This window comes from Solanum tuberosum, unplaced genomic scaffold (assembly GCF_000226075.1).
Source record: "Solanum tuberosum cultivar DM 1-3 516 R44 unplaced genomic scaffold, SolTub_3.0 scf00127, whole genome shotgun sequence".
NCBI lineage: Eukaryota > Viridiplantae > Streptophyta > Magnoliopsida > Solanales > Solanaceae > Solanum > Solanum tuberosum.
The window spans coordinates 1411316-1483404 of NW_006239058.1; the positions used below are offsets into that span (position 1 = coordinate 1411316).

Here is a 72089-nt window from a genome sequence, read left to right on the forward strand (position 1 = left end):
TATCTTTTTCATTCAAGCAAGCTATATTCAGCTGAAACATACACGAATATCTAGCAAAGAGTTTCTGCTCCCACTTATATATATTGAAAATTAAGAAAACTAAACAACAATCATTCAACGAAAGACTTAGGACTAATTAATGCATCAAATATTTTGATGCATAGTTGCATACTATATATATATATATCTAGTAGATCAATTGATGACTGATGCCACCAATCATCATAAGTACTGTCCAATTCATTCTGCTGGCTACATCCTCTCAAATCATATTCCCCATTGAAAGTTGTTGTATCCTCAATCTTATCAACTTGTTCATCATATACCTCATTGTTGGCGGTATAACGTATATATATATATATATATATATATATATCCAATATCAGGTCCAAACAGCATAGTGTCAATAATCCCAGCAACATCTTGATCCTCCACTGTATGATCATGATCCTTAGCTTCACCTTTTTATGGCTTGAAATCCAACTGAGAACCAATACTTTCAGCTCTAATTTATGCTTCTGTAAACACTCAAAATGTGACGGTAGTGTTCTAGCTTTTCATACAAAGAAAGAAGAGACTATATTAATTGAACGTCCTGAGTTTATTGATCATGGTGTGCCATCAGTACTATATCCATATATCGAGCATTCAACATTTTACCATGGAAGCAAACACAATGATTGATAAACTCAAAACAGTCAATTAATTAGTATATCATCTACTCTCTTTGTATTAAAAAACTAGAACACTACTGTCATTTATGAGACAAAATACAGATAATTGCACCAATAAACAGGTGGGCTACCAAAGACCAAAGAGCTGAAAGTATCGCTTCTCAGTTGGATTTCATGTCATAACTAAGATGGCTCCACTGAAAGTATGTTAAATTTGCTGAACAAGTTGGAATTTTCAGCCAACATATTGATGGTAACGATTTGTATTGATTTGAATTCGGGTAATCAACAGTTAAACCTATAGCACCAAATTTATTTGTCGACAACAAAATATGGGAAAGTTTAGGATTAGAAATTCTACCTTTAAAATTCTTGCTTAGAACTTTACATTGAAATGCAACTTCAAGAGCAAGTGGAATCGATGATCTCTATAACTATATAAAGTAGTTCACAGAAGAGAGGAGATGATTTTATTAATAACGAATAGGATATTTATACAAGAGGTTGGATGGATAAGGATGAGGAAAAAAAATACAATCAATTAAAATAAATGTCAATCTTACAAATAGGAATAAGGATCATGAAAGAATTCAATACAATCAATCAAACTAAATGAAAATCTTTGCCGTTATGAACAAGGATCATGAATGATATACAATCATTCAAAATAAATGACAATACTTACGGTATTCATTGGATATATATTTTTTATGGCGCCTAAATTATATTTCCATTCAAATAATCTTTTCAACCTTAGATTGTTAGGTGCTACACTTTATTATTCGTAGAAATTAATTAAAGTGATAGCTTTGTCCTTCGATCAAATACTACTACTCCTACTATATAATTGTTTTTTGTATACAAATATAAAACTGGCATTCTAATTAATAATAAAAAGTAAAAACATTTCGTATTAATTACTTCATCCGTCCATCTTTACTTGTCGAGTATACTAAAAATAATTGTCAACTTTACTTGTCTAGTTTGGAAAGTAATAATTTATCATTTTGTGTTTATTTTATCTTTACTGTTAAATACTATTCATTTTTTAATATTTAGATGACTTATAATTTATAGGGATAGTATATATATACTAAAATTATCCTTTTATTATTTTATTTTTTTAAATGTGTTCCAAGTCAATTTGGACAAGTAAAGTTAGATGGGAAGAGACAAAGAGTATACTTACCGTTAATTATTGTGATAATAATAATGCTGAATCTCTTCAACTGCACATTAATGGAAAATTATGGTAAGTTATCAAACAATGGAAAAATCTTTTCACCTTCTTCCATATATCATGGTGCGATGCGTCTAAATAAAATTAGTGATAACCAGAGAATGAAAAGACACATCGTTTCATTTTAAAAAAAAAACCCCTCTTTATTTAAAATTATTATTATTTAAACAGAAGAAATATATTCTCAGTAAAAGTTAACATTAAGTAGTCGTTGGATTCAAATAAAACGGGTGGTTTCCAAAGGACACATCCTTTCATTTAAAAAGACACCTCTTTCTTCCTCTTCCTTGAAATAGAACTCTTTAGTTAAACAAAATTCCAACAGAACAGAGGAAAATAACTACATATATTATGGAATTGCAGGACGATATATGTAACATCTCGCAATTTGAAATAACTAGGAAGAAGCTTATAATTGGAAATAGTCATTTTTGGAAAGAATTAAAATCTGGAAATTTGATTAAGTTAGGAAAAGTTGAGTTTTTGGTCAACTTCAAACGGCCATAACTTCTAGATCAGGATGAGTTAGGTGTAATTCCAGTTATGGTTGGAATGATCTTTCCAACGCCGTCGAGTTTGCGCAAATCCGAGTTCATATGAATGAGTTATGCCCTTTGAAAGTTGAGCTGTTGGAATAAGGAAAGTCCAATCCGGATTTTTAAAGGGTAGTTTGGTCTTTTCCTTACCCTTTTATTTTAATTCATTTTTTTGTAATTAATTAGGGGCCTAAGCTGAATTAGATTAGTTTACGCTTTTGGAAAAGAGTTAGGGTTTTAGAGAAGAGGAAAGAAGAGGGGAAAAGAGAAGGAGAAGCAAGGAAACCGTCAAGTTTAGCTTGTGGATTTCGTCGGGGGTGATCCCTACAAGGTATGTGAGTCTCTCATAGTGTTGGGTTCGTTCACCCACGCGCCAAACATGTTTAGTTCAGTGAAATTCGTCCTAAAAGAGTTTGAAAGTTGATGTTCTTGACATGAATTCTTGAATTGGGATGAATTGAGAAGTTTCTGAGTTCGTTACGTCGCATTATAAAGTCGTTTCAAGTTAGGTTTTTAAGTACTTTTGTTGGGTATCTGTATCTAAAAGTAATTTGAGAAAAAGAACCGAGTTTGGGTGAATTGATGCTGGAAAACGAAGAAGAAATTTCGTCGGACTAAATCAGAGGGTGGCCGCACGTCGCGCGCCTAGTCCCCAGATTTGAAGTTTCAGCTTCGCATCGCTGAGCTGACACGAGGTGTTCTGCCTCAAAAGACGTTTTCGAAACCAAAATTTAATTATGCCTCCGCGTTACGGACCCACCTTCAAATATTGATTTTTCAGTCTTTCCTCATGTTTAGCTATCTAGAATAATTCCTAAACATCATGAGATCCTTCCAATCACAAATCTTAATCCTTGAATCCATATTTCAATTCAAGGATCAGTTAAGATTCAAGTCAAGAGTAGTTAAGAGTCAAGTCAAGATCAGTTAAGATCAAAGTCAAGAGAAGTCAAGAGTTAAGTCAAGATAAGTTCGTAAAGTTTTTCAAAAGTCTTTCACAAATGTTTTTAACATTATTTTAAGACTGAAAGTTTCAAGTTAAGCAAAGAGTAAAGAATTGAGTTCATTTCTCAAAAGCTATTAGGAAACTAAGTATTCCCAAAGAAGTTTTTAAATGATTTTCACATTTAAATAAGAACAGAAACTGAGATTTTCAAAGAGCCTTCGGGCTAGTTTTCAGAAAAGAGAAATAGCTTTCCAAAAGAAGCAAGCATGGAAACTGAGATTTCCAAGATAGCCTTTGAGCTAGTGGATCCACTTAGTAATTCAGGTCCTATACTTTTGGCCGGGTATAGGCTGCGCTGGCAGCGTGAGGTAGATCGTTGTATCATCACTATAGCTCTTAAGTGATGGTTGATGGTTAGAGAAACTCCCACAGCAGTAGTTGCATGGTTCCTCAAGGGGTTCTGCTTAGTATGGATGTGAGTATAGGACTTCATTCATGCATTGCACAAGTAGACTTTGAGAGAGAGTATGGTTTCTCTTTTTATGATATTATGATTATGAGTTTACAACATGTTTTCAACAGTTTTTCTTTATATTGCACTTGTTTTAAACTGCTTTATAATGAAATGAGTTTAGTTAAGTATTCATGAGTTGAGAAGAGTCAAGGTAAGTGTTTCTTTCAGATTCCTTTCAAGCCTATGTTATGTTTAGCTTTCCAACTCGCATACTCGTACATTCAATGTACTAATGCCAGTTGGCCTGCATCGTCTTATGATGCAGACGTAGGTAAATAGGATCGGTATTCCGGCGCATCGTTAATCCAGTGAGCAGTTCAGAGTCCATTGGTGAGCCTCCTTGCTTTCTGGAAGATCCATTTCATTGCTATCTAGTTTAGTTTATTAGGATGTTGTGGGGTCTGTCCCAACATCCATCTCAGTTGTTATTAGACGCTTTATAGATAGTCAGATGTTAGTCCTTTGAGTCTTTTTCATTATCATTTCTTATTGTCAAGACTTGGGTTGCCACTTTTGGCCAAGTTGAATGTTTAACCTTTAAACATTCTCAGTTATTTCATTATGCAGTTCAGTTAAGTCCATTGATCGTTATAGATATGAATATTGTTTTCCGCTGAGTTAAGTAAGCCAGGCCAAGGGTTCGCTTGGGGCCAACAATGGTCTTCGAGTGCCAATCCCGCCCAGGGTGTAGGCTCGGGGCGTGACAATATACTTCTTGGGAAGGTTATCCCCAGTTTGCCTTTGAAGTTTGTTGTTCAATGTAAACTTCTATCCAAGTATCTTAAACGTATGATTTCTCATCTTGATTTTTGCCCGAACTTGTACAAAAGTCATAAAGAAACTTCTATTCAACTCATATATTCTATTAATGGCATTGCAAACAGAACATTCTACAAAATCTCCGTAAACCCAACAGCCACTCTCACTCGATCCGTGTTGACTTTACCCTATGAAGTTGAGATTTTCGCTTCGTGTAATGGTCTGATTCTCTTTCGCTTTGAACAATTTTCCCGTTACTGTGTTTCCAATCCCGTAACTGGACACCACCAATTGATACCATATCCAGAGTCTGCAAATATGTTTGAAAGTAAAGGCTTAGCTGTTGATTACCCGGTTTCAGATCAGTACAAAGTGGTAACCATCAGTAAGTTGGTTGAAAATTCCAACTTGTTCTACAAATTTCATGTACTTTCATCGGAGCAACTTGGCTTATGGCGTGAAATCCAACTGAGAACCAATACTTTCATAACTTTATCCTACGGTAGTCCATCTGTTTATTGGCGCGATTCTCTGTATTGGCTCAGACATGATGGTAGTGTTCTAGCATTTGATACAAAGAGAGAAGAGGCTATACTCATTGACCGTCCTAAGTTTATTGATGATTTTGATCACAGCTACGGTAAAATTTTGACTGGTCGGAATATATGGCTAGGGATGGCGCTAGGTTCACTTACCCTTGTATGCATTTTCAGAAAGTACATAGTCATAAGCACTTATGACAGTTCAAGCAGCCGTTGGAGGGTTTCCCACACTTTGGACAACTTTGTTTCTCGTCCAAACGGCATTATTATTGGCTTTCCAGTGTGGATCGACAGCAAGCAAGTGTCTTTTATGGTAGAACATCCCCCGACATATCATGATCTATACGAGTATAATACTCAGATCAATAGGTACGAAAATAATGCTGTAATGTTGGGGACAGTTAATTATCCCATGTATTGCTTCCATCCAACGTTAGCTAGTGTACATAGGACGCCCCCCAATAACATAACCACTGCTCATCAGGCATATATAGCTGCAAAGTTGAATGACATCAGAAGATTTATTATCTAAGGTACCAGTTAATTTCAGTTAAATTTGTGTATTTTAGTTCTTGAGCTGTCCTAAATGAGACTTAAGGTCAGATATCGTGTGCCTTCTTTGTTTGACTTCAGGAGCATTTTCTAATTGCTAGGTCTGATATTTTACTTGAAACAAGTGTAAATCATTTCTAATTCTTCTCAAATTTTGTATATAACTTTGTCTACGTATTTCCCTCCGAGAAGAAACTTCATCAGGAGAATCATCATCATCATCATCAGAAGAAGAAGAAGAAGAAGGAGAAGAAGAAGAAGAAGAAGAAGAAGAAGCAGCAGGAGGAGGAGGAGGAGAAGAAGAAGAAGAAGCAGGAGGAGCAGCAGAAGGAGGAGGAGGAGAAGAAATATTGTAATAGACGTGGCGTTCTGCCCTTCACTATCTTCAAGCATGATTCAATTTGTCATTTCTGGGAGATTAAGGAGATTGATGGCATTGTTAAATATTGTAATAGACGTGGTTTCCTATATGCATTTTGAATAAAATCTTCTTCTTTCTTTTTTTTTTGCACATTTTAATTGATGAAGTTCAATAAATGAAATTTTAACATAACCTGGGGAAAATATTTGTCGAACCTTCCTTTCAAAATTTGCTTTGTCAATCAAGCATTGTCATATTTGCTGTTTTTATTTTGTTCCAAACAGAACTGACTGGATTTATGTTAGTTGAAAACAATCACTGCACTCTAGGGAGAGAAGATTATCAACAATGTCTTTGTCAATCAAGCATCGCCATATGTTAGTTACATTCTTACTGCACTTTTCTATGATGTCATTGTTTTTCTCACCATTTTGCTTATGCAGACATAGCCATTGAATATAAATCCGCAACTTGCAGCATATACATATGTTCTAAATTGGATGCATTTCCTCCTGTGAAGAAGTTGAATATAAAAGTGGAAAAAGACCAAGCAATTCTACTCTGAATCTGTGAACCTACGGAGAAAAGATGGGGAACTAAACACGTGCTGGTGCATTATACATGTATCAAATAGGTCAAAATAGAAATATGTGTTAATATACTGAGTATGTAAAACAAATTCACTTATACGCACTTATACTCTTAAGCGGGATATAACTATTTTGAACAATATATATTATTTGTTGTCTTGATTTCTTAATGGTCTGATTCATTATAGGTCAACATATCTAGTTCATTGATTGTTCATAAGCATCTGCCGAATCACTTCAGAGATTCTCCTAATAAAGTTTTGTGCTATTTAACACCAACCAGAATAGAATTGATGTTTGTCAATCTGATCAACCTGACCACACTGATTTTGGTCAATCACTCCTCAAAGTATGACAATTTCTTTCTCAATATTCTGCTTATATTTTTCTCCTTGTTGATTTTGAAGATCTTGCCTAATCTTTCACTCAAAATTTCTTGATACTTAAAGAATCGGAATCATCTAAATAAACCACGGAAAGGTAGAGACATGGCCTATCCAGTAGTCAATAATTCTGTGTCGACTTTACCCGATGAAGTTCAGATTCTGGCCTCATGTAATGGTCTCATTCTCATCGACTTTGAACCAGTTTTGCATTACTGTGTTTTGAATCCCATGACTAGAGAGCACCAATTGATACCGTACCCAAAGTTTCTACACCTTATGTAGAAGAAATAGATGTAGCTGTTGATTATCCGAATTCAGATCAATACAAGTTGGTAACCATCAGTAACCTGGTTGAAAATTCCAACTTGTTCTACAATTTTCACATACTTTCATCAGAGAAATCTGGCTTGTAGTGGGAAATCCAACTGAGAACCACTACTTTCACATCTTTATGCTTCGGTAGTCCACCTGTTTATTGGTGACCTGTTAAGTGATGTATTCATATAATGAAAGATTTTAGCATCGCCAGGGGAAGATGTTTGATGAATCATCTTCTTACAAATAGAAATATGAGACTTACAGTCTTACTGTACTTTTGTAATGGTCAAGAACCACAGAATTACAGTTACTCAATCCACCTTCAGGCATACCATCGTTGTGCTTATGCAGACAGCGCAATTCAATATAAATCCGCAACTTTCAGCTTATAACTAGATGCATATACAGATGTTGTAAATTGGCTGAATTTAAAATAAGAAAGAAAAGAAAATGAGATGCACTCCTGATTTTAGGCCCATAGTTAAGTATCTTTATATCTCAGATCATTTCTAAATTGCTTAATAATAGTCTCTCCAAGATAATGAACAAGATTATTTCCCCTAATCGGGTTCGTTTTTTCAAAGGTAGATCTATTTCTGATAATGTCGCTTACTCAGGAACTAGTTCACAACCTGAACAGAGATTATGTGGTATTTGAATTAGATATGGCTAAGGCATTTGACAGAGTTGCTTTGGACTTTCTATGCTTAGATATGAGGCACCTTCTGAGCTCTCTGGATTGATATGATTGCTAGATTGATCTCTAATAATTGGTATTCCATTATTATTAATGGAGTCAGACATGGATTCTTTAAAGATATAAGGGGTTCTTATGCAAGGTATCCCTTGTCTCCCCCTCCCTATTTGATATCGGAGCAAAGCTGTTATCTAAATAAATGGATGAATTTCCTCGGGACAACTTTATTCCTTATTCTATGGATAGAGGTAGCTCTCTTATTACACTCATCTCACTTTTGCGGATAATACTATTCTTTTCTCTTCCGGAAACCCCCTCTCTATCACTATGATGACTAATAATTAGGCAAATGGTCAATAACAAGAAATCAACCTTCCTAGTTTCTTATTAGGGCAGTCTTACATTCTACGGCCTTTACATACTATTTCTGTGGTCTATCCTCCGAAGATAACTCTTAATCACAGATTAACTACTCTCCAAAATACGATTCTATTGATAACAAGCAATAAAACTCTAATGTCAAGTTACTAGTAGGCAAAAATGTTGAGTTATTTGTTTCCATTAGTCCAAAAAATGGAAATGCACGCCACCCGACTCGGACACCATTGTGAAATTCGCATCTTAACTGTCTTGACAAAATTAACAAGAGAACTTACTCCAAGAAACATAAAGAAAGCACCAAATACTACAGAGTTCAAATCCTAGTAAAGGCAAAAATGTTGAGGGATTTGTTTCCATTAGTCCAAAAGATGGAAATGCACGCAACCCAACTCGGACACCATTCTCACCCCCAAAAGAAATCCATATATTAACTGTTTTGACAAAATTAACAAGAGAACTTACTCTGAGTAACACAAAAAAAAGCACCAAATACTACAATTGATTAAATCATTAAAAACTTCTGTCTAAGGAAAGTTGATACATCATTGTAAAGCATAACCAACTTATTTTATAGGTAATAAGGTGTAAATGGTGGTGCTATGACAGATTTTACAACAAAAGATTATGCACTGCTTAGACCTAGGTTCTTCTGACCGGGGTTTGACCAATGTTCCATTGTCGGAAAATATGTTGAGCGATTATTTTCTTTTACTTTCAGATACAATGTATGATAGAATTTCACATTCATAGTATGTTATGAACACTTTAAACATCCAACATGGGGTCAACAGTTGGGAAAGATCCAACACTTTCCCAAGCATATTCTCTATGATATTACCATCAGTGCAGGAAGAATCCCCAATGACATTATCAACATCCATGCCATCAGATGCCAAAACACTTGTTGAGGCCATGTGAGCATCCCCACCAGAAGCTAAAATAGCAGTATAGCGTAAAAGACCAATTGTTCCACTTCTATGGTACACCACACTAGCATCAATCCAGTCCAAAAGCCTCGCAGGAGCATCTTTTTTGCTGGATCCTGGGGAGGAGGAATGTAAGACTCTATGAAGTTCTTTAGCATGTCCAATCCAAGACCCCAGAGAAGATGCACTTGAGTCCGAAACAATGACCTCAAGAATTTCAGCCGTAGAGTGAAAGATAGCAAGGTTCAAAGGTGGAGCTCCTAAAAATCAAGAAGTTAATAGACATTATGCAAAGACTTCAAAAATTGAATGTATTCAGCATAAAGTAGCATCAATTCCATATTCTCTTGAGGAGAAATTGCTGCAAACTGAATTCTGAAGTACCACTATTTGGGGAAACTGGATCCAATTCCTTGACTGAGTGTAGTATCGCAATTAAAGCTGAAAGAGCCTACATGATACAAAAGAAATTTCAGACCATGGAAATAAAACACCTGAGATGGTCAAATACATATCATCGGGAACAAGGGAAAACTCTGCAGCTAGTGTTTAAAATTGAATCAGTAAATGATAAGCTATAAACAATAAGGATGACGCCAGTAACTGCGTTAGCCAGTAATGCTCACACATGAAGCTTTGAATTGCTTCTACTTTCGATTAGATCGATGCAGAATGAGAGCATATTACCTCGGGGAAATGAACCAGAGCCAACAAAGCTTGGCGTCCACAATCAGATCTGGAGAACATCTCAATAGCATTAGTTAAAAAGGTTAGAAATTGAAAACCTGTAGCATGAAACAAAAACAAGCTCTTACCTGGCAAGACTACAGAGCTGCCATACTGTCCACAACAAATCTTCAGAGTCTGGACTTGATGTCACTAAACGATCTATGGCAGTGATCTGCAACAGGTACAAGAGTAAATAGAAATATAGTTGATTACTAGAGAGAGAGAAAATATGAACACAGTTCGAGGGTCAGGACCAAATAGCTGCGAAGACAATTGTTTATTATCAAGTAATGAATCTCATTGAAAAGGGGCAAAAAACAAGCCCGTATACGAGAAGTATGCCACGAGAAAGTTTGGTTCATTGCTATCTTTCGTGTCTATGTAACACAACAAAGTTCAAAGGAACAAAGAAACAAGGAAGACATGGATTTTCAACAATAACCAGATCTCACTGCCTTCAAATGCATCTCAATGATCAGTGCAACATCACGTGGATGACAAAAGTAACCCTTGGATATTAGGACAGATGCATGTCGAAGGGAAATGGACTCTTCCTTCTTCCAATTATCAGCACCCCTTAAGGCATGAATTATTATAGTGGCAACTTCAGGGTCGCGACCAAGAAATATCAACCCTGAAAACAGAAATAGTATATATAACAGAAAGACTTCGAAGTGTTTGTAGTGTCAAGTAACACTACCATAGAACTGAGTTGGAAACCAAACATATCATATTAATATAAACCAAACCTGAGCGAGAAGAAAGAAGAGAAAGAACAATGGCCTCAAAGTACGATACAATATCCACAAACAAGTCCATCGTGCAGGCAGCGTGAGACCATAAAGCAGAAGATGACAATAGAGCAGCCGACAAAGGGAAAAAACCCCTTTCCTGCTCACAAGAAAAAAAAGAACAAAAAAGATTTGACAAAATTAGTTTCAATACGAAGTTTTATCAGCAAGAAGAACAATGAATAAGACTATCAGGAAAATCAAAGGAAGGCAAATAGAGTGACCACAGCACTAAATCTCGAAGGAATTGCTCCAACGAAAACTCTGAGAATGACTTCAATATGGGAACTCCTGTAACGAATTTAACAACCATTTTTTTATAAGGTCTTCACTTTTTGAAAATGAAAACCCTTTGTTTTACAAGCTTGAAGTGTTCGAGAACCCTGAGATCTTAGGTTCAAAACTCAGTGGAGACAAAAAAAACTAGGTGATTCTTCCCATTTGAGTTTCATGCAAGGAACTAAGCAATGATTTCACAAAAACATGATAATTTGATTAAGAATACTATAACAGCTAAATCACAACCAATATCTAAGGTTTTAGAAACCCTATGTCTAAGCAAGATATAATGAATCAAGAATCTAATTGAATTCTAGGGTCCTAGTGGATGAAAGGAACCCACTAGTGAAATCCTACATACATGGTGATGACATTCACGAAGAAATCTTTCAACTGGGGGGCTAGAACTGAAGAAAACTTAATGCGTTCTTGGAAGCGTTTGGTAGACTTTTTTCTCCTTTTTTGCTGTAATATTTTATGATTTTTTGGAGAATAATCGTTCTGGGTAAGTTATGACTAAGTTACTAGGCTTAAACTGAGTAAAACGATATGGTTTAAAGGTAAAACGATAGTTTATGTGTCTATCGCGTAGGGGAAAAGACCGAAATGCCCCCGAATTAAATCTGACAAAGCCCATCCACGGAGAGAACGACGGTCCATCATTTAGATTATCGGCCGTCGTTTGGGTTCATCGTTCATGATCTGCCCGACAGGGCTTCACTAAAATAAGTATAACTTTTTACTCGGAGATGGGATTTTAGAAAACTCAATGGTGTTGGAAAGAGGATTCAGTTATCTTTAATTTGATAGGTTATGGGCCACCTAATTCTTTTTATGCTAAGAGTTATGACCGTTTGAAGTTGACCCATCAACAATTTCCCTCTAACTGGCTACTGCCCTCACCTACGGTCCGTAGGTCCAACCACAAACCATACTGGTTGACCGTGGGTGGGATCAGAGACTATAAAGATTTGGGCCTTAACGATAGAACCCCACCTATGGTCTGTGGTCCTACCTACGATCCGTGGATGGTTCCGTTGGTACTGGCACCAAACATTCTAAAAACTAGGATTTTCTTCATTTTGAGATCTGAGGTGTTACATTATCTCCCCTTTGGGTACATTCTTCCTCGAATGAAGTATAAGCTAGCTGAGTATGGAGGGAAGGAGCTGCAATCCCTACCACTAAGTACATGAAATTGATATCTAACTGAACTGAGTTCCAAGAACATGAGAATATGCTGGAAATTCAAGAATAGCTGAAAGAACAAGATACTAAGACTGAATTTGTGCAAGACTAAACTGAGGGAATGGAGAGGAACTATTACCTCAAGCTGAAACGGAATCGTAAGGAGAGAGATAAGGATACTTAGCCTTCATGGCTGCTTCTGCCTCCCAAGTAGCTCCCTCGACAGATATACTCCTCCACAAAACCATCACTGAAGCACCTTCTTTATTTATCAACCTACGAACCTGATGGTTAAGAATCTCAACCGACTCCTCTTCATAAGTGAGACTATCCTTCATAGCCACACTCTCTAATGGTACTATAGATGCTGGATCACCCATGATGAATCCAAGATTTGGACTCATATAGGGCTTTATTTGGAGAGATTTAGTGTCCTCAAATGCTTATTTTGTTCAAATAACTTATGTAAAATCCTAAATTTCCAGGTATTTCGATTGAGAAACAAATCATGGACACTAATTTGCATAAAAAGAATAAAGCGAGCTGAAAGAAAGAACAAAAAAGGCCTGGTGATCACCAAGTCCATTAGGCGAGTCGCCGAGTGGCCATTTGACTGCCTAAAGTTCCAGCGTACCTAGACCTGAAGGAGAAAATCAAGTTGGCGCGAGAAAGGAGCAGTCGGTGGATCACCAAGTGATTCTGTGATGCATAACTAGATTGCCCAAAGTTACCGACCGGGAGGATGCTGAAGGCCAGGGAAAAAAAGGCGATGGAATTGACCAAAGGGCGGATTGCTGAGTTGATTGGCGAGCCCGACTTACTGCACCGAATGGTCCTTCGCAACAAATTTTTGGCGACTATAAATACGTTTTTTGAACATTAAGTTGCGTATCAAGTTTTATTTTGAACAATCTTTAGAATTAATTTTCAGTTTGAACTCTGAGTATTGAGACAAGTTTTCCTTAGCTTTGAAGAATTTGAAGTTTTTTCACTTCTTGAGAATTAGAAGTGGGTCTTTGAGATTCTTCAATTTGGACCTTTGTAAAGACGAACTTGATATTACCAGTTGATGGAAACAAAATTTGGTAACGAATTTTATCTTTTTATGATGTCTAGCTAAAACCCCAATTCTTGGGGTGTGATTATGTGATTATGGACTGATTTAGTTTATGGGTATTGCTAATTGTTAGTTTAAATTCTATTTAGAAGCGATTTCAATCATTAATTGTGGTTTAACTTAAAGAATTGTAGTTGCAAATGCAGTTCTACCTTCGTGTTTTTGGCTTGCTCAAGAGAGAGGTTTTAAAACCAAGATTATTGATTGATGGTCTGTGGGTATTGGGTTGTCATGGGTTCAGCTCGAGAGAGTGAATCCTAAACCCTTTTCCACACATTTTGTTCGAGAGAGTGAATAGACTAAGGCGTAGGTTATTCTTATTTTGTATTCTTGTCGATGTTCGAGAGAAATTGACTTGATTCTGGGTAAATTGTTCGAGAGAAAGTTTACCTCCTCTATAGTCTAGCTTATTCACTAATATTCAACTATTTTCTAACAGTTCCAATTACCCATTTGTCTACATTAGCCTATCATCGAATCACATCTCAAGAACCCGTCTCATTATTGTTACTATTGTGTTATTTGTTGTTGTTGTAGCGGATAATTTAAACCAAAATCCCTGTTATTTGACATTCGTGTCACCTCTAATTTGAATTATGTTTTATTTGTAAATGTCTATTCTTTTGGCTGATTTGAACATATTCGTACTTATCTATTGAATCTTAAACATGTACCACTCCCTGTGGGATTCGACCCCAACTCATTTAGTTGGATTATGTACTGACTAGCAATCGTTGACACTTAGAATTTGATGAGGTGTCCTTGAAACGTTAATCAAAATGGCGTTACTGCCGGGGAGTGGTGTTGGTTAAGATTCTTTGGTTAAGTTTAATTTTGTTCTTTTTAGTCATAGTTGAATCTACTTACTTTTAGTTTTGTTTTGTGTCTTGCTTGTTTAGAGCAGAGAAATTGAGCATGTCATGTAGCAACGGTGACCAAATGGATCACCCTCCTTTGAGATTGATGATTCTTAGGGATGACATCCTAATTTTCAAGCAATTGGAGGGTGAGACCTTTTATGAGTTGTGGCAAAGATTTAAGGCCCTATTGCAGCAGTGTCCAACTCATGGAATTCCAGATAAGATGTTTATGGAATGCTTCTACATGGGTCTTAGTCCCGAAAATAGAATAGTGGCTAACCAAATTTCTCCAGGTGGTCTCATATGACTACCTTGTGCAATAGCAGCCCAACCCCTTGATCACATTGCTAAGACCAACAAAGAGACTGAGAAGGACCAGATTTTGGCCACACTGTTGACTCAGTTGGATCTCGTGGCCAAACAGATTATGGAATTAGAGGTACCGTACAAAAAGAAAGATCGGTACATTCCCCTTCATGAGCGTAGAAAGTCCAATGAGTACGAGGGCGAAAAAGTAGAAGAGATTCTCTTACTCATTCTCCACAAAGTCGAAGAACACGATAAAGTGTTGAATGAGATAAAAGAGAATGTCTCACTGTTGAATTAGTGACTGCTTCCCACTCCATATTTATTCTTGGTGGACAGAGTTACCCGGAACCTATTGTTGGTGGGAGGTGGCAAGTATCCCGTGGAATTAGTAGAGGTACCCGACAGTTGGCCCGAAAAAAATGAATGGATACCATGATGATCATATATAAAGCAATTATTTTATTCCCAATAACGTAAGTGAAAAAAAAGAGCTTATATTACATTGCCAACCAGTTTAAAGTTTGAACAAATTTGTATGAGAACTACCACCAACATCTCTTTTTGTGTAAGTGAGAACAACAACTTGAAATGAACAGAATCACACACCACTAGCCATTCTGTCTTTCGGGATGAAGGGTTAAGGCGAAATAGATCAAAGCGACCCTGGATTAATGCCAATGTATATTTATCACCATCATCATTCATGACCAGGGAAGGCAAAAGAAATGATTCATCTAAAAATTGTTCTACTTTCTGTAAGATTGCATAAAGGAACCATCCTTTGCGTCTTTCAGAAGATCTATTTACGAACATTTTCACTACGCAATTGGCTAGTGAGAACATGTGGCAAAATGAAGCAATGGATCTAAGGAAGTCAACTTTGAAACACTACTTTTTTCTATTTTTGTGTTGCATTCGAGTTTTCTAGAAGTCAAAACCCTTTTTGTGGACCAAATTCTTTTCTGTGTTACTGAAAAGTATAACCAAAATGTTGGGGGACAGGGGAAAGAAAAAGCTTATGGACTACTAAAGATTGGTTATAATATACCTTCAGAAGGGAAAGCAAATGTTGATCCATGTCATTGTTAGAAAAGCAACAACTTGATCGAGTAATCAAGTTACTGGTTGAATTATACTACGCTTCATTCATGAATGTAAATACTTGAATACAACCATTTTGTTAGTATACATACCATTGGAATTCAAATTCCATTATTGATTCTAACTAAATTAACCATCCTTTGTCATCTGCAACCATTTCTATGTGATTTTTTTTAGTTCAGGTGATTCAAATCCAATCGCTCCACACTCATCTAACTCTAATTTTCTCCTATCAATTTAATCAACAAAAGTTCTGTTGTCTAATTGTGTTTTAATTTAAACTCCATCTTTTTGGAACACAAGTTCCAAGAAGAAGAGAGTTTTTGCAGACGGTTGTACAGGATATTCTCGTTCACTGTAAAAGTTACGTTGGAGTTGGATTTAGAAAACAATCGTTGGTAACCAAATTGAATGAAACAACACACCCTTTCATTTAAAATACACCTTTTCGTCTAAAAGACACACCCTTTAGTTAAAGTAACGGTTGGATATAAATAGGACTTTTTATTTAAACAAAATTCCATAGTTGAGGAGAAGAAAATGGCGAATGATGATATGGAATTTAAGGTAGATGTCCTTGGGGAAATCTTCTCCCGCTTGCCCTTGAAATTTGTTGTTCAATGTAAACTTCTATCCCAGAATATTAAGGGTATGATTTGTCATTCTGACTTTGCCCAAACTTTGTTTCAACGTCATAAAGGCACTTCTACCCAACTCATCTATACAGTATATGATGGAGCAGCACGAAAAAGATTCGACAAAATCTCCTTAAACCCAATCACTCAATCTATGTCGACTTTACCCGATGAAATTGAGATTTTGGCCTCATGTAATGGTCTCATTCTCATTGACTTTGAAGGAGTTAGGCGTTACTGTGTTTTCAATCCCATGACTGAAGAGCACCAATTGATACCATACCCAAAGTCTTCTACAAATGATTTAGAAAAAATAGGTCTAGTGGTTGATTACCCGAAGTCAGATCAATACAAATTGGTAACCGTCAGTAGCCTGGTTGAAAATTCCAACTTGTTATACAAATTTCACCTACTTTCATCAGAGCAACCTGGTTTGTGGCGAGAAATCCAACTGAGAACCAATACTGTCCAATCTTTACCTGTTGGTAGTCGAGCTGTTTATTGGCGCGATTCTCTGTATTGCCTCAGAAAGGACGGTAGTGTTCTAGCTTTTGATACGAAAAGAGAAGAGGCTATACTAATTGACCGTCCTGAGTTTCTTGATCATTTTGATCTCACCTATGGTAAAATTTTGAGTGGTCAGAGTATATGGCTAGGGAAGGCGCAAGGTTTACTTACCCTTGTATGCATTTTCAGAATGTACATAGTCATTGCTATTTATGGGAGTGCAAGCAGACGTTGGAGGGTTTCCCACAATTTGGGCAACTTTATTTTAGGTCCAGAAGGCACTATTAATGGCTTTCCAGTATGGATCGACAACAAGCAAGTGTCTTTTCTGGTACAACGTCCCCTGACACTGTTTTATGATCTATACGAGTATAATGCTAATATCAATATGTACGAACATGCTGCAGTGTTGCACGGAGTTAAATTTCCAATGTATTGCTTCCATCCAACGTTAGCTGGAGCCCATTACACACCCTCCAATAATATAGAGGCTGATGATCAGGCGCATATTGCTGCAAATTTGGACGACATCAGAAGATTTATCATCGAAGGTACCAGTTTGTTTCCGCTGAATTTTGTATTTTAGTTCTTGTGATGTCCTAAATGAGACTTAAGGTCAGGATTATCTATTCCTTTCAAATTTATATTTAAAAGTTAAAACATGCAACTGAGCCAATGAACATTTTCATAGAGACATTGCGATTTGGGCGCCTTCTTTGTTTGACTTTGGTGGCATTCTCTAATTTGTAGGTCTGATTTTTTACTTGAAACAAGTGTAAATCATTTCTAATTCTTCTCAAAGTTTGTATATAACTTTGTCCAGGTATTCCCTTTCAAGAAGAAAGTTCATCTGGAGAATCATCATCATCATCATCATCAGAAGAAGAACAACAAGAAGCAGGAGGAGGAGATGCAGCGGCAGGAGAAGGAGCGGCAGGAGAAGGAGAAATATTGTAATAAACGTGGCTTTCTGCCCTTCACTATCTTCAAACATGACTTCAATTTGTTATTTCTGGCTCGAGATTGAGGGCATAGTTAAATATTGTAATAGACTTCGTTTCCTATACGCATTTTGAATAAGAAAACTACTTCTTTCTTTATTTGCACATTTCAGGTGATGAATTCCAATGAATAAAATAATTTAGCATAGGCAGGGGAAGATGTTTGGCAATTATACCATTCAAAATTTGCTTTGTCAGTCAAGCATCGTCATATGTGCTGTTATTATTTTGTTCCAAAGTTTTAGAACAGAACTGACTGGATCTATGTTGTTACATTTACAGTTAATCAACCTTCAAGCATACTTAGCTTTATATAATTCCATCTTACATGAAAGAGTAAAGCAGACCAAGCAAAAAAATTCCAAAGTTCGAACTGAAAGTGTCTGATAGGAACATTTTATCTTCACATGCTCAATTGGAACAAGCCTTAGTTTTTTGAGAAGCTTATTATCTCAATATTCTGCTTAGTAAGTTGCATCTGTGAGTGAACGGACAAAGTATTGAAGTGTTGGTAATTTGATGATCCAAAACAGTGAGCAACTGGTAGTAAAAGCTACAACTTTGAAACGTCTACTTGACAAATGTATAAGCCATGAGAATTTGATCCAGCAAATTCATGCTCAATCCATCACATGTGGTATCTTTACCCAATTTCATCAATCTTTTGCCTGCAAACTGCTTAACATATATGCCAAACTGAACAAACCATTTTCTGCCTACAAGGTGTTCGATCAAATTCCCCAACCAGATATTGTCTCCTGGAGTTGTCTTTTGTCTCTGCATTTGCAATTACAACAACCCACTAAAGCGTTTTATCTGTTCACCCGCTTACTGGTTTCAACTTCTCTAAAACCTGATTCCCATTCCATAGTTGCAGCTCTCTCAGCTTGTGCTCGCACACAAGACCTGTGTAATGGCAAAACGGTGCACGCTATGGTCTATAAATTTCTTAATCGACCTGAACCTATTGTGGGTAATGCTCTGATCGATATGTATAGCCGCACTGAGAGAATCTTGTTGGCTCGACGTGTATTCGATGGTATGCATGTTAAGGATGTAGCTACTTGGACTAGTTTGCTCAATGGGTTTGTAGTTTCCGGGGAAATCGATTCTGCTTGGAAGTTGTTTGAGGAAATATCCTACAGGAATGCCATCTCGTGGACTGTGATGATTGTGGGATGTGTACGTGGTAAAGAACCGGTTGGGGCATTGGAACTGTTTAAGAGAATGAGGAAAGAAGGTGATGATAACCCGACCTCAATCACAATAGTTGCTGTGCTATCTGGTTGTGCTGATATTGGAGCTCTGGATTTTGGGAGGTCTATTCATGGATATGTAAACAAGGTAGCTGGTTTTGCTATGGATGTTGGTGTAAATAATGCCTTGATTGATATGTACGCTAAAAGTGGGAATCTTGATTTTGCTATGATGATTTTTAGGGGAATGATAAAGAAGGATGCTTTCTCGTGGACTAGTATGATTTTAGGTTTGGCACTTCACAGTAGAGGAAGAAATGCCCTCGAGTTTTTTGATGAGATGTTGGAATCTGGGGTGACTGCAAATGAGATTACTTACCTCTCAGTTCTATCTGCTTGTAGCCATGCTGGGTTAGTTAACGAGGGGAAGGAATTATTCAACAGGCTGAAGAATGACACTAGTTGTGCAACTAAGATAGCACATTATGGATGTCTGGTGGATCTCCTTGGTCGTGCTGGTCATTTGGATGAAGCAGTGCAGTTAATTCAACAAATGCCTATGAAACCAGATGCTGTCATATGGAGATCACTTCTGAGTGCTTCTGTTATGAATAGAAATTTGGAATTAGCTGAAATGGCTGCCGGGAAAGCACTTGAACTAGAACCTCACGATGACGGGGTGTATGTACTACTATGGAATTTGTATAACTCTGGTAATATGTTGGAACATGCTTCCAGGACAGTGAAGGTGATGAGAGATCAAAGAATCAAGAAAAAGCCTGGTTGTAGTTGGATCGAAATTAATGGAATTCTTCATGAATTTATGGCCGAACCTTCCAGACAACATGTCTATGATTGTATTTACAGGGTATTAGATACAATTCTAAAGCAATCAAAACTTTTTACTAATCCTGCAGAATTGTAGCCTTTTGGTAGCAATACAATTTTCTGCACTGGATTCTGGTTTGATTGTGACAAAGGACAAAAAGCTTCAAGAAAAGGTTCCGGTACGAGTTCTTTTAACTATGGGAGGCACTGTTTAATTTGTGGTAGATAAACACAATGCAGGAAGTGTTCCTCGGTTAATTATCTTTGGCAATGTGCAAATACGTTTGTTGCACTTGTGTTGTTATAAATTTTCTTTTGCGTATTGCTTATTTTGATTAGTATCCTCAGGAGAAGTACGTTATATTTTTATGTTCTCTTCTTCTCCACTCCATTCCTTCACTCAATCAATGTATTTGTGGCATTATTGATGACAACACTACTACAATCAGCAGGTGATTTCTATCCGTAAAGATATGACACTTGGGTGTAACTCAACTCTAGAAGCTAACTTTTGAGGTGAGAATTGCCTAAATCCATACAAGAATGCCCTAACCGATGTCGGACTCTAAGCCACTCTTATATTCCCTTCACGCCCAAGATCAATTGGATTCCAAAAAGTGACCTGGTTTTTATACCATTCAAAGATATGACACTTAGGCCTAACTCAACCCCAAATATCCAAGACAATGTTCAAACTTTGTGGACGGACTTACTCTATACTAGTGTTAGTGGGAGGTAGTAGGTAACTTGAGAATTAATCGAGGCACGCAGAAATTGACTCATACACCACTGTTATAAAAGAAAAGAAAACTGCTACATCTTGCCAGAGAGGAGATTCTGATCATTGTTCTTTCTTTCTCTTCTATTTTTTACTTTTTTTCTTTGTGTTTGTTTTTTCAAAATTTAGAGTCTACAGCATCCCCTAGTCCGCAGTACAATTAAGAAACTTCCATTTTCTTCTCTTTGATTGATACTTTAAGAGATTTTCTTTGATACTTCATGTGAGGTGCATCCACATCATCTTATCCAGAGTATCCACATTATTTAATTTCCTGCTTAGCTAATGCATGATCTAACCTCAATAATAAATTGCCAATAAGTAGAATTGTAGTAGAACTAGGGGGCCAACATGTAACTCCAATAAATGATGTTGACCTGATTAAGTTTGACCTTTTGAATGTTGAAACTTGGACAAATAAAAATTCATATATATATTATAAGTAAAATGAAGCTAGAGGAAAAAAGTAGTTGCGTAATTTGCCATAACGTGCCGTAAAGCAAAGTACATGCTCATCATTTTCTCAGTATCTTATCAATGTGTCAGAGAATAGTAAGTTATATTGATCTCAAATTAGAAATTTTGGTGTTATGTGAAAGTCAAACACAACACAAAGAAGAAAAATTGTCTTTCAATATTTTGATCCCATGGCCATGTGCACTTCTTAAATTCCCACACCTATAAAACCCCAATAAAACCTTCAATCCATTAACTCCACATACCAAAGAACAAACCTCAAAATGAAGATCAACCAACTTTTCCTTCCCTTCCTCATCTTAGCCATCTCTTCTAACTCTTTCCTCTCCTCAGCTGCTGAATCCCCACCGGAAGTAGTCGACATTGATGGAAAGATACTCCGTACAGGCGTCGATTACTACATCTTACCGGTGGTACGTGGCAGAGGTGGTGGACTCACCATGGACAGTATTGGCGATAAAATTTGTCCACTTGATGCTGTTGTCCAAGAGCATCATGAGATTGATCAAGGCCTCCCATTGACATTCACACCCGTTAATCCAAAGAAAGGTGTGATTCGCGAATCGACTGATTTAAACATCATATTTTCAGCAAATTCTATCTGTGTTCAGACAACACAATGGAAGCTAGATGACTTTGATGAAACAACAGGGCAATACTTTATTACGCTTGGTGGAACTCAAGGAAATCCTGGTAGGGAAACTGTAAGTAATTGGATCAAGATTGAGAAATTCGATCGCGATTATAAGCTGCTATATTGTCCTACAGTATGTGATATCTGCAAAGTCATTTGTAAAGATATTGGCATATTCATTCAGGATGGAGTTAGACGTTTGGCTTTGAGTGATGCCCCATTTAAGGTCATGTTTAAGAAAGCTTAGAGGCTAGTTAAGTCATCAACAAACAAAGTATTAAGTACTCTAAGTAACTTATTTGAATTTGAGTATGTCTGATATTGTGATTAATTGTAGTTGTAATAAGAGAAGCAAGAGCTTCCAAAGTTGAAAAATAAACAAGTAATAAAGTTCATGCATTGTACCCTTTTGATTAATCAGAGAAGAATGACGAGCATCTAATCCTACATATTGTATAGTAAATGCCGTCTCTTATTTCCCATGCAAAGAGTGCATGCTTTATTTTTCTTTCTGCAGATTTGTTACGACAAAAGCTTAGATAAAGAAAGAGAAATTTATTTGTTCAAAATGGCCCAAACTCCAAACTTATCATAAGCTGATTAGAGAAACTATAATAAATGCATATCAAAAAAGGGCAAAGTAAACTTGAAATCACATAAAAGAAACTGTATCAGAAGAGACCAGAATCCATTCTCATTTGGCAAAAATAGGGCAAAATGGAAGAAAAAGAACTATGTAGTAATGCCATCAAACCACAAGGGAAAATAATCTACGCTAGCTGCAACAAAATTTACTTGTACACATCCAATGATAAGAAGATCGCAAGCTAACAAACTAAATATAATGTACAATGACATAAAGGTTTATAAACATTGATTGAGCCATTAATACAACATTTTCTGTACAAGAGGATGAACGCTCTTTCTCCAAAGCTTCTTTATACATATTCTATAGGCATAAAGACAAGAAGCCAGAACATAGCGATGATTCCACTGGTATCCCACTTAGAGATGGCCCAATCTCTCCTGCCAAATCATTAGCATTATTAGAAACTTTCCACACATCGACCCATTACCCATGAGAAACAAAATATAAATAAAGGGAGGAGACAAACAATTCACTACCCAAGGTAAATTGGGTGACAATATGAATAAAAAAAGAAAATTTAAATTGTAATAAAATAAAAAAGAAAAGAAAATTGTAATAACGCTCAATTGTGAAGTGCACAGCGGCAGGCCAAAAGAAAGAACAGATGAATGTGTTTAACTGCATAATAAGCAGATGTCAATCATACCTGAAGCATCTGCATCAACTTTGGATGTTGTTCTAATAGCTGGCAGAGTTTGTCACGGTCACTCAAGAGAGACTGCAAGGATGGGTAATTATCAAAATCAACTAGATAACAATCTGATACAACTAATACTCTATACTTAATAATTTGACACAATTACTAAAATAAAGACACCATAGTTGATCCAACTGGTTGATGGACTTCTATAAACTATTTCTAGTGTTCCATGATTTGCCGTTTCCTAATAACATCAACTACCGGAAGTTGGATGCCACAAATACAATGTGACAGGCAAGTCAGTGTTAGGTACCTGAATAGCTTGTGGAGATCTAAAAAAATCTTGTAATGACATCCCAGAATCTTGTTGCTGGGTGACAATATCACCTTGCTGCTGTGGTACTTGAGAAAGAGAATGTTCTATTTGTTGCTGTTGTAACGAATTCTCCTGCTGTTGGGTCTGGTAGTACACATGAGATGGAGAAACTTGAGGTTGATGCAACATCTGTGGTGATTGCATTTGCATGTGCATGGGGCTTTGTAGCAAAGGAACACTTTGCTCTGACTGGGGCGAAGCTGGAACAATTGGCCTAATATGTTGTGGAGGACGAGGAAGTTGAGGGGGCTGGAGTGGCTGCAGCTGGGTGACGGATGGTATAGAGTGAATGGCAGGAAGATGCTGTGAGATGCTAGGGAGCTTTTCATTGTGATATGGAGCTGAACTGCTTCCATAAAAACTAACAGGCACTGATCCATGTCTATTGAATAGCAAGGGTGGTGCTAATGGAGGTGGAGGATAAGTTGTTAGAATGGGACCAGATGCTGAAACATTACCTGGTCGAAGATCACTTGAATGTGCATGGGAGGTCTGCTGAAGCTCATTAGTTCCAACACTTTGATTATAAACTGGAGTCTGGGAAGATAGATTCTTTAATGACGATAAATTAGAAAGGCTAATTGTATATGGGGGCGGCGTTGGAGGAAGTGGTGGAAGAGGCCTAACAGATCCTCCAGGTGAAGAAAGTGAAGTCCGACCAAACTTTGAATCTGGCAAAGGACTGGAGGTCACAGCAGCTGAAGCACCAGCTGATAAATACTCAGCTTGAACCTATTACAAAGGAAAACACCATTTAAAGCCAACAAATAATAATAATAATAACTGAAAATAGAACACAAAGATTGCATCTTCTCACATGGAAGCCTGGTGGTAAATGTGGTTGGACATCTATCATAGAGCTAACAAATGGAGAAGATTGGCTCACAATGCGATCAGCATTCTGAGACAAGGATGACATTGTCACAGGAGGCGGAGTTGGTGGTAATGGTGGCTGCATTTTTGGGTCAAAATATCCCTGGGAACTTTGCTGACCAGTAGGTCTAGAATAGAAGTTGGGTGGCATTCGAGAATCAACAGCTGCCTGTACAGATGATGAAGAAGCCTTTGCAAATGCAGAAGCACCTAAACCAGAACTAACTGCTGCTGCAGGCGAAGCAAACACAGTGGAGGTTTTAGGGTGGAAATTTGTCATGTCTTCATACTGATCATTGAATTTCCTGTCCGAAGATATACTAGGTTCTCGAGCCAACGGCAGATCAGGACGAGAAACCGACATCCTAGAAGAAAATTCGCTTTGGGCATTTTCATCAGCATTTGAGGCCACAGGTGTACCCCGCTGGGGGAACTGACTAGTTTCATTCACCTCACCTTCTGTCTCTTCAACGATTGACCGAGGAGAGTTTTGTTCAACAACTACAGGTGCAGGCTGGTGTAGATTATCATCCGGCTGAGGAAAAGGCAGTTTATCATCAGGTTCAGATTCCTCTGCATCAAATACAATATCAATTCCCTGGAGATCATCATCGGGATCAGACTTCAGGGGATGAGATTTACTTGACTTCTCCGCATCTGTTTTGTTTTCAGGTATTGCTGCTTTCTCTTGTGCAGCAGCTGAATCAGTAACCAAGATCCCCGGAGGATTTTGGCGTTCTCTTTGCCGAGCCATGAATTCATCCACGTGAATAGACGGTGGTCTCCCACTAGTAGATCCTATTCGTGGGACTGCTATTACATTAGGATTATTAGATCCATCTGCACTTCTTTCCCTTGCAACATAGTCATCCACGTGCATAGAAGGAGGCCTGCTCGTGTTAGGCTTGCGCTGGCGGAAAGTGTCCCTACGAGTAGGACCTGAAGGAACAATGGTAGGTACAGATCCCCGTGGGAATGCACCCGGTATGGCATTCTCAGTTGAGGCACCATCTCCCCTGGCGCGCCTATTTGGCCCTTCCATTGAGGAGATCTTCCTTTTATTAGTAAGACTTGTCTGTGTCAAACTATCACGCAAATTTTCAGGGCACTCCCATGAAAACTTGTCTCCAAATTCATTTAAATCATAATCCTCAATCCTTTCAGTACCACTATCTACAATGGTGTTAATCTTTGAGGAATAAGGGGTACCAGTAGGTGAAGGAAAATGAATATTGCTCATTATATCATCTGCCTTAACTGTGCCAGTAGGTTTATGCAGAAGAAGCATTAATGATCTTGCTGACTCCTTAATCTGTCCAATAAAAATCCAATTACATACATTTTTTGAAGCAACAATGAGAACGAACCAAGAACAGGAAAATTGGAGGTATACCTGGTCCAAAGAAATCTTGTCCAATACAGGCAAGAAGGAACTGTCACTTGCCTTCAACAAATTAACAAGTTCCTCTACAGATTCAATGCTCTCTTCAACAATCCCATCCATGGCAACATTGTCATTTTCAAGCCCGAAGAAGTACTTGATTGCAGTAACTCTCTCCGTGTTCACACTGAAGAATTAAGAACAGTTTAAGAACAACGTGCACATCAAATTACAAGAGAAGTTAGTTAGCAATGCCTTCTCATGTAAAGCTTTACAGGTCACGGTGCTGATTTTGACTAACATTCATCCAAATAGGATAAAAATCAGGCAATAGAAAGTAGAGAAGAATGTTTAGAATGCAGAAATTGCTTATAGATAACAACATGGACATGAATATATCCAATCACAACTCTCATAAGCCCGACCCCATACTAATAAATGTACATCTGAAGACTATCATGTCTTTCAGTTGTTAAAAGCATAAGGAACTGTGTATACATAAGTGGTATTAACTTCATGTATAGTACAAGAACAATACCCAAACAAAAAAAGTTGCCAGACCTATTCAATTCTGTTTTACGTCTTAAGTTATATATGACTGTCTCAGTACTAACTTCTTAGATCTATACAGCAATATCTCCCTATTCAGATAAAGCACATTTCAGACTTAGTTGCTCTTTCATGTATAGAGATCAGTTAAGCAAAGATGCTTGCTTTGATGTTCTAGCATCAGGAATTTTCCAAATGATAAGAATGAAAACTTATCAGAGGAAGTCAAATAGGGATGATAAATAAACACGAAAGTTAATTTTAAGGGGTTCACGTAACATCAGTTAAGTAGCAAGTTATATCCATCCTAACATACAACATCAACAACTACAGCTCAATCAACTTAGGGTTAGCCACATGAATCATCATTCTCCAGTTGCTCCATTTGAACTCATCTCAGTCCAATGCTATATATAAACTAAAACTTGAAACAGCCTACGACATCCAGGAAAAAAGTTCTCTAACACTAGGAGTTCTCCACATTAGATACATTTTCTAATGGCAAATAAAGCTATAACAAGACAAAAGACTTCATAGCAAATATTGTACCTACGTAAATGTACTAACATGACTATAACCTAATCCTAATTAATTGGTATCAACTAAATAGATTCTTTTCTTTTATCATCCCCCATTTTTCTCTAGGTCTTAGATGGAATCCAAGAGATTGCTGATCTTTCAAAACAACTTCCTTTCATGTGATTTAAGATCTAAAATGATAGGCATGCATCTGAATGGACTTGACCTATTGCCATGCACCTGAGAAACAGGCAGAGCCTCACACATAGCCAATACACCCACGGTCCCTCACCATACAAAATGTAAAAATTGAACATGGACAAACAGACCTTTCACCATCCATGCAGAAAGATAATGCACCCGAAGATAATATTCCAATGCCCTGAACAGTATAAGTTGGTAGATCATCCTTTGAAGCAGGTGTCCTTAACAGAGATTCCCAGCAACATAGCAATGGAGGATGCTCCTTCCAGTCAAGAGCGAAATCACGGTTTAGACCATTTTCAAATTGTTTCTCTAATTCCTGCTCCTCGATGCTAGAGGACTTAGCATGCAGATGAAGTGAAAGCAGAGCATCTTTTCCTTTGGCAGATGACCAAAGTGATCTTAATGCTAACAGGCATGAAAGCAATTCTTTTCCGACAGGTAGGACCTGATATTTGCAGAAAGAAGTAATGTCAGAAGATTCACAAATGAGCAAAAAAGAAAGAAATATTCTTGTTAAGTTGCATTTAATAAAAGAAAACTATTTGTTGAGTCATATCATCTTAAACCTAGTTAGAAATTGAACATAAATACTAACCCAGGTTCGGGGCACCAGTAGGCAGTAACAACCCGAATTATATTTTACATGGGCTGAAATCCAAATTATTAAAAAGGTTCCCCACAGAATTAAGATATGATGGAGACCAATCCCAACAACAACAACAACATACCCAGTGTATTCCCAATTTCCCATAGAGTGAGGTCTTGGGAGGATAGAATGTACGCAGACCTTCACTCAGCTCAAGACAAAAACAGACTAGAAAAAGACATAATGAACGTACAAGGGCCAATAGGTGGTAACAAAACAACAAATAGAAGCAGAACAGTACTACAACCAAATAATACTACAATCGAATTATACACAAAACAATAGATATCAGCAAAATCAAAGAATAAGAAACTACAAGCATAGCACTAAGTGGCACCAAGATAATGCATTCCTACCTACTAGCATGGACGCACTCCTACCTATTAACCTTCTACCCTAATTCGCATCCTCCACACCTTCCTATCTAAGGTCATGTCCTCGGTAAGCTGCAACTGCGTCATGTCCTGTCTAATCACTTCTTCCCAATACTTCTTCGGTCTACCTCTATCTCTCATGAATCCATCCCTAGTCAATCTCTCACACCTCCACACTGGAGCATCTGTGCATCTCCACATCACATGCCCGAGCCATCTCAACCTCGCTTCCTGCATCTTTTCTCCCACCAAAGACACTACCACCGAGTCTCGGGTATCCTCATTCTTAATCATATCCCTCCTAATAAACCCACACATCCATCGCAACATCCTCATCTTCGTCACCTTCATCTTCTGAATATTAGAGTTCTTGACTGGTCAACACTCTGCCCCCCACAAAATAGTTGGTCTAACAACCATTCTGTAGAACCTAGCCTTTTAAGTTTAAGTGGCACATTCTCATCATACAAGACTCAAAATGCGAGCCTCCATTTCATCCACCCTTCACCAATTCAGTGAGTGACATCCTCGTCTATCTCTCCATCTCCCTGAATAATCGACCCAATATGAAGATCAATCTTGTTGTTCTCTAAAAATCGTCATGTGCATCGATTGTATCATTTGGTAAAACTGCAGGTTGGGGCGACCGCTAGTTAGACACACATTTCTTGTAGCAATCCATCCAAAATATGCAATTTCTGAAGGTGCTTTAGTCTTCCATGTTCATCTTCCTAGACAATGCCTCCTTCCAATTACTCAAATTTTTTTGAAACATATTATAGCACTGCTTACAGTAAAATTCCTTCACTATTTGCCAGACACACCAGTGAGTAATTTTTTGAAAAATGTTCCAAAGCAGCTAACGGCTGACTGATTTCTACAATTTACCAATCACTAAAGTTCCTTCTAAAACAGAATACTCCACCAAGCTTCAGAGACCACACCTTCTCTGTTCACAGAGAGTCTATATAAAATAGAGAACTTTTCTTTAAGCCTCTCAACACCAATCCATTTCGTCTAAATATTCTTTTTCATGGACCAAGGTACGTATCTTCCTACTTTCTTTTATACATCAAGGAACTTTATGGCACCAAAAGTAAATAAGTGAACAAAGACTACTCCTCAACCGAGTAAAACTCGACTCCACATTGAGAAAAGGGAAGGGAAAGAGATGGTTGTTGGAGAAATACTACTAAGGAGTCGATTGGTACAAAGATTCATAATGCAGGGATTAGTAATGCATGGTTTAGTTTTTATCAAGTGTTTGGTTCATTGCTTCCCACCTAATCTTGTGTTTAGTTTAACTCTACGAAAAGTTTCTTTCCTATTATGCCCTTGAGTTATTATTGGATATCCTATTTCATGTAATTGGGACAAGATAGATAATTGCCGGACAATTTTTTTTTTGTGGCCTCCTAACTAGGTAGGAGAAGCATAATTTTGTCGCCATGTTTGCTATTTTCTAACTTGAATTATTTGAGGATAAAACTCTACAAAAATCTTCTTTACGATTATATCCTTGAATTTTTGTAGGATTTTTCTATTTCATTTAACTACTCAAGTTAAAATACTAAAATATATTAGAAATATATATATTATTAATTATGAGGTGTGATATGCCACTATGGAGATCCTTGATAGCATGGTGTATTTTTAATTTTTTTTGTTGGTCAATATACCCTAAACTTAACATAGATTTAAGGCTACTAAATTGTTCAAATACCTATTACTATTTTTTTTACAAAAAAAATAAATCAATAGTTCAAGTGGTCAATCGACAAACTACATTTAAAAAAATCAACCCAACATAGCAAATCAAACATGGAGAAAAAAAAAATTAGTTTGTGAAATCATCAAATTACATTGAACAAATTTGGAGAATTAAAAAGAACATTTACAACTATTCCATATAAATAAAAAAAACATTAAATTACAAAAGAAATTTAGGAAAAAGGATTGGGGGATAAGTTTAGTCATTTAGAGGTCTTATCCAAGGATTGTTAAACCTTGGATTAGATCCTCCCTTTTCTAGGGATAAAATAAGACCTTCTATAAGGTATAATTAATCCATGGATTAAGTTAAACATAGTGCACCATTTTTCTTTCTACTTCGTCCTATAACACTTGTTGCTCTAACTTGCATCTTCAATCTAACAGGCTAAAAACTAAACTTTGTACCTTCTTTTTTCCCCAGCTACCTATCAACCTCCTTTAGGAATAAAGAAAACAAGATGTACACAACCATTACAAGCAAGTTTTGCAAAATATGAAAACCAAAAACAGTTGGCAGATAGTTTAAAAATAGAGTTGTGTGAGAATGAACGTCAACCAAAAAGACCCTTGTATATCACAATATAAACCCAGAGGGTCATAATAGGAGAATCAAGATCTCATTCAAAAAAATGGATACTATGAGTACTAGTTAAAAAACGAAAATGCTTCTTTTTTTTCAAAAGGACCAAAGAAGGAACAAATATAATAATGCACTAATTACAAAAGGAAATAAAAGGTAAAATTGATGGCGCCTAGCCAGCCCAATAAAAAACAAGAGGACGAAAACGCCAAGGTACCATTATATTAGACAGTGCAACATAAGTTACAAATCAAAATCCAGAGAAATCTGAATGCTGCAAAACTTCAGCAGCTTAACCAAAATCTTTTTTGATCAAGATACTTAATGAAAATCTTAAACTGATCTCCAGAAAACAAATACCAAATAGAGCATAAATAAGATGCACAGACACCCATGAGTAATATTACCTAAGCCATAAATGAAAACAGAAAACGAGAAGGAAATACCTTGCAAAATTTAAGGAGCAAAGACAAAAGCAAGCAATTTTCTTCAGCAGTCATATCTTCAGGGACGTGTCTGGAAATCCACAATAAATAGAGCAGACACATAAGCATCAGTAGAAAACCATATAAACTCAATACAACCAAAAAGAGCTACACAAGATTGATGAACCATAGTAACCCTAGCTAACCTCTCAACTATTCCCGGGGTTTGTCGAGTTTTGCACTCACTAAGTAGTGTAATAGACTTGAATACAGGCACACACCAACTAATAAGGGAAAACCCTTTCTGAGCTAACTGTTTTGCATCCGAGCTAGCAGCAGCTAAACACATTTCTAGAGCCTTGATTAGCATCTTAAGGCCACCCTCCTTCAAGAATAACCTCTGAGCACAAAAAATGTGATAAGCAGATAACATTCAGCTGCTTAGTAGCAGATTGAACTTTTAAGTGAACGCTTAATAACTACCACATATGTAAAACTAGTAAAGCAGATTGAATTTATAAGTGAATGAAGACACCTTTCCATGTGGGTGCTCTAATAGTAGAGACAGAAAGGAGAGCAGTCGCTGGACCTGAAAGAGAACAGTTAGCAATCATAAGAAAACAAGTTCAAGTTAATTACCAGGAAAAATCAGAAACAATATCATTGCCACGACACATGTAAAGATGGAAAGTAAATATAACCTTGTAAGCATCCAAATCAGACAGTGGCAATTTTTCAGAAAGACAATCACCAATCCACAAAACCATTGGCCGTAGAAGTACTGAAGCATTATCACCGCCTATACATGCAATGCGAATAATGAACACGCGCAGCATGTCTTGGATGACCACCAATGTCTGATAAATTGCACCTTAATCATCAGACAAATTGCAACAACAAACAGCATACCTAGTGTAATCCCACAAGTGGGGTCTAGGGAGGGTTTGATGTACGGAGACCTTACCCCTACCCCTTTGTGGAGTAGAGAGGTTGTTTTCTGTAGACCCTCTGCTCAAAAGAAGAGCAATAAATGCAGAATTGAAAATAAGAACAGAAAAATAGCTAGACGAACATCAACAGATAGTTGTAGAAATTGAGGAATAAGATAATATGCTAATATTACTAAATAAGGATTAGAAGAGATGAGAGAAGAGGAGGCTACCCCCTGCCTCTCCCATATAAAAGTGCTATAACACTAGATCAGACAAGTTGCAAATCAAGGATAAATGAGAATTTTCTCCAAAACTGCATATTAAAGCCCTAAAACCAGACGTAAACATCGGAAGATAATAGGAAGAAAACTAGGGAATGATGAATAATTACTTACACTGGTGGAGCAACATAGGATAATCTGCGCAATTTTGCCCAAGTGTGGTTTCAACTGGCCAAGCAGCTTCTCCCGTAGTCCAGTGTGCAAGAACCAATTAATCTCCTTCTCCTTCTTAGGCCCTAATAGTGTTCTCACAGCCAAGGTTCTCAGGACACTCAATGTAGGTGTTCCATTTTCCCAAAGCCAGACCCCTTCCTCTGCGAATAAGTCATTCTTGAATGTACATATATGATCCAGAGAAGAGATAGTCAGATTCCAGCTAGCATCAAACATGACAAATCTAGAAAAACTGAATATCAATCTAGCTGCTGAAGGATGACCGAGTTATAAAACATCACATACCAATATGCAAAGCAGACTACAGATTTCCTTGGGACCCAACGCCAGAACCGAAGTTGCATGAAGACTATCTAGGAGGAAATGAAAAAGGCCAGGGGTCCAACCATAAACTGGCCAACAGGCTAATGCAGAAACTAGAAGATCGCAAGCAGCTTGAAACCCAAGTGCAAAACTGGGGTAAGGATAGGATACATCGGCTGCACAGGCAGCTAACTTTGGACTGCAACAGAGGAATAAAAATAGTTAAATAAAGAAGGGAAGACAAACTAGGTGAAAAGAATTGCTGTATTTATACGAAACTGCAAGAGGTTTTCCTTACCTCACTTCTCTGTGCAACTGAAGAAGAGCATTTACTAGTTTAGTATTCCTGTGCTGCTCCTTAGCTTCCTAAAAATGGAGTAAAATGGAGTAAGAAAACAACTTGCCTCTGTCAGGAATACGTCATGCAATGCAGAACTTGGGAAAAGATTGTTCATAGAGATTTTAAAAGGTAACCACCAAACCAGAGATGTGCAAGAAAAGGGACAGCTCATTGAATTGGATCTAACAGTACAATTTGTAACTTCTGTTTGGGCATGAGCTAAATTCTAATTGCGCTAACATAAGCCCACATTAGTTGTCTATAAAAGATGGAGAATCTTGTTTCAGGACATAAATATGGCAAATTATCTTGGAAGGTCAACCTGCTCTACATTCCAATGAGGAAGGAGAGATAATGCAAAGATCAAGCATTTGACGACTGGCAGTGAAAGAAGCAACTTGAAAATATAACAGCAAGAACTTTCTTCATAGTCACTACAAACCTTTAGCTTCTGCAACAGATTAATCAACAACACCAGAGAAGGAATTAGCAAATCAAGGAGGGTCTGTTCGCGATTACGTTCCAGTAATAAATCTGAAGTTGAATTGCATTCTGTACCCTCATCAACTAGGTAATCTGCTCAAGGGAAAGTGGAAACAACATGAAAAGACTGTCATGAACAACATATACTTTATGAAGTTGGGAAAAAACAGAAAGTAAAATAGAGAAAGGAATTGATGATATGATGCCACAGCTAAATAAAAGTAAAATATTCATAACAAAACCTAAGTTAGCTCTTCCTAAAAGCCTCTCCAAGAACAAAGTCCATAGAGCATTAATGTCAAAATGACAGATATCTGCCAGAAGCGGAAGTTCCAGAGCATGCCAATTTACTATTCAGCCTATAATTTGCATATTAACGTGATTTGGTTGGCGGAGCTGACAAATCTGAAATTTAATTCTCTTTGTTTCCAGCGGATCTTACTGGCCATAGTGGAATGGAACTAGGGGAACTGCAATCTAGTAGTTGCTACTTGCTACAGAGCACTGTGTTAATTGACATGTGAAGTTTGGTCGTTCCTGTGGCACTGGCGCACTGCATAATGATGAGGGAGACTCCAAGAACAGATTAAAAATCCATATTTCCTAATGTTCCCTTCAGGATGTTTGATAAATTTGGAACGATACAGAGAAGATAAGAATGGCTCTAGTGCGAGGATGAAACGCAACAAAACGAAAAATGGTCAGATTTGAGACAAGAAAAAAGACCTAAATTCTCTATCGGACACCATCCCCTTCAACAAACACGGACCATATCCTAGAAAACTTGTGCATCCACAAGTTCCACTTTCATTTCCTTGTGGCATAATGGAGTACGAATCCACTCCCAGTTCCATGGAAAGATCAACTAAGTGTTGAGTGAGGAAAGTGGACGCAGGAGAAGAGGACCTATTGTGAATTTCGAAACTCAGGATAATAGACCCCCCCCTTTACCCTTCTCCACTTAAATATCAGGCTTTGTTCAAAAGGTGTAGGGCTCGAACTTGGGACCTGACTAACAAGTCGCTCTACTTTTGTCACTTAAACGAAGTCCTAAAGCCTACAAGAAAAGTGTTTTATAGCTACTTTCTTTACATCAAAGTAGAGCATTAAATCCAAAAGGAGTTGTACATCCCTTTGATCACTATTAAGATCTCCATGAAATCCACTCTTTGAGACAATGAGTCCTTATCAAGACTGATTAAGAAATTGCAATTTTTAAGACTATATAGGCTGACTATGTTGTATGAAGCATAGTCTTGACAGTTAAAAACTCTCATGTTCAAAAGATGGGAGTTTCGGATATGAGGATGTTAAGGTGGAGGTGTGCGCATACTAGGAGAGATAAGATTAAGAATAAAGATATTCGGGACAAAGTGGAAGTGGCTTCTATGGTGGACAAGACACGGGAAGCAGGCTAATATGGTTCGAGCATGTGAAGAGAAGTTGTGCATACACCCCAATGAGTAGGTGTGTGAGATATTGGCTAATGGTGGTTTAAGGAGAAGTGAAGGTAGGCCAAAGAAATATTGGGGGAGGTAATTAGACAGAAACTGGTAAATGCTCAGATGAATGAAGACATGATCCTAGATAGGAGGATATGGAAGTCACAAATTAGGGTAGACAGCTATAGGCTTAGTGGTAGTTTGGTACACCGTACCTGTTTCTCCTTTCATATCAGTAATAGTAGCATCACGCTTGTAATTTCTTATCCTATGATTTCTATTACTATATGTTGTTTCTTGTGTTTCAATTATCGCATTATTTGGTTGTTGTTATTGTTTCTTATTTTTTGAATATTATGTAATGTTTTCCCAATTATTTGATGTCCTCTTTAGTTCTGTATTTTCCTTTTCAGCATGCTTTGATATGCATGACATGACACAAGGGTCTTTCGAAAAAAGTCTCTCTTCCTCCACAAAGGAGGGGTGAGGTCTACATAAATTCTACCCTGCCAGACCCCACTTGTGGGATTACACTAGTATGTTGTTCTTGTTGTACAAGTCCTTGTGCCGCACCCAAAGGTTTGGCTTAGTGGTCAATAAGTTAGAATGGTGGCAAAATTAGCCCATGAAATCTTAACCCACCCAAACTTGCCCAAGTTTGGGTTGATTAGTGACATATCCTAATAGCTTTAGCCTATTTCAGTCCAACTCACTTCAAATCCACCAAAATTTTGGGCTAAGATCTAACCAAAATTGATCCATGAGTAATCTTGTAATAATATATTTTCAAACATACATTTATTTTATAACCATGGTGTTGGGACAGGTTGCGCACACCTCGACTAATACCACAGGATACATGTCACCCCACCAACAACATACACCAAAAGGCTAGAACAGATGGAAAAAACCACCTAGTATTTTTGTCTTAGTTGGAATTTGAACTTAAGACCTCATGGTGTTCAACCCACTCCATTGACCACTACGAACACCCTTGGATGTAAAAAAGACATTTTTTTATTTGTTATGTTATATGTACCCAGAAAAAAATAATTATTTAGGTACTAAAAAAATAAATGAATAGAAAAAACAATTAAAACTTAATATGAACTAGACGGGGTTAGGTTTTGACTCGTATTCTATTTCAAGTCAACCCATTTGAGCCCAAGTAACTTCAACTCTATTCATCTCGACCCACCCAAATTCAGTCCAACCCACCTATTTGCCACCACTAAAATGGATCATAGGTCCATAGTAGACTAGACTTCAAATCGTAGTAAAGGCAAAAAATTGGGTGATTTTTTTCCGTTTGTCTAAAAAATGGAAATGCACACAAGCCGACTCAGACACCATTGTCACCTCAAAAGAAATTCACATCTTAAATGTTTTGACAAAATTAACAAGAGAACTTATTCCAAGCAACACAAAGAAAGCACCAAATACTACATACTAGAAATCCTAGTAAAGGCAAAAATGTTGAGTTATTTGTTTCCATTAGTCCAAAAAATGGAAATGCACGCCACCCGACTTGGACACCATTGTGAAATTTGCATCATCTTAACTGTCTTGACAAAATTAACAAGAGAACTTACTCCAAGAAACATAAAGAAAGCACCAAATACTACAGAGTTCAAATCCTAGTAAAGGCAAAAATGTTGAGGGATTTGTTTCCATTAGTCCAAAAGATGGAAATGCACGCAACCCAACTCGGACACCATTCTCACCCCCAAAAGAAATCCATATATTAACTGTTTTGACAAAATTAACAAGAGAACTTACTCTGAGTAACACAAAAAAAAGCACCAAATACTACAATTGATTAAATCATTAAAAACTTCTGTCTAAGGAAAGTTGATACATCATTGTAAAGCATAACCAACTTATTTTATAGGTAATAAGGTGTAAATGGTGGTGCTATGACAGATTTTACAACAAAAGATTATGCACTGCTTAGACCTAGGTTCTTCTGACCGGGGTTTGACCAATGTTCCATTGTCGGAAAATATGTTGAGCGATTATTTTCTTTTACTTTCAGATACAATGTATGATAGAATTTCACATTCATAGTATGTTATGAACACTTTAAACATCCAACATGGGGTCAACAGTTGGGAAAGAAAAGTTTCTTGTGTATGATGATCATAGCTAAATGTTGACATTCAAGCAAACATGATCGTTGGAGAAACTGACCATATATGTTTGAGGACCTCTCAAGCATGAGCCTGCAGTTGATCAAAACTGCATGGATAACCATGACAGCACCTTCATCATAAAGAGCAGCAGTGAAAGCCTTCACCAACAAACAATGTTACGCAAGAGTTTTACAGAGACATGTAATATGATAAAAATCACCACTAATGTCATACCGAATTATCAGAAATGAACGCCAAAATTCGAAATGCTGTCGTCAGCTGAACAACGGATGAGTCACGAAGAACAACACCAGGAAAATCCTTCTCAGTGATGCGTTTCCCAAGCATATTCTCTATGATATTACCATCAGCGCAGGAAGAATCCCCAATGACATTATCAACATCCATGCCATCAGATGCCAAAACACTTGTTGAGGCCATGTGAGCATCCCCACCAGAAGCTAAAATAGCAGTATAGCGTAAAAGACCAATTGCTCCACTTCTATGGTACACCACACTAGCATCAATCCAGTCCAAAAGCCTCGCAGGAGCATCTTTTTTGCTGGATCCTGGGGAGGAGGAATGTAAGACTCTATGAAGTTCTTTAGCATGTCCAATCCAAGACCCCAGAGAAGATGCACTTGAGTCCGAAACAATGACCTCAAGAATTTCAGCCGTAGAGTGAAAGATAGCAAGGTTCAAAGGTGGAGCTCCTAAAAATCAAGAAGTTAATAGACATTATGCAAAGACTTCAAAAATTGAATGTATTCAGCATAAAGTAGCATCAATTCCATATTCTCTTGAGGAGAAATTGCTGCAAACTGAATTCTGAAGTACCACTATTTGGGGAAACTGGATCCAATTCCTTGACTGAGTGTAGTATCGCAATTAAAGCTGAAAGAGCCTACATGATACAAAAGAAATTTCAGACCATGGAAATAAAACACCTGAGATGGTCAAATACATATCATCGGGAACAAGGGAAAACTCTGCAGCTAGTGTTTAAAATTGAATCAGTAAATGATAAGCTATAAACAATAAGGATGACGCCAGTAACTGCGTTAGCCAGTAATGCTCACACATGAAGCTTTGAATTGCTTCTACTTTCGATTAGATCGATGCAGAATGAGAGCATATTACCTCGGGGAAATGAACCAGAGCCAACAAAGCTTGGCGTCCACAATCAGATCTGGAGAACATCTCAATAGCATTAGTTAAAAAGCTTAGAGATTGAAATCCTGTAGCATGAAACAAAAACAAGTTCTTACCTGGCAAGACTACAGAGCTGCCATACTGTCCACAACAAATCTTCAGAGTCTGGACTTGATGTCACTAAACGATCTATGGCAGTGATCTGCAACAGGTACAAGAGTAAATAGAAATATAGTTGATTACTAGAGAGAAAATATGAACACAGTTTGAGGGTCAGGACCAAATAGCTGCGAATAGAATTGTTTTTTATCAAGTAATGAATCTCATTGTAAAGGGGCAAAAAACAAGCCCGTATACGAGAAGTATGCCATGAGAAAGTTTGGTTCATTGCTATCTTTCGTGTCTATGTAACACAACAAAGTTCAAAGGAACAAAGAAACAAGGAAGACATGGATTTTCAACAATAACCAGATCTCACTGCCTTCAAATGCATCTCAATGATCAGTGCAACATCACGTGGATGACAAAAGTAACCCTTGGATATTAGGACAGATGCATGTCGAAGGGAAATGGACTCTTCCTTCTTCCAATTATCAGCACCCCTTAAGGCATGAATTATTATAGTGGCAACTTCAGGGTCGCGACCAAGAAATATCAACCCTGAAAACAGAAATAGTATATATAACAGAAAGACTTCGAAGTGTTTGTAGTGTCAAGTAACACTACCATAGAACTGAGTTGGAAACCAAACATATCATATTAATATAAACCAAACCTGAGCGAGAAGAAAGAAGAGAAAGAACAATGGCCTCAAAGTACGATACAATATCCACAAACAAGTCCATCGTGCAGGCAGCGTGAGACCATAAAGCAGAAGATGACAATAGAGCAGCCGACAAAGGGAAAAAACCCCTTTCCTGCTCACAAGAAAAAAAAGAACAAAAAAGATTTGACAAAATTAGTTTCAATACGAAGTTTTATCAGCAAGAAGAACAATGAATAAGACTATCAGGAAAATCAAAGGAAGGCAAATAGAGTGACCATAGCACTAAATCTCGAAGGAATTGCTCCAACGATAACTCTGAGAATGACTTCAATATGGGAACTCCTGTAACGAATTTAACAACCATTTTTTTATAAGGTCTTCACTTTTTGAAAATGAAAACCCTTTGTTTTACAAGCTTGAAGTGTTCGAGAACCCTGAGATCTTAGGTTCAAAACTCAGTGGAGACAAAAAAAACTAGGTGATTCTTCCCATCTGTCCTAGCCTTGGTGGACAGAGTTACCCGGAACCTATTGTTGGTGGGAGGTGGCAAGTATCCCATGGAATTAGTAGAGGTACCCGACAGTTGGCCCGAACACCACAGTCATCAACAAAAAAAATGAATGGATACCATGATGATCATATATAGAGCAATTATTTTATTCCCAATAACGTAAGTGAAAAAAAAGAGCTTATATTACATTGCCAACCAGTTTAAAGTTTGAACAAATTTGTATGAGAACTACCACCAACATCTCTTTTTGTGTAAGTGAGAACAACAACTTGAAATGAACAGAATCACACACCACTAGCCATTCTATCTTTCGGGATGAAGAGTTAAGGCGAAATAGATCAAAGTGACCCTGGATTAATGCCAATGTATATTTATCACCATCATCATTCATGACCAGGGAAGGCAAAAGAAATGATTCATCTAAAAATTGTTCTACTTTCTGTAAGATTGCATAAAGGAACCATCCTTTGCGTCTTTCAGAAGATCTATTTACGAACATTTTCACTACGCAATTGGCTAGTGAGAACATGTGGCAAAATGAAGCAATGGATCTAAGGAAGTCAACTTTGAAACACTACTTTTTTCTATTTTTGTGTTGCATTCGAGTTTTCTAGAAGTCAAAACCCTTTTTGTGGACCAAATTCTTTTCTGTGTTACTGAAAAGTATAACGAAAAATGTTGGGGGACAGGGGAAAGAAAAAGCTTCTGGACTACTAAAGATTGGTTATAATATACCTTCAGAAGGGAAAGCAAATGTTGATCCATGTCATTGTTAGAAAAGCAACAACTTGATCGAGTAATCAAGTTACTGGTTGAATTATACAATAATTGTCCACCATCACCAAGAACCAAAGATTTACTTGCACACGCCACCGGAGAAGGATCTTCAATTGGGCCAGAGGAATTTATTAATTTCTGCACCAATACTTGTCAACAAAAATGGATGACAAAGCAATTATAATACCACGATAAACAGGTAACGACAGGAAAGCCAAGATGCACCAAAATGTAAAGGTAACTTTAACTGACCAAAAGGTTCTTGAGTTGCTGTTTAGCATTGGCAAGTATATCCACCAATGTGGCACTGGTAGCCTGAACAGAGCCAGAAAGACCTCCCAGGACAGACAATATGGAACACTATTGAGAATTAAAAGAGAGAGAAAGTTCACATCTCCGAGAAAATGTTTATCAAATGCACAACAAGACATAAAGGAGGGTATTAACAAAATATTTTACCTCGTATCTGGAGGAAACTTCATAAAAGCGCAAACGATGAAGTATATAAGTGGTAAGAGAGGCTACATCATGCCTCTGATTGTGCAATAATAATAACTTCAACAACTGATTGTATCTCTCACTAGTACAAGAAGGTATATTTTCACCCTCACGAGGCCACCACCCAAGGAAACCTTCGCAGCCAACTGAATGACGAGTTGCCTGTTCAATAACTCCAAGGTGCAGCAATTTGAGAGCACTAGAGTTCAGCAAGCTACTAGAAAAAGCATAACCAAGCTGCTCCATGCCACCAGAGTTAACAAAATGATAGCAGCTTTCTCTTGCAGATGACACTAAAAGAGCCAAAGTCAAACAGAGAACCATGTTCTCTCTCTGAAAAGAGAAATCAAAATCAGAATCATACATGACAACATTTACACGTGAAAACTGTAGACACGTCTAGAAAATGAAGTAAACAGAAAACTTCTGACTACATTAAAAAGAGGATATGATATAACAGACAAGCTAGCTATTCAATCACCTTTGAAGCCTCACGATGAGAAGCAGCATCAGGACTACTACCAAATTTGAAGTATTGACTTAAGGAGTCCAGCAGCTGCTTTGGAGCAGCAGTCTCGATCTCAGATTCCACCAACATAGCATCAGTTGAAAATTCAACAGAATGGTCACCAGGTTGAAAAATAAAGCTATTATGCATCTCCAAAAGCTCTTTTTTGGCTTCAGCAATTGCAAATTGAGCTTCTTGATTAAAAACCAACTTATCCAGCCCAAGTTGCTCGTGCATTGTAGTTGTAGAAGGAAAGCAAGGAGTTGCATAGATTGAGGCCACTGATAATAAGGAAGTAAGAACCTTGTTTTTCATGAGTCCAAATTTAGGTGATTCCAACATTCTAAGGGTAAGTTGTAAAAACTGCCTGAGCTCGAGAGGAATAGCCAGAGGAATACTTTTCAAAGATAATGATTTCAAAAAAGACAATGTTTGCTCAGTAGACAGCTTATTTGGACGCAATGCAGGTGGGAGGTCTTCAAGGTCTCCCTCAACAACACTTACAGTATTAGCCAAAGAGCCATCTAAATCAACATCTATATTGAATTGGCCAAGATCTTCGGTGGTGTTTCCATATACAACCAAGGTAAGGCTTCGATAGCTGCCTCGTACAACCAAATGATTGGTAACAATTGCCTGCACAAGTCATCATTCCTTTTAATGAATAGCAAACTACTAAAGCTTCTCATTTTCCTTTCCTGCTTGAAATTTTTAGGAGGACAAAAAGTGTGACAATAAAGACACAGATAAAATTCAAGGAGGGAAAAAAAGAGGGAAGTAATGTTGAGAAACAAGTTCAGATCAGCTTTGTCCAACTGAAGTCAAGTATGAACCATAGATAAACCTACTAGTTGCATATGATAGCATTGACACTCATAGCACCCCATGAGTTTGTTGCAAATACAAGGAGATCCTCAAAATGCAATTTTTTTCTCCATCAGAGAGCAGCATGGAACCACCTCTCACAGGTAATAATAACAGGAAAAGGAAAAAAATGATAGGAAGTTCTTGAAGTCAAAATGCTTTAGTTTCTTGCGCGGAAAATCTTTTAAAAATCCATTCATGTTTCACAAAACCAATTAACTCAGAATCATTACAAATCCAATCACTTGTAAAATATAAAACAAAACAGAACAATAGCATAACAAAAACAAGTTATTTTCTAGTCCAAACACACCCAAAATTTCTGTGAGCTAAAATAGAAGACCGCTATCACATTTCCCCACTGTGAGTGGACACTTAAGCCTGCCTCTTATTAAACAAAAAATGAAGTCCAGTGTCTTATTCGATCACTAGGTGGTATGTCTTGGTGATGTCTTGAACTGCTATTTGCTTCAAGCAGCTGTCACATTTGAAGAAACAGAAAATCATGGAGGACATTCTCAACAAATTTGTTTGGGCTTTATTTGGATAGAAATAGATAGGATGTTTTCTGGGTAAAATGTCTTTGAACAGGCAGAGTCCATCTGTGTTCAATATTTATACTTGTTGACAGCTGAACCAACCATGAAATATGTTGGATACACTTCTCTGACAGATAGCATAGGATCCTTGTAATAGGGGAAAGAACATAACTATGGCTTTTTTGTTCTTTTGAAATCTTTATAGATGGCTCTAGCACAGCCTTTGTGCTACTTATATAACATGTTACCATTCTCAAAAAAAACGTAGGACACACTAAGATTCAGAGAAATTAGCTACTTTACCAGATTTTTATAATAAAAAAAAACATATAAATCAATTTATCTCTTTTCTTCTATTGTTATCCTTCTAATATCATGTCTTATAGGGTTAGCACCCCTTGGTGCTTCATCAGTGAAATTTTAAAATCAGAAGAACTCTCGTTATTCTAAGTTATTAAAAAATGTATAGAACACATCTATAAAACGAGAGCAACTAAAAGAAAAGACGCAATAATAAAACTTAACAGATGCTGAGCCACAAGAAGATTACTGGCAGCGTTTGTCTTTTAGTGCGGAAGAGGAGTTTCAGAAGAGCTTGTATAAGAGATGTTTTAGTGAAAACTAACTCTGACAGCACATTCACCAAGTCATTAGCCGGAAAATGTAGCTATCAGAAGTACAAAGATCAGTAACTCTAAAGATGCATTAGAAGTTGAAAAAGCAAACCATATTTTGACTTTATGAGGATAAATAAGTATTTCCATTATATTTCAGTTGGTACTCATCTACACCAGTCTTGCCTAGCCAACTTGGGAAAACTATGATACATAAAATAGCACTACCACCTATTGACCTTTACAATTAAGATAAGTACTCATGACAGGCTGTAACAACAGCATTATGATTCAATGAGTAACAGCATACCAAATGTGATTGATTCTCCACTTCTTTCTGCAAAGTCTCAACTATAGTTGACCAATTTCCAGAGGTTGTTCTGTGCCTCAGAACTAATCTCACAGCCGCAATCCCGTAAAGAAGGAAAAAGAAGTGTGTGCACTTGGACATCATCAGAGAACTAGTATCTAATTTTAAACATCCCACTGAAAACTACTTCAAGTTTGAAGTTATTATCCTAAATCTTGTACTTGAGTATGATTTAACCTTTAAGAACCTCCCAAAATTATCCAGGTGTCCAAACTCTAGAGTAACATTTACATAAACAAGGTTAAATGACAAATTTATACAGGCGTCCTAATCCTCATTATTTCAAACAGAAAGGGGAAAAACAGTTAAATAATCTTAAAAAGGAAGAGATGGGTGTAGCCTAGTGTTCAATGAAGCGGATTGAGAACCCTGAGGTCTCAGGTTCAAAACCCAGCGGAGACGAAAACACTAGGTGATTTTTCCCATTTCTCCAAGCCTTGGTGCACAGACTCGATACCTATGTTGGTGGGAGGTAACAGATTAGTAGAGATGTGTGTAAGCTATCGCGAACACTCCAGTTATTACACGGCAACAACATAACTGGTGTAATCCCACAAGTGGGGTCTAGGGAGGGTAATGTGTGCGGAGACCATATCTCTACGGCTATTAAAAAAACACCAATTGTTTTTAAAAAAAAAAAAGGGGGGGGGGGGGGGGGGGGGGGGAAAAACAATAGAAAGGTAAAAAATAAGGATAGACACATCAACTCTTATCATGCCCTCTCTTCCTTTTTATCTCCCCTCCCATCACCCTAATCTTGTGCCTGCATAACTAAAGTGAATCTATTTTTTTTACGATTAGAGATAGATCTGTAAAAATTAAAAGATCTACACCTAAAAAGAATTTTTGAGGGATTTTATTCATCTTTTCGTACAACTCTATTACACTCTAGGTCAATTGACAAAGAACGATTTTCTTATTTTTTGTACAAAAAGACCAAGTGAAACACATATGTAAGTTGATTAAATAAGTAAAATTAACTTAATACTATTTCTCACCCTTCCCCCTTTAAAAATCATAATCTTTGTGGAAGAAATTAGACGAGTGTGTAACATGCTTATAGAAAGAAGAAAAAATGCAGAATCTAAATTGTTTCTTTATAACAATACAAAACTCATTCTTAACAAGTAAAACAACATAAACAAACATAGAATTAGTGTTAAGACAACAAGGAAAAGAGATCCTAGATTTACAAGATAAACAAAATCTAAAATGGGAACGATGCTAAAATCACAGATGAGATATAAACATCATATCAATTAAATCATCAACAAAAGTAAAATCATATAAAATTTAGTCATATAAATAAACAAAATTTATGAGTTTTCTATAGGTTGCTAAGAGATGTTACCTTTATATTCATTGGACTCCAGTAAATCAGTCATCTTAGTATCAAACTTTGTGCCATGATGTACAAACATCACACAGATTTCTTCAATCAAGCCACAAAAAGGAGTTGTCATAGCATTAATTATATTATTTCTTCAATGATTTGAGAATTAGCCTCTTCTGACAAAACCATCAGGAGAGCAGCCCAATGCACAAAGCATCCCACGTTCACGCAGGTCCAGGGAAGGGGTCAAGTCATAAAATAAATAGATCAACTTGAAATTGGATTGTTTGTTGAGTTGGAGCTTAAAAATAAGGATGAATTGTATATTTTTTGTTTTATTTTAGGTGTAAAGAAAGTTATGCTGAGGAGGCTGAATCACTAGTTGATATGACAGGATCCCGGTGAAGCAATAGCCTAAGCTTGGTTGGGATTTTGTAAAGTCTTATTCCCTATTATGGTGCAACTTTATATATGTATGGTTGTTACCAGTTTCAAAAAAAAAAAGATATATGACAGGTGGACTCAATATGGGCTAATAGGTTTCTCTCTCGATTGTATAGACGTCAAAAGTTTTGGATAATATACAATAAAGGGTAAAACAAACCATTTGAGAACTAATTCTAAACATACTCCATTCAGGAAAAGGGCTATTATTTCAAGATAACCTACCAAAGAAACCAGTGCATTCACACTGTAACAGGAGAATACAAAACAAATTCCTCCAAATGCACTGTGGTTAGAATTGAAACAACCAGTTAAAAAAGGAAGCTTCAGTTATAAAAGTGAAGAAATACAAGCAAATATACAGCAGGACGTCATTAAAGGCCACAAAATAAGAACTACCATAAGGATTTATCCAGAAAAAAATCTGTACGGATTTTTCATATGAACATTAAGTACTGCTGAATAAAAGACCATCATATGGATTAATTCTTAGTTCTTACAACAAAATCCTAAACACAACCCACGTTTAAGACCGTCATATGAATAAGACAAGAATTACAATTTTTACTTGGTACCTCAACTTCAAGCACATTTGATGAAGAATGGGAATACAAGAAAGGTTGACATAGACGCCTAAACCTTGTCTCTCCCTCACAATGGACAAAAACTTCCAAAGCAAATGAGGGTGGTGAAGTGGCCCTGGACAAAATGAAAGGTAGTGTTAAATTATACGTCAAAAGGAATTTTCATTTTAAGTTAGAACTAGATAAACTTTCATGAAAATGTCTAAAGAGGTATTTCTAAGTCATAACAATCATGACAACACATATAAAGTTCATCTATTCATAATTCCACCAAGCTCCAGAAAAGCAAGATGATAACAATTTCAGAAAAGTGTATAATCCTCTTCAACCAATAATGGGTAAATTTGTCCTAACAATGTAAAAGCAGATTTATAGGAGAGGATGTGATATCTTACAGGATCCGTTTGTCTTAAAAGTCTAAAATTATAGCTGCATGATGGTGAAGAACTAACAGCAAGATCCCATACAAAACTGGTTGAGAGATGCACTTCTGGTTAGACATTACACTAGAGATTTTCTACTTATGAATAGCATAAGCTAGAATTCCAAAAGATCTACTTTACTGACTTCCAAAGTTACTGCGGCAGTGAGGCTTTTTTTATTAGTTCTACTTGGGCACCAAAAAAACACTTTTCACTGTATATACCTCCTTACTAACCACAGTCATTTGAAAAAGAAAATCATAAGCTTATCAGTATTTGACATAGGCTTTTGACTTTCGGCTTAACCCAGATGATCATGTAAAGGTTTTCCTTAATTTCCGAATCACGAACTAAGAAATTAGATGACTATGTTTTCCCTGCATTCACCAGATGCATCACAAAGAGTGTAGAATATGTTTAAAGCTGAGTAGAACCAAGCCCTAAAACTTCAGACTTACAAGCAAATATTTATATCTAACAAGTCTTTGAGTCTTTGACAAATTACGATCCTAACATTTTCTAAGGAATGACACATCTCAGACACATCCTTTTTGTTTTGCTTCCTTACTTATCATGTCAACATTGATAACCTGATTGTCTGATGGTCTCAGAACCACCACCCCTTCCACTGTAAGCATAATACATGGTGTATCAAGACTCTCTCTGTGTGTGTGAGAACCAACACTAATGCAATAAAACATCAACAGTAACCACAACCTAGAAATCTTTGAATTCACACTCCCAAGGACAGATTAAAGACACCTTTGTGCAATATTACTTCATGGTGCATACTACATTTAGTGAAAGTTTAATTCAAGAAAATAATGACAACCACCAACACCTGTGCTGTTACACATAACCGAAATAAGCAAGTATGAATAGGAACCATACCCCACAAGCTTCAGCGAAGAACACGCGGAAGGGGCATTCTGTTCAACAATCTCACAAGAAGTGACAACAACCGGGTCTGCAAATAACACCTGGCAACACACAGATAGAGCAACAACATAAAAAAAATAAACAAAGAAAAGCATCCTCTACAAGAATATAGACAGTTCAAATAAAAAACACAATAATTCTCCACATAACATGACCCTTAGTTCCCTCCCCTTGCCCAAAATTTAAACAATTTGCCTATAAAAACAAAGATTTCTCAAGAACAAACTAGTTGGTATTGTCTATATAACTGCATTAGATGTTCAGTTACCTCGTCTACAAACTCATCGAGTTGGGGGTGGTGGAAAGTGTGGGAATAGATAACATGGGGTTCCGGTCGACCCATTCCGTATCTTCCCGTGTTCCGGCCGGAAGAACTTGACCCGAACCGTTAAATCTGAATCTTGTTTTGGTGCTAGGGTTTTACCACATTGGGGAGGAAGAAGAGGCAAGGAGAAGAGTCTGGTTAGACCCAAAAAGTTGACTCTATTATCCCAGTATTAACAGATTATTCTATTATATATATATAGGGTAATTTCGGCACGACGATAGGGTATTCACGGTTTGAATAAAAATAATCTAAGTCAAACAATCGAATCAGATCTATTAAATAGAATGATTTTTATTTAACTTCACATTTTTTTTAAATTGATAATATTCGGTTTGATTTTAATTTTGTTCACATAGATCGAAGAAATAACCGAACTAAATCGACAAATTATATACATATTTTTTATAGTTATATAACATAATATATTATTTTTATGTGAAAAATGTGGCACACTAATTAACATTTTGTTTGGATGGTTTTACGTATTGTTTCATGATGTATTATATTGTATTGTACTGTATTATTTTAAGAAATACAATATTTGGATAGATTGTATCATTTTTCTCGCTACATAATGTCACACATCAATAAATGACAAACGTATAAGAAAAATAGGGTAGAGCAACTATGAAAAAGATAGGTAAAATACAAAATAAAATTATTTAATAATATGTAAAGACAAAATAAAAAGAAAATATTAAGGTAATGATGTAACCACACCAAATCGGTCGTTAGAAGAAAAAAAGGGTCTTTCCGTCCTTACCTAACGATGAATTTAAACAATACATATAATAAAATTTGAGTAACAATCAAAACAAACATTATATATAAACTAACAACGCAATACAATAAGTAACGAGGTATAATGCATCTTTAATTTATTCGTGCAGCAATATCGGTAGCTTGTGCATTACTCAGTAAATTTAGATGTTTAGAACATTGAATTAACGAATAATATCAGCGAAAGTTAAACATGATTGGAGTTCCGGTAAGAATCACAAGATCCAAAATGGCACCAAGATAATTATTTCTTTTGAATGAAGTCTTGTATTTTTTTTCTCTTTAATTAAATCATTTTATTTTTATTTTTCGAGTATGATTAACAATTGTATCAAATTGAATCAAAATTGATAACAACCAAATTCTTTTGAATAAATTGTTTCTTTTATTTTTCTTGTATGATTAATAATCGTATAAAATTGAATCAAAATCGATAACATAACCAAAATTCTTTTGAATAAATCGTTTCTTTTATTTTTTTGTGTATAATTAACAATCATATCAAATTGAATCAAAATCGATAACAACTAAATGATAAATATCTCATATTTGATTTATTTGAAAGTAATTTAAAAAGTGAATAAAATAATTTTATTTTATTTGGATCGATAACCTACCCAAACCGATACATCACTACTACTTCTTAAAATAATCCTTAAATGGAATTAGAAATTTTATGTTAGAAAAATAATATTTGAGAGATTATCATAATCTCTCTTGAAAAGAATTTGAAAATTGAATTCTCTTTAGGGGCAAATCGCCAATTTTATTTTTTTTTTGCTTTTTTTAATAACTTTAATTCGGTGTTGAATTGCGAAAAAAAACACATTTTGCTATCAAGTTAAGTTTCAGAATTTTCAAGAATTTGAAGCATACCAAAAAGTTATTTTCACTTTTTTCATTCAAAATTACTCACAAAAATTCAAAAACAACTACAATATGTATTCATAGACAAAAATAACTCAAATTTCCAAATAGCAATTTTCACTTTAAAAATAAAAAATAAAAAATAAAATAACTACAATTTCATGTTCCAACGCTTCATTAGTATTTATTTTGTTAATGAAAAGAAAAACATGTGCCTTGCACATGACATCATATGTATCAGCTTCTTTTGAGAGTTTAAATTTGTCTTCATTTATAAGTCACACACTTTTACTTTACGTCAAGTAATTTGAAAACTCTTTCTTTGAAAGATATTTGCAAATAATTTAACATACTTTCAACAAATTTGATGGATTAAAAGTTGTATTCGAGTAATACACATCCTAGTAATAGTATATAAAAACATAATTTTTTTTATTTGGATATAAGTATTACATGAAAGTCATTCGCAATTTATTTTGATAAGAACATATTGTTCACACCTTCTTGAACCTGACTTCTAATGGCTCATTACTCAGTGTCAAAAGTGTCTGGCCATTATTTTGTACAAAAACCCCAACGTTCTTGCAAATCACATCACAATAATTGCATACACTTGGACAAAAGACAAACTTGTATCCAACTCCATATTTCACAATCTTAAACCAATTGCTAATGGTGTCGCGACCAGGATTTCCTTTTACTCCGCCATTAGTAATCATGTGATCTTCCTTTTGAGGATTATAGTGATCGAGCCTCCACACGTTGGAGTGATGTTGGCATATAGTATAAGTTTCTGTGAACTCAACATTTAGATCAATAGACTCACGAATTACACCTTTTTTTGAATTCACTGGAAAGAAATTTATCGAAAGGCCTGAATCGTTATTTAGACGTGGGCCGATACCAAGTGGACAAACTTGGGTTCCAATAAAGGCTAGCCCAAGATCGCCTCCTAAGTCCTTCCTTACTGGCACAACCATGTAGTCGGATTCTACTCGAATCATTTTTCCTGTCGTGTCAAGCACGGAATTAGGGGCAGAAGTTGCTTCAGAAAGTAGAGAATTTTTTATAAACACTATTAATGTAATTAAGAAAATGCAAGATACTTCTGTTTTCTTCATTATTGTGAATTTTTTTTTGGAATTATTTTGGTTGGTTAAGTTTCTTAAGAAATAACCTAATCTTTTATAGGTAAGTTTGGCATATGGATACATGCATACAACTCAAGAACTTGCCAACAAACTAAATTGATGGATTTTGACTTACTTTCAACATTGATATTTAACATTTTAAAAATATATCTATTATATATATGTCCTCCACTAAACAGAAGAAAGAAAAAAAGAAGTTGTTTTTAACAGATTTTTAATTTAATTTTTATTTAATGAAGATTGTGACACTGCAATCAACCAAAGGAGTCAAAGCCAGTGGATGTTTAGAATTAAATATGTACGAAAATAGATACAATATTTTAATATTTAATCTATGAGTCTTGCACTCGGACTGGATTAAATCTATGTGTGAACAACTCAATTTGGATGGCGGAAATTGAAATTTCAAGTTCATCAATTTTATAATATTTATATTTTATTTTATTTTTCTAAGATACCAAAAATATCTTTCTCTCTTCCTTCTACCTCTTTTTTACAATTTTTTTTCTTGCTTTATTATTTTATAGCACTATCTAAATTCCATCATTTCAAAATCGAGATTTTTAGAACTGGAACAAAAAGTTCATTTTGAATAACTACTAGTCTAATACGTCATTGGAATGCCGCGCCCTTCCCATGGTTCATTTTTAACGATTCATTATTGTTGTATTTTTAATCTTTTTCATCTATATGTTTTAGGGAAAAGGGTCAAAAATACCCCTCAACTTTGTTTTATTGGTTGACTAAACCCTTACAGTTAAAACGAGGTTAGTTTTACCCCTGCCGTCTACAAACTCATCATATGTACCCTCCAAATTAACGATTTCCCCAAATCAATTCCAAATTCTCAACTTCGACCCGAATTATCCCTTTAAAAACAAATTATCAATTAAATCCGACCCATAACCCATTTAATCTGATCTTACATACCAAATGTATAAAAAAAAAGTAATGAATTCACCAAAACCCATTTCAATTCCTAATGAACAAATAAATTTCCAGCCATTAATGAGCTTTTAAGAAGCAATGTTAGGAGCAAAAGCAGAGGAAGAAGACATGCCAGCCTTATGTTCATACACAAAAATAAGAACAATATTGCTATTGAAATAATCCAATAACCTTCTTCCCCAAAAGTCACTTGTATAGATATATTCACTAGTTCTTCAAATCCGCCGCACACGACGGCGAAAAGGCAGTACTAGGCGGTCGAATTCCACCAGAAAACAACAACAAGAAAGAAACTAAAAAGTTCATGCTGCTGCAATTTTGGGTGGGAATTATCTAATTACACAAATTCAGATCTGTGATTTCAGTGTGAAGAAATGGGTGTGATGTTTTCGATTTGGGTATTTTGGGGAAGAAGTTGAAATTATTGATTTTTCGAAGTTGGAACTCGCTTGTAAAATCCGAAATTCAAACTCAAGCTCCAAGCTCCATTAATGGCTATGAAGTTTCCATGGTTGGTTCTTCAAGTTTCAGGCTCCAATTCAAAAACTAGTACCCTTAGAAGCTTTTAACAATGGCTTTGAAAATATTTACAGAATGAGTAACACTACCAACAAATTCAATGACAAGGGAGAAATCCATTCTTTTTAGTTTTGGTGGACTCAACAAGATTGAGAAAATTGAAAATTAAATTAAATTTTGTTTATAATGGTGGTGGGTTTTATATGGGTCGGATCAAATTAGAAAATAATTTCATTCTAAATGAGTTTTAAATGGGTAATTCGGGTCGAAATTGAGAATTTGAGATTGATTTGGGGCAAATCGTTAATTTGGAGGGTACATATGATGAGTTTGTAGACGGCAAGGGTAAAACTAACCTCGTTTTAACGGTAAGGGTTTAGTCAACCAATAAAACAAAGTTGAGGGGTATTTTTGACCCTTTTCCCTATGTTTTATATGAGATGAGTGTTTATTTAAAATAATTTTTTTATTTTTATAAAATAAGGTGTAGTTAAAGTTTGCGTAAACATCATACTCTTCATATTCCACTTGTAAAATTACACTAGTTAAATATATTATTATTATTATACTTTAAATTATTTTTCCCCTTAATAGATATGTAGACAGATATCAAGCTATGTAATAACCTTTTTTTGCTGTAAGAAATAAAATTTAATCTTTTTGACAAAAATAAAAAATATCTGATTTGACTCTTTTGCTTAATTAATTTTGTTCTTTTCATGGGAAAATGGTATGAAATAGCAAATTATTAATTCAAAGTAAATGTTATAGCCATAGTATATTTTAATTGTAATTCGCAGCAAACATCCCATTTTTTTGTCATCTGATTCGGTATACAATTAGCCATTTTCGGTATACAATTAGCAATTTTATACATTTCGGTATAAAATGTATAAAATGCGTTTGTGTTTGTATAAAGCGAGAGAAAAGTGTATATACAAATACAAATACATATATTTTCGTCATATACACTTATAATTATACAAATACATATCTTATTATACAAATTACAATGTATAAATGAATTTATACAAAACAGAACAATTTGTATAAAATTGAATGTTTCTAGTGAATTATACGAATCAAAAGCTCCATTAATTTGTATGCAATTATACAATTATACAAATTATGTGTCGATATTTCATCAAAAGCTCCATTAATTATACATAGCTTTTGCTTAATTAATTTTGTTCATATATATCTTTTTCTTCATAATTCATTTCCATCCTCTGCTCACTAACATTCAATCATTCTTCAATTTAAAACTCCTCATTGAAGCTACGTACTTTCACTAGCCTTGATATGGTAGTGAGTTCTATTCTAAAATGGACAATTTTTTGGGGCACTAAAATACAGATGAAAACAAACACTTTCTTAATAACACAGATCAAATTGCATAAATTTCAAATATGATTATTTATATACTGCTTAGAAAACTCCACACAAATTTAGGCCACACTACAATTGCTTACAAACACTCACAAGTCATTGCCATATCGGCTTATTACATAAAAAAAGTATCACTTATTTAATTACTATTACTTAGTTCATTATATTGTGTTACTATCACAATTATTACTTGAGACTTATTTTCATGCATCCTTTACAAACTTCACCTCAACCGGAAAATCACTTAGACCCAAACGTTTCTGCCCATTATACTCAATTACGCCAACATCCTTGCACATTATCTTGCAATCCTTACACACCGATGGACAATACGTAATCTTGTAATTATCACCAAACTCCTCAATCTTAAACCAATTTCTTATGGTTTCATGACCAGGATTTCCTTTTACTCCACCCAGTATTAAAAAGTAGCTTTGGGCTCGTCGATCATAAGGACCAACGGTCCATATGCCATCATTGGACTTAGTACACACCGTGTACGACAAGTTGTAGTCAACGTTCAAGTCGGTGGACAGGCGAATAATGCCTTTCTTAGAATTCGCCGATGAAAATAACAGTGGGGTGCCCGGGTAATAGTCTTCTTGAACTATGCCTAGTGGGCACGGTTTGTGATGATTGTTAATATTGGCTAATTCAAATCCCCAGGCCTCGTCTGGGGATATTGGTTGGACATAATAATTAGTCCCAGTTCATAATTTTTTCCACTAGAATCACGCACCGCAATTGGAGTGGATTCGGATGCTTCACATAGTTTTGATTTTGTGAAGTAGTTGGTGGCAAAGAGGAATGAAACGAAAAACATAATATTGATCAACTTCATTCTTGAGTTAATTAACTACTAATTTGTGTTGAGTGATTAATAATATGTAAGGATGTGAACTAATGAATGGTAAAATTGGTGATTATATAGAGATTATTTTCCCTAAGCAATTTGGTAGGCATGAATCGACTAGAGGCTAGAGCATCAAGTTTATGAATTACATTAACAAAGTTGATGGTGTTCAAAAGCAAATCCTCCTCGAAGTAAACGGGTTTTGACTTCACTTTTTATATATTTCATATTAAAATATAAAATATAAAATATAAAATATAGACACACCTCTTATAATTTTTGAAGTCGACTAGAGCATCAAGTTTATGAATATTTTATATTATTATTTTAAGTATATAAATATCTGTATATTGGGTGTATATTAAGTTTCTAAACATTTTTGCAAAAAGATAATAATGAAAGTTTTGTATATTATGTATGCCGAATGTATAATATTGTAAACTGGATTATGTTTTAACCTAAGGTTTTGAACTATACTTTTACAACGTAAGTTACATAATTGTATATTTCTGATAGCATTACAATCCTATCTTTTCAAATATCCATTGTTTGCTTAACCCAAAAAAAAAAAAATATCCATTGTTTGGAAAAAAAAACAAAGTGTTGACAAATTGGTATGATTTTCTAATTTGAATTTAAATGAAAGCTGAGTTAGATTAAAAGTTTCAATTTTTTAACCTCTTATATATTTCTCGATTTTTATCTTTATTGATGATCATTAGTTGATCTGTTTGTGCTTGTCAACTTTTTCATGATGAATACGTTATATGTGTTGGGAGTTTGAAGTATGATTGGGAAATGAGAAAAGATACCTTTTATTAGATTGAACCAAAAAATCATCTTTTGAATCTTACTTGTCCATCTCATCTTTTTATCGTCTACAATTCAGAAGCCTTGTAACACCCCCTAAATACTAAAATCAAGATTCACATGTCGATACACCATTTCTTAATTACTACAGTATGTTTTATTCTCATTTTAGGAACTTAAAATTTTGTAATATTTGCAAACTTGCTTAACATAAATTGTGATAGGTTATGCGTCCCTAATAATGACAAATTATTAAGGAGAGAAATATTGAATAAAGCACATACTTCACCATATGCAATGCATCCGGAAGGTACAAAGATGTACCAGACCATCAAAGAAATTATTGGTGGAATGGTATGAAGAGAGACATTGCAGAGTTCATTTCAAAATGTTTGGTTTGTCAACAAGTAAAGGCAGAACATCAGGTCCCAGTTGGTTTGCTACAGCCCTTGTCGATGCCGGAATGAAAATGGAAGAGAATAACTATGGACTTTGTTTCTGAACTTCCTCGCACTCAAAAAAATCATGATGCAATATGGGTAATAGTGGACAGGCTAACCAAGAGTGCTCATTTCTTAGCACTCAGGATGGATTACTCACTTGAGCGTTTAGTCAAATTGTACATTAATGAGATTGTAAGACTACATGGGATTCCTGTGTCTATTGTATCTGACCGAGACCTAAGATTTACATCTAGATTTTGGGGTAGCTTGCAAGAAGCTTTGGGTACTAAGTTGAAATTTAGCACTTTGTTCCATCCTCAGACAGATGGTAAGTCGGAAAGAGTGACACAAATTTTGGAGGATATGCTTCGAGCTTGCATTACGGAGTTTGAGGGTAGTTGGGACAAACACTTGGCTTTGATAGAATTTGCTTACAATAACAGTTACCAATCGAGTATTGGAATGCCTCCCTATGAAGCCTTATACGGAAAAAAAATGTCGAACCCCTCTTTGTTGGAGTGAAGTTGGTGAAAGAAGCTTATTGGTCCTGAAATTGTGCAACAGATAGAAGACAAGGTAAAAATTATCAAGGATCGTCTAAAGATTTCTTCGGATAGACAAAATTCGTACGCTAATCTGAAAAGGCGTGATATTGAATATCAAGTTGGAGATAAAGTATTTTTAAAGATGTCTCCATGGAAAAAGATTTTGAGATTTGGCCAAAAAGGAAAACTTAGTCCCCGATTTATTGGACCTTATGAGATACTTGAAAGGGTTGGACCAGTTGCATATAAATTAACATTTCCACTTGAGTTAGACAAGATCCACAATGTCTTTCATGTTTCTATGCTCAGAAGATATCGTTCTGATCCATCTCATATTCTTCCAGTTGAATCTATTGAGGTTAATTCTGACTTGACGTATAATGAAGAACATATTCTAATTCAAGCTCGGGAAGTAAAGCAACTTAGAAACAAGAGAATCCCTTTAGTAAAGATACTTTGGAGGAACCATTCTGGACTGGGAGCGAGGAGAAGACATGAGGACCCAATACCCACACTTGTTTCGAGATTAGTGTAAGGTAAATTTTGAAACAAAATTTCTTTAAGCGGGAGAGAGTTGTAACACCCCCTATATACTAAAACCAAGATTCACATGTCGATAGACCATTCTTTAATTACTACAGTATGTTTTATTCTTATTTTAGGAACTTGAAATTTTATGATATTTGCAAATTTGCTTAACAGTAATTGTGATCGTAATTTAAGAGATTGTATTGGGGTATTTACGTAATATACTAGTTAGAATTATCTATACTTGAAAGGGAGGTGAGGGATATACATATAGGTATATATGTATGCATTTTGGGCAACCAACTTTTTGTTTGGGCAACCACCTTTTAGTGCCAGCTGTATAAGTGATAAATAACACTTTTGTAACTATGTTTTCACACCTCCTCTAGAGAAATTCATTTTCCTTAAGTCTAAGATCCTTGAGAACTTTATCTAACTAGATTGTTCTTCAAAATCACAAGATACAAATTTGATCCTTTTGGCTGGAATTCGAGACACACCCTTCCCTTTGGTAAGTGATGAAATCTGTTTTGAGCTAGGTAGTGTTTAGTATTTTAAGCATATCTCGTTCTTTAGAACTCCATTTACAGTAAATAAATATGATTTGGAAAGCTAATTCATATACCTTCAACTCCTATGTTTATGTAAAACTCTAATATAGTTATTATGGATTCTAAATATGGGACGCAACATAGGACAAGTTCTGTCCAGATTTTGGAATTAGAAATCCTGTATGTTCAACTATTAGTGTTTTGATTATATTTTTTTGTACAAAAATATATATTGCGGCGATTCTTGATTAGTTTCAAGCTTAAGAGATGTACCTACATCTTTCATGGAGGATATAAAGTTCAATTTTTCCATTTTTTCCTTTTCAAATCTAAGTTGCGACATGAGGTACTTGGTTGGCCAAAAATACTTTTTTGGGAGCATAGTCGTATTTGTACAAGCTATGCTTACTTGTGATGATAATCATGTTTTACGTCAACATTATTGAGCTACTAGAAAGTAAAGAAGTTATTTACTAATATTTTTAAAGTTGCATATACTCGTGTACAAGTTGAGGACCTTGCTATACGTTGGTTGGTCTACGGTTTGAACTCTTGAAGTTGTGTTGGACTGTTTCCATGCAAAAGCACTGAGGTTTGTGTATAAGCTTGTACTGATACTCTTGTTACCTGGTATATTTGAAAGTTTATCTTGGTACTTTGGTTACCTCTTGTCACTTTGCATTGTAGTGTTGGTATCAAAGCCTAGGTTTGTGGTTCTAGGACTTTTGCTGTGAATTACTTGTATACTTGTTTCACTTTCGAAAAGGTTCTGGTTACATTATTTTTTCACTTACATGATTTATAATATTAGATTTCTTCTTAAATGATAGTATCCTTCCGAAAGGGTCGCTACAAGCCTTGCCTTAAATTTTAGATATTACAAACAAACAAAAAAAGACATCCAAAAATCTGAAATTCGATCTTCTTTTCTTCTTCGTGCATATATTGTTTTCAAATAAAATATAAATGTCATGTGATTTAATCTATTTGTTGAGTTCATTGGAGTTATATTATTTGCATTGTCGCTATGACAAAAATGTTTTTTTATTCTATCTACGGAGGAAGTAACCCAAAATCTTGACAACAGTGAGAGGGCTATAATTCCTTAATAATACACAAATAATTTGTAATCTCGGAATAATATTCTTTTTCTCCTACATTTCTGATCTAATGATTTGAACACATGATACCAACAATAATATGCTTAATATAGGCAAGTCAACTTGATGATTTTCTCAAGGCACCGTACAATTTTGAGGAGCTAAGGATTTTGATCATACTTGATTTCAATCACCCTCAGAAAACATGGAATCAACTACGAAAATTTATCGACAATTCTAACTGATTCATTGCTAAATAGCTCCTAACTAATTAAATTTCCATATAATCCGTCAAAAGAAACTAGTGCATTATAATTTCTTGCTCCATTGACCACATTACATAGATTAGCATGACAATCTCTCAAATTATGAGAACTATCATTAATGAATTTTAGGCTTCCCAGTACAAAGTAGAGATCCATCATGACCATAGAGTTTACAACTTGCTTTTGCAGTACAACAATTGACACAAATTTGAGTAAGTAATTTTGTCGATCCAGAAGATGGACAAATCATGTAAGCAACTTTAGGGTCACATTGTTGAGTACAAATCTTGGGTTCACTACGTTTTCCTTCACAAACAAACTTGCCGTCTAGATCGAAATAGTAGCAACCCTTGTAACCCGTGCAACAGGAGGTGCATTCGATGTTTTCAATTACCCTATTTCCTTCTGAAAGAGGACACTTTGAATAAACAATTTTTGAATCACAATTCTTGGGACAAGTGTTTGGCTTTCTAGGGTCAGATTTTCCTTCACAAATGAAAGTTCCATTAGCACTGTAATAGTTGCAACCCTTGTAGCCTGCACAACAATTGATGCATATGGGATTTCTCGGACTTCCTTCTGAACGTGGACATATAGTGTAGGAAAATTTACCGCATTCCATGGTACAAAACATGGTAGCATCGTCAAGTTCCGTGGCGCTTATAAGTTGAAACATTCCTAAAAACAAATACTAAGTTATATTAAGTAAAAACATAACACTACTTGTGTTTTATAAGTATAAAAAGGAAAATCTTACCAAGTACAAGTAAGCAAGCATGGAAACTAACATCTTTGTGAACAGCCATTATGAATAATTAATTATTATTAGCTAATTAACATCAATATATATAGTCTCCTCAATTTGTAGAATTTAATTATATTATTTTTTTGTACTAGCTAGCGTAAGTTTGCTAGGTATGATCAAATAGAACAAAAAATATTTTTCTCTAAAAACTTGTTCAAACATTTTTTTTTTTTTGAAGTAATTCGTTTTTGGTTAAGATTCAAAAGTACTTTTCTTTAAAAACTTGGTCAAACGTTTTAATTTAATTTTAAAAAAATAAGCACTTAGCTTTTCCCAATGCTCTTTGTAGCCATTTGAATTATCAGTTTTTTTTTGTCAACTGGAGATATATTAATAAGTTACCAAGTCTAACTAAACTATTGCATATTCACGTACAAGTTCTATACATTTTAATGATAAAAAAGATTAGGTAGTTATCTTCATAAAAATGGTAACTAACCTGTGATGATAAATCAAAATTGATTGTGCAAAAATAAATAACAATTCATTTTATTTATTTGGAAATCTAGGAGTAATGTATTACTTGTGAATTTTTATTTGGGATTTTCGATATAATAATAAATAAATAAAACACATTTATAATATGACGTGTAATATGTGATTCTCCCCCCTTTTTATGGGAGAGGGTGTGTGGCTGGAAATGGTAAAACGGAAGAATCTAACTGAAAATTTTAACAATATTTTGAGGAACTTAAGTATAAGTAAACTAAGCTAATACAAGATTTTAGGCGTAAAATATATTTGACTTTAAAGTAATGTAATTAAGTAAAAATAAGATAATACAACAGTTTAGAAGTAAAAGTTTTTGACTTTTAAAGGGAATTAATTAAGTAAACTACTCATTTCGTTCAATTGTACTTGTCATATTTGGACTTGATACATCCATTAAAAAATAAAATAATTATTGATACAATTATTTTACCACACTATCCCTATTATATGATGTTTAATTTTTTTGGGGAATAAGAAATTAATGTTAAATGTAAAACATGAAAAAGAAAGTTATTTTTTCTTGATATGATAAAGTGACCCGAAAAATGATTTTTTTAATTAAAAAAGTGGACAAGTAAAATTAATCTGAGAAAAAAATATAGATATTAGAATTTAGGGTATATAGGTAATTTCATTGATACTAATAACATTAGAGCTGAAGTACTGACAATGTCTGACATTATTGCAGGTACGTGGCAAAATCATATCCAACTCGATCCAACCCATTTAGGTTTGGGTTGGTCATTGATCCTCCAATTTATTAGCTCAATCCATTTCAACCTAACTCATTTCAATTCATTAAAAATTGGATTGATATGTAATTCAAATTGATTTTTGAGAAATCTTGTTAAAATATTATTAAAAGACTTTTTTTTTATTTTATATATTATATATAGTTATAATAAGAAAAAAATAATTTTATTAGGTACTAAAAGCTTATAAAATAACAAATAAAGCTATTAAAACTTAGTAAAAATTGGGTGGGTTGGGTTATGACCCGTTACTAACCCATTACCTAACCCATTTGATCCAAATAAATTTGGATTGGGTCGGATCTTGACCCGTTTATTATCTTGACCCATTTTAACCCGCTCAAATTTAGCCCAATCCATCCAATTGTCACCCCTAGTTGCAGGATGCAATTAGCTCTATCTAGAAACTTTACACGATAGAAATTAATGTTGGTCGCAAGAAATTTTTTGGGTCGAATCAGATCGGATTGGTCCACATGGTCGTTCCACGATCCACGACCCAAAAACTTATAGAATAGGATACTCTTCTAGAATAGGATACTCTTCTACAATAAATCCTTTTTTTGTTTATCAACTAGTGTAATTTGACAGTCAAGTATTATATTATGAGGTCATACCTAGCCCCCCTCTGCAAGTTTTTGTTGGAATATAACTTACAATATACATGATGATAGTTTAACAAAAAAAGAAAAGAAATGGTAGAGGCATTAGAGGTGTGTATCGGTTGGTTCAGTTTATCGTTTTTCAATTTTTAAATGTGCTAAATCGATAATCAAACTAATAAGATATTTGTTATCAATTTTTAGTTTATCAATTTTTGGTCTTTAATGGTTCGATTTTCAGTTTAACCAATAAGAAAATGCTTTCAAAACAAATATATGGCTTGTCCAACAATTTGATGTCAAATAAAACAAGATAAATCAAATTACTCATTGAGTGCAAAAATTCTGCTTAGTGTAGTAAAAGTATAGCAAATACTCACAATTCACAATCCTAGTTGTTGCCTAACCGTTGCCGTCGTCGTTACAAACCTAGTTGTCGCCGTTCTTATTTCTTTAGGTTTTGACGTTGTGAACCTAAAGACTAAAGTATAACTAAAACTTAAAGGGTAAATGCAGAGACAGAGTTAAGTATTGTTAATTGTGTAGGGTCCTTATAATTATAGTCTAATATAATGATTATCTTAATATTTTTTGTTTGATATTTATGTGTGACTAAAGATTAAAATAGTAAATTATTATATTCTTAATGGGTTATCGATTAACCCAATATTAAAAAACCAATATCGAATCGATAATCCAATAAATTTTTTATAAAACAATTAAGTAACAGTTAACCCAATAACAATAAACCAATAACACTTTTTTCGATTCGATTTATGCAACCCCTAAAAAGCATACAAAGTAAGAATCTTTTTTTTTTTGTTAGGCTAAAAATGTCAATACCTATCTCGAATAGTTATAATAGTATTAATATTATTCTCCCTACCCCAAACTTTAAAACCGGACTAGTAGATCTGCCACTATCATGTATCTTTGCTTACGAAAAATAAAATAAAATAAAAGGTTTCGACTTTTAAAGTAAAGCAATTAAGTAAACTAGCTGGCTAATATATTTCCTTTCCTTTCAATTTTTTTTGCCTATTTTAATTAACTTGGTGCGAAATTTAAAAAAATATAATTATTTTTAAATTTAATGATCTTAAAAATATCATTATTGTCATGTGGAAAGTTAAAATTAAAGAATCACTAAAATGAGAAAAGGTCATTCGTTTTTAAACAAACTAAAAAAAAATAGATCAAACAAATTATACCAAGAAAAAAAAACTAGAGTTCGAAGTAAAAGATTTTATTAATTTATTGCGCAAGCGGTGGGAAAAGCTCCAATGCCCACATTACATAGATTAGCATGACAATAATGCATGTATCGTCATACTTTTATTTCATACATATTACTGAGAACTATTAATGACCTTTAACGCCACCGACACAAATTAAAGATTCATCATGACCATAGAGTTTGCACCCTGGTTTTGCGGTACAACAATTGACACAAATTCGAGTACGTTTTGCCGATTCAGGTGGGCAAGTCATATAGGCAACTTTAGGGTCACATTGTTGAGTACAAACCTTGGGTTCATCACTCTGTCCTTCACACACAAACTTGTTGTCTTTACCGTAATAGTAGCAACCCTTGTAACCCGTGCAACATGTGGTGCATCCAGTGGGTTTAATTATAGTCGGTCCTTCTGAACGGGGACATTTTGAATAAGCAATTTTACGATCACATTCCTTGGAACAACGTTCGTTTGGCTTTCTTGGGTCAGATTGTCCTTCACAAATGAAAGTTCCGTTAGCACTGTAATAGTGGCAACCCTTGTAGCCTGCACAACATGTGGTACATATGGGGTTTCTTGGATCTCCTTCTGAACGTGGACATATCGCATAGCTAAAATTACCACATTCTCTAGTACAAAGCCTGGGATTGATGATATCACGATCCTGGTCTATCGTCGCACTTACATGGAGAAACATTAATCCTACAACAAATATAAGGTATATATATTAAGGAAAAACATATATAACAATACTTGTGTATGTATGAACGAAGAATTTAAAGAGAAAACTAACTTACCAAGAACAAGCAAGCAAGCAAGGAAACTAACATCTTTGTGAACAGCCATTATGGATAATTACTTAGCACTTTGTTTTCTTTTAATTTTGGGGTGAGGAGTGTATGTCCTCGTCCACCTATATTTATAGCAAACAATTGATCAAATAAAACTCAAAATAGTCAAACCTGTTCATTATTTCAGCTAATTAACATCAATATTCAGTCTCCTCAAATTTGTACTTGCTAGTGTAAGTTTGGCAAGGTAGGATCAAATAGAACAAAAAGAAAGTCGGATTTATTCGTTATTGAGCAGTCGTTTATATTTGACTAATTAATTTTTTATATAACAATTACTTGTATTTGACTAATCAATTTTCTTTAAAAACACTTTTATCAATATTTTACAGTAGTAATTCGTACTTGATAAATGTTCCAAAAATGCTTCTGGCAAAAAGCTATTTTTTGGCTTTTGAAAAATAACTTTTTCTAGCATTTTAAAGCACTTATTTGCCACCAAAATCAATTGGCTATTTTTTTTTACACTTTTAGCTGCCTAGCTTTTCCCAGTACTCTTTGTGCCGTTTGAATTATCAGTAACTGTCCTTTTGTCATTTGGAGATACTGACCTGCTTGGATTGATTTTTCAGTTTTGATTTATTATATATTTCTCACTTGTGACTTTTAATTTATTTTTGTCATTTAAATTAAAACTAATTAATGTTAATGAGTATTTTTTAACTTACTCAAACGCTATTAAACGGTTGAGATCACTTAAAATGAGTGGATCTAAACTGACTAAATCCAAAGTAGAAGTGGTTACCAAGTCTAACTAACTTATTACAACTATCCAGAACGTACTTTAGCCATGTGATTATATATTGCGCATACGTTCTATATATTGATGATAAAAAAAAATCATGATTAATTGATTACTAACATGTTATAATAATAGATTAATACTGATAGTGCAATGTTAGATTAATACTGATAGTGCAATATTTAATGATTTTTTTTCATGATTAATTGATTACTAACATGTTATAATAGATTTATACTGACAGTGCATTTAAAAATAAATAAATTAAACCTTCCTTGCATTAAGTATAATTCGATGGATGGCTGTTCAATTCACATAAAAAACTAAATATAAAAATAGGAGTTAAACATCAAGTAAACAATGAAGCATAATTTACATCAATGATCAATGGAGTTATTTATTAAAAATAAAAACAACGAAGCAGAGTAGGTCTGAGCTTAAGTAAACTCGAAAAATTAGCGCATGTCGGTGGCTTACCTAAGGGAAGACCAAATACCCTTAAACCTAATGATATCATGAGATCGAACAAATAACATAGAAACTTCAAGTTTTTTGAAATAAAATTGTATATTTGAAAATTATATTAAAAAATACTGTAAAATTAACAATTTAAAAGACATAAATAATTTTTAGCAAAAAAAAATGAAAATGACCAACTCTAAAAATTCTAACTATGAAACATAAATTAAGACTGAGCGATAGATAACTTAGCTTTTTCCAATGCACTTTGTAGCCGCCATTGAAGTATCAATAACTTTTCGGACATACTAATTATATTCAAAGTTGAAGTGTTGAATCAATTTCTCAAATTCTCACTTAACTAGTACTCCTTATGTCCACTCTTAATTTTAATTGTCATGTTTGTGCTTTTTGAAAATCAATTTGACTATTTTTAAAGTTAAATTAGATTATATTAATTTACAATTTTAAACAAAAGATTTAGATATTCAAAAAGTATACGAAAAGTACTATAATTCAATTTTTTGCTCATCAATATGATGAAAAAATGCACGGTAAAATGTTAGTCAAAGTTATTATCAGTTGACTCTAAAAAAGGAAACTATATATGACAATTAAAAGTGGACGGAAATAGTAATTTTTATTTAAAAAAATTACATATATTTTTTAATTAAAAAAATGAATTAAAAAAAACTTCTAAAATAGTAACTATCCATTAGATGATCGTATTAAAAAGAACCCTAAACTTTAGAAGTGTATACAGTCAACGAAAATATTGATAGGTTGATAAAATTAAGCCGCCCTTACAGTACTTGAGTATAATAATTAAGCAAAATGGTAGATATGATTACTTAGGGTATGTATAGTCAACGGAAAATTGAACTAAATTGTAAATTGAGTTAAATCAAAAAAGACACTTGATTAGTAATTTGGTTTGATTTAATTTGATATTGGAATTTATTATATTATTTGGGTTGATTTGGTTTTAAGTAAGTCGAATCGAGATCAAATTAATCTGATATTATATTTATAATTTTAAAAATATATTTTACACATAATATTATTTACTTTGATATAATGTATAAATATTTCTTACACTTCAATTTTTTCATAGTTTTTATTTTTTAACATGTTATTTCAAGTTTGAGGCAAATAAAATAATTAATTCAACACTAAGAATGACAATAATGTTGAATATTTGTTCTTTAGTTTTACATTTAGATAATTAAAATACAAATATCATAATTTTAATTTTTCTTTAATGTTTAGTCATGTAGTTAATACTTATTAGACTTATTTAGTACTTTTAAATTATGATAATTTTCATTATAACTTATCAATTTACAATATTTGTTTATGCGATTTTATTATTATTTTTTGTTGAATATTTAGTGTCATCACTCGTCTCATATTTTTGTGTTATTTTTTTAAGAAACACCTTAGATAGTTGTAGTTTGATAGGACTTACGAAATATTTGAAGCACGGTTAATTATATGTTTGTATGAATACTTTATCGAAATAATCCAAAATCCCGAGAAACCAAAAGAAACCCGAAATTTGTTAATTTGATTTGATTTATATATTTAAAAATCCAGCACAGATAATCTAATTTAGTATTTGAAAATCCTTAATCAATCCGATCCATATATATCCCAATGGTTATCGATGGATTTCTTAGGTAATTATTTGATAACTTCATAAAAATGGCAACCAACATGTTATGATAGATTAAAATTGATTGTGCAAAAATAAATAACAATTCATTTCGTTTAGTTGGAAATCTAGGAGTAATGTATCACTTGTGCAAAAATAAATAACATAATATGATGTGTAAATGATTCTTCCCCGTTTTCATGGGAGAGGGTGTGTGGCTGGAAATGGGAGGACGGAAGAATCTAGCTGAAAATTTTAACGGAATATGGTAGAATGTATTAGCAAAAATAATTTATGCATTATTTTTACTAAAACATTCTACCAAACGATCCCTAAATAAATTAGCTGGCTAGTATACTTCCTCCATTTAAATTTATTTGGCGTAGTTTGACTTGGTATGAAATTGAAGAAAGTAAAAAAATAATAATTGAATTTTATGATCTTAAACATGTCATATGTAAAGTTAAAATTAAAGAGTTGCTAAAATTAAGTTTTGTGCACCGTTAGTGTATGAAATTTCTACACCATCAGGTACTTTTAATGAAATTTAACCATAGTTTGTGCAGTTTGTCCAGATGGTGTAGAAATTTCATTAAAAGTACCTGATGGTGTAGAAATTTCATACACTAACGGTGCACAACTTAAACTAAAATAGAGTTACTATGGTTAAATTTCATTAAAAGTACCTGATGGTGTAGAAATTTCATACACTAACGGTGCACACAACTTAAACTCTTTAAACAAATTAAAATAAAAAGTAGATCAAACAAATTGATACGAAAAAAAAAGAAATACTAGAGTTCAAAGTAAAAGATTTTGACGAGAGGGAGTTGCTCGGTTGGTAAGCACCCCTCACTCCCAACCCGAAGGTAGTGAGTTCGAGTCACCAAGGAAGCAAAAGGGCTGGGAGATCCTAGGGAGGGTAAAAAAATAATAAAAGATTTTATTAATTTATTGTGCAAGTGGTGGAAAAAGCTCCAATGCCCACATTACAGCGATTAGCATGACAATGATAAGTATATAATCATGCTTTTATTTCATACATATTAATAAGGACTATTAATGACCTTTAACACCTCCGATACAAATTAAAGATCCAACATGACCATAGAGTTTGCATCCTGGTTTTGCGGTACAACAATTGACACAAACTCGAGTAAGTTTTGTTGATTCAGGTGGGTAAGTCATGTAAGCAACTTTAGGGTCACATTTTTGAGTACAAGCCTTGGGTTCATCACTCTGCCTTCACACACAAACTTGTTGTCTTTACCGTAATAGTAACAACCCTTGTACCCTGTGCAACATGTGGTGCATCCAGTGGGTTTAATTATAGTCGGTCCTTCTAAATGGGGACCTTTTGAATAAACAATTTTATAATCACATTCCTTGGGACAATGTTCGTTTGGCTTTCTTGGGTCAGATTTTCCTTCACAAATGAAAGTTCCGTTAGAGCTATAATAGTTGCAACCCTTGTAGCTTGCACAACATGTGGTACATATGAGATTTCTTGGATTTCCTTCGGAACGTGGACATATTGCATAGATAAAATTGCCACATTCTTTGGTACATGTAACATCTCGCTAATTGAAAGGACTGGAAAGAAGTTAAAAATTGGAAATAGTCATTTTTGGAAAGAATAAAAATCTGGAAAATTTGTTAAGTATGTCAAGTTGAGTTTTTGGTCAACTTCAAATGACCATAACTCCTAGCTCAGGATGAGTTAGGTTTCTTTCCAGATATCGTGGAAACGATCTTGGAATAATCTTTCCAATGATTCCGAGTTCGTATGAGTAAGTTATGCCCATTTGAAGTTGGGCTGTTCAAATAAGGAAAGTCTAATCCAGATTTTTGAAGGGTAGTTTAGTCTTTTCCTTACCCAATTAAATAAATCCGTTTTTAGTAAATTATTTGGGGTCTAAACTGTGTTAGTTCAGTTTACGCAATTAAGAAATACGCTAAGGCTTTGAGATAAGAGAAAAAAGGAGAAAGGAGAATAGAAACTCAAGATTCGTCAAGTTCTTGCGATTTTGGTTGTGGAATTCGCCAAGGATTAAATCCTACAAGGTATGAGAGACTTTCATAGCGTTGGGTTCGTTCACCCACGAACCCAACGCTAGGAGTTCGACTAATGGATTCCACAGAAGGAGGAGTACGGTGATGAATGGGGCTGAATCATCATTAGTGTCATAAGTAAAAGAGAAGCAAGACCAAAATCCTTTATTGCTTGAATTAAATGCAAGTGTTCATAAGCAAAAAATGATGGCTTTTGAACAAGGGGGAGATAGTGTTTTGAGGTATCAAGGTAGATTGTGTGATTGATTTCAAGGGTAATTGGAAGGATCACCTATATCTCATTGAGTTTGCTTACAACAATAGTTACCATGCTAGCATCCAAATGGCTCCATATGAGCCTCTTTGTGGGAGAAGATGCAGATCTCCAATTGGGTGGTTTGAAGTTGGTGAAGCGGGGTTGATAGGACCAGACTTAGTTCATCAAGCTATGGATAAAGTGAAAATTATTCAAGAGAGGTTGAAAACGGCGTAGAGTTGTCAGAAATCCTACACTAATGTTATGAGAAATGAGTTAGAGTTTGAAGTAGATGATTGGGTATACTTGAAAGTTTCACCATGAAGGGTGTTGTGAGATTTTTAAAAAGGAGAAGCTTAGTCCCCGGTATAATGGCCCTTAAAGAATATCCAAAAGGGTTGGTAATATAACTTATGAGTTGGAGCTACCATAAGAGTTAGCTGCGGTTCATCCGGTATTTCATATTTCCATGTTAAAGAAGTGCATGTGAGATCCTTCCTTGATCATACCAACTGAAGATATCGAGATCAAGGATAGCTTATCTTATGAGGATATTCTGGTTCAGATTCTAGATCATCAAGTTCTCAAGTTGAGGACTAAGAAAGTAGCATCAGTTAAAGTTCTTTGGAGGAACCAGTTTGTTAAGGGAGCTACTTGGGAAGCTGAGGAGGATATGAAGAAGAGATATCCACATCTCTTTGAAACTGGAGAAATTCCAGATCAAGGTACTAATTCTCTTCTTAGTACTCTTTAATTTATAAGTTGACATGTTGTATTTACATTGCTTGTTGGGTGTTTTAGCTGAATGTTAGATGTTACACCCTTAGCCTAGTAAGAGTAATCTCATTCGAGGACGAATGTTTCCAAGTGGGAGATATTATAACATCTCGCTAGTTGAAAGGACTAGAAAGAAGTTAAAAATTGGAAATAGTCATTTTTGGAAATAATAAAAATCTGGAAAATTTGTTAAGTATGTCAAGTTGAGTTTTTTGGTCAACATCAAACGACCATAACTCCTAGATCAGGATGAGTTAGGTATGTTTCTATATATCGTGGGAAAAATCTTGGAATAATCTTTCTATCGCCGCTGAGTTTGCGTGATTTTGAGTTTGTATGAGTAAGTTATCCCCATTTGAAGTTGGGCAGTTCAAATAAGGAAAGTCTAATCCGGATTTTTGAAGGGTAGTTTAGTCCTTTCCTTACCCAATTAATTTAATCCGTTTTTAGTAAATTATTTGGGGTCTAAACAGAGTTAGTTTAGTTTATGCAATTAAGAAATATGCTAGGGCTTTGAGAAAAGAGAAAAGAGGAGAAAGGAGAAGAAAAACTTAAGATTCGTCAAGTTCTTGCAATTTTGGTTGTGGAATTCGCCAATGATTCAATCCTACAAGGTATGTGAGACTTTCATAGCGTTGGGTTCGTTCACCCACGCGCCAATCATGTTTGTTTCAGCGAAATTCGTTTCTAGAAAGTTGAAAGTATGATGTTCTTGAATTACGTTCTTGAAGTTGCTTTAGTTCTTGAGATTTGATGGGATAGTGGAGTTCTTGATGGAATCGTGTCGATTTAAGAGTTGTTTGAGTTAGATTCTTGTATATATATACTGGGCATTTGAATCTATAGAGGGATTGAGAAAAAGAATCGGATTTAGGTGAATTGGGGTGAGAAAACGAAGAAGGAAAAGTCGAGCAGGTTTTGGCACGCAAGTCCGCGTCGCGGACTTGCTTCCCCAGTGAACAAAAATCACCTCTGCGTCGCGGTTGGGACGCGGATTCCTCTGTTTCAAAAATAAATTTCTCGATCAAAATATTTAAATGTATCTCCGCGTTGCGGACTTGTTTCCAGACAGTGATTTCTTGATCTTTTCTCATGTTTAGCTATCTAAAAGCACTCTTAAACATCATGAGATGTTTCCTATCACAAATCACAATCTTTGAATCTATAAATTCAATTCAAGGAAAGTTAAGAGTCAAGTTAAGAAGTTAAGACTCCAGTCAAGAGAAGTTCATAAAGTTTTTCAAAAGTTTTTTACAAACATTTTAACTTTGTTTTTAAGACTTAAGCTTTGAGTTGAGTAAATAGTAAGAGTAAAAGTTCTTTTCTTCAAAGATTATACGGGAACTAAGTATTCCCAAGAGTTAGAAATGTTTTCACATTTGAGTAAGAAATGGAACATCGATTCCAAGAGAGCTTTTAAGCTAAGTTTTGAATAATTATCTCAACCCAAAGAAGGAAGTTTTGATTAAAAAAAATATGAGCTAAGTATATTCTTGGGAGTAGTATTGAGCACCGATATGGGGATGCGAGTTCATAATAACTCAAGTCTCCATAAACCATGTAGTTATCATGGGTAGTAAATGATCCTACTTTTTAGATGATTCCTTAAGTTCTTTTTAACATAGACTAGTGGATCCACTTAGTTAAGGCGTCTTATATGACGGCAAAGTATAAGACAATTTTGGCAGCATGGGCAAGACGCTGTATCACCACTTAGGCTCATAGTGGTGGTTGTCGGTTAGAGAAACTCCCACATAAACTATATTACTTTATTACATGAGTAAAGTTGAGTTGCATTTGTTTAACGAACTGAGTTGATTTCTATTGTTTTAAAAGCTTTTTATAGATTGCATGTGTTTTATTGGTTTATATTGAGTTAAGTTGTTCATGAGTTGAGTAAAACCAAGGTAAGTGTTTCTTTCAGATTCCTCTCAAGCTTATGTTATGTTTAGTATTCCCCTCGCATACTCGTACATTCAATGTACTGATGCCATTTGGCTTGCATCGTTTTATGATGTAGGCGCATGTAATCAGGATCAGCATCCTAGTCCCTGTTGATCCAGTTGAGCACTCAGAGTCAGTTGGTGAGCCTCCTTGCATTCCCGGAGGACTCCTTTTACTTTGCTTTTCTAGTATTTCAGTTGTTAGGATGATCGGGGGTCTTGTCCCGACATCCCTCATTGTTTAAAGGCTTCATAGACGGATAGTTATAGTTCTTTAGTCTTATTTATTTCAGTTGTATACATTTAAGACTTGAGTTGCCATTTTGGCTAAGTTATTATCTCTTAAGTTACTGCATGAGTTATGTTTCTTATGTTTAAGTCTTCTGCTAAGTAAGTAAGCCAGGCAAGGGTTCGCTTGGAGCCACTCGAGTGCCATTCCCTCCTAGGATGTAGGCTCGGGGCGTGACAGTACAAGACTTGGGTTTGGGATCATGATCATCATGATGGTCGTGGTCGCGCTTAAAAGGAGAAACATTAATCCTGCAACAAATATATGGTATATATATTAAGGAAAAACATATATAACACTACTTGTGTATGTATCAAAGAAGAATTTAAAGAGAAAACTAACTTACCTAGAGCAAGCAAGTAAGCTAGGAAACTAACATCTTTTTTAACAACCATTATGGATAATTAATTAGTACCTTGTTTTCTTTTAATTTTGCGGTGAGGAGTGTCTGTCCTCCTTCACCTATTTATAGCAAACGGGTGATCAAATAAAACAAAAAAAAAATGTCAAATCTGTTCCTTATTGAGCAGTTGTTTATATTTGACTAATCAATTTTTTATATAACAATTATTTGTATTCTTTTAGTTCATTTTTTACTTGTCATTTTTATTTCTAAATAGAGTTTCATTTTTATTTGTCATTTTTGATGTATCAAGAATTTTTTTTTTATTTTTTCCATGTTTTACCTTCAGCATAAATATCTTCAAATCATTTTCCAAGACCTAATACTAAAACATCATTTAGTAGAGATAATGTGATAAAATACCTTTGCCACCAAAATCAATTTGCTTTTCCCAGTACGCTTTGTAGCCGTTTGAATTATCAGTAACTGTCCTGTTGTCAATCGGCA

At 35.1% G+C, this 72089-nt stretch overlaps 5 protein-coding genes across 5 annotated transcripts; 1 reads left to right on the forward strand and 4 right to left on the reverse strand.

The window, feature by feature from the left end:
* Positions 1–9194: 9194 nt before the first annotated feature.
* LOC102589459 (uncharacterized) lies at positions 9195–15825 on the reverse strand. Its single transcript, XM_015310479.1, has 7 exons — positions 15744–15825; positions 10901–11042; positions 10604–10785; positions 10238–10323; positions 10110–10158; positions 9807–9873; positions 9195–9682 (listed from the first exon to the last, which is right to left on the reverse strand). Exons 1-7 carry the CDS (start codon positions 15771–15773, stop codon positions 9195–9197), a joined length of 1044 nt encoding a protein of 347 aa, XP_015165965.1. The 5' UTR covers positions 15774–15825.
* Positions 15826–21313: 5488 nt separating this feature from the next.
* On the forward strand, positions 21314–22295 carry LOC102580870 (miraculin). Its single transcript, XM_006351484.2, has one exon. The coding sequence runs from the start codon at positions 21482–21484 to the stop codon at positions 22097–22099; it is 618 nt and encodes a 205-aa protein (XP_006351546.1). The 5' UTR covers positions 21314–21481; the 3' UTR covers positions 22100–22295.
* A 226-nt stretch (positions 22296–22521) lies between these two features.
* On the reverse strand, positions 22522–47738 carry LOC102581205 (uncharacterized). The gene is made up of 28 exons (XM_006351485.2): positions 47521–47738; positions 47205–47293; positions 45883–46006; positions 41117–41779; positions 40597–40968; positions 40390–40497; positions 40096–40275; positions 38859–39000; positions 38562–38743; positions 38200–38285; positions 38072–38120; positions 37769–37835; positions 37166–37644; positions 36990–37089; positions 33317–33450; positions 32833–32900; positions 32517–32733; positions 32172–32387; positions 31546–31701; positions 31380–31433; positions 31051–31244; positions 30866–30935; positions 27169–27491; positions 25784–25958; positions 24335–25702; positions 23455–24249; positions 23148–23219; positions 22522–22878 (listed from the first exon to the last, which is right to left on the reverse strand). Exons 1-28 carry the CDS (start codon positions 47593–47595, stop codon positions 22858–22860), a joined length of 6579 nt encoding a protein of 2192 aa, XP_006351547.1. The 5' UTR covers positions 47596–47738; the 3' UTR covers positions 22522–22857.
* Positions 47739–49597: 1859 nt separating this feature from the next.
* Positions 49598–50369, reverse strand: LOC102581542 (miraculin-like). Its single transcript, XM_006351486.1, has one exon. It carries the CDS (start codon positions 50346–50348, stop codon positions 49722–49724), a length of 627 nt encoding a protein of 208 aa, XP_006351548.1. The 5' UTR covers positions 50349–50369; the 3' UTR covers positions 49598–49721.
* Positions 50370–58445: 8076 nt separating this feature from the next.
* LOC102589789 (uncharacterized) lies at positions 58446–63095 on the reverse strand. Its single transcript, XM_015310480.1, has 4 exons — positions 63014–63095; positions 62347–62918; positions 59088–59139; positions 58446–59008 (listed from the first exon to the last, which is right to left on the reverse strand). Exons 1-4 carry the CDS (start codon positions 63060–63062, stop codon positions 58446–58448), a joined length of 1236 nt encoding a protein of 411 aa, XP_015165966.1. The 5' UTR covers positions 63063–63095.
* Positions 63096–72089: the final 8994 nt, after the last annotated feature.

What these genes read in the sequence shown, in the direction of transcription:
- LOC102589789 (XM_015310480.1), bottom strand. Translation starts at nt 63,062, where the DNA reads ATGGCTGTTCACAAAGATGTTAGTTTCCTTGCTTGCTTGCTTGTTCTT. An exon ending in TGCTTGCTTGCTTGTTCTTG is followed by an intron (nt 62,919 to 63,013) that starts GTAAGTTAGTTT and finishes TATTTGTTGTAG; the next exon opens with GATTAATGTTTCTCCATGTA. An exon ending in TGCTTGCTTACTTGTACTTG is followed by an intron (nt 59,009 to 59,087) that starts GTAAGATTTTCC and finishes ATTTGTTTTTAG; the next exon opens with GAATGTTTCAACTTATAAGC.
- LOC102580870 (XM_006351484.2), top strand. Translation starts at nt 21,482, where the DNA reads ATGAAGATCAACCAACTTTTCCTTCCCTTCCTCATCTTAGCCATCTCT.
- LOC102581205 (XM_006351485.2), bottom strand. Translation starts at nt 47,595, where the DNA reads ATGGGTCGACCGGAACCCCATGTTATCTATTCCCACACTTTCCACCAC. An exon ending in ACAAGATTTCTTTGGACCAG is followed by an intron (nt 25,703 to 25,783) that starts GTATACCTCCAA and finishes TTTATTGGACAG; the next exon opens with ATTAAGGAGTCAGCAAGATC. An exon ending in AGTTGATGCAGATGCTTCAG is followed by an intron (nt 22,879 to 23,147) that starts GTATGATTGACA and finishes ATGATTTGGCAG; the next exon opens with GAGAGATTGGGCCATCTCTA.
- LOC102589459 (XM_015310479.1), bottom strand. Translation starts at nt 15,773, where the DNA reads ATGGATCAACATTTGCTTTCCCTTCTGAAG. An exon ending in TCTTCTTTCTTCTCGCTCAG is followed by an intron (nt 10,786 to 10,900) that starts GTTTGGTTTATA and finishes TTCTGTTTTCAG; the next exon opens with GGTTGATATTTCTTGGTCGC. An exon ending in TCCAGTTTCCCCAAATAGTG is followed by an intron (nt 9,683 to 9,806) that starts GTACTTCAGAAT and finishes CTTGATTTTTAG; the next exon opens with GAGCTCCACCTTTGAACCTT.
- LOC102581542 (XM_006351486.1), bottom strand. Translation starts at nt 50,348, where the DNA reads ATGAAGAAAACAGAAGTATCTTGCATTTTCTTAATTACATTAATAGTG.